The sequence below is a fragment of the Lampetra fluviatilis genome, chromosome 8, assembly GCF_964198595.1.
Source record: "Lampetra fluviatilis chromosome 8, kcLamFluv1.1, whole genome shotgun sequence".
In the NCBI taxonomy this organism is placed as follows: Eukaryota; Metazoa; Chordata; class Hyperoartia; order Petromyzontiformes; family Petromyzontidae; genus Lampetra; species Lampetra fluviatilis.
Genome location: NC_136282.1, coordinates 8,631,070 through 8,702,488, shown reverse-complemented (window position 1 = coordinate 8,702,488; position 71,419 = coordinate 8,631,070). Strand labels below are relative to the sequence as shown.

Here is a 71,419-nt window from a genome sequence, read left to right as displayed (position 1 = left end):
CAAAATTCTAGGTTCTTTCATTTCGCCATTCACTTGGCAGAATAAAGAGGGCGTTGATTGTTCCCAGTGACACGATAATAATGGGTCAATGCAAATCTATAGGTCTAATGCTAATCTATGGTTTCTCTATCAGTCACCTTTATACACACTATATAAGTCTATAGATTAAATGTTTCCATGGGCCATGTATATGTCTATGGGTCCAATAAGAGTGTATGTTTTCGAGGTTAATATGTAGGTATACTTGGGCCCTATGTAAGTCTGCGCATCTTACGTTAGACGGGGCACGGGTCGACAACTTCCGGCTCCGGAGCCGCATGCGGATCTTCGGCTGCCCCCTAGTGGCTAGTTGTAAATATTGGCGAAACATCGTACTCAGATTGTAAATGTTGTGGCTTCACTCTCCAACACACCAGTGTGCTGTACTCGTAAAGAATTGGCACGTTCTGTTGACGTGACAAACCTTACTAATTGGCTGTGTCGGGTGGTGGCAGGTTTAACGACACATTTATATATTTACACGATCTAACCCCCCCAAAAAAACCTGTATTATACCTGCCATGTGTTTGTATGTGCACTAGTAGCTCTGCGCTTGATGCGGCTCTCGAAATATTTTACTCAAAGACAAAAAAAATGTCTCTTCTTCTTTGAGAGGTTGCCGACTCCTGCTCCCTGGGTTAATTGAAAACCAGAACCAATGAAGTCCAGTACTCACTATGTCCGTGATGCGCACGTGCCCTCGCAGGTGGAGAGGGTGATGTTCTTCGGCTCACACCTGGGACGGCTCACAGTTGCCTCCAGCTCAAAGATACGGCATGCTAACTTTGGAATAGCTGTTAGGAAACAAAAAAAATGTAAGCAATTCCGGTATTAATTTGTGAAGTCTTAACAAATTATGTTCAGTGGTGATTGGCTGATTTGAACAATTGATATGGAAAATGTTTGTGGGAAATGTTATCGTGTTTGATGAAACTGAGGAATTTGGCAATCCACAAAATTGCTAGTTACACGCACGTGCAATATTGTGGCATATGGTGTTATGAATATGTTTCACTGTGGCAGTAATACAGTGCAAATGATGGCACTTACAGCAGGTCTTACAGCATCCATATTCATCGGTTGTCACTGTGCCCTGCAAGCACAATCAGTACTTCAATTAACAATTCATATATTTCAACCTACATACTAAAAACAACTCCTTTAAAAATTACGTTTTTAGCTCACCAATATCGACTAAATTATGATTACAAAGAAAACGTTTCAAATATTTTAGAAAATTCTCAGAAGGGGGGTGGGGTGGGGGAACCGGAATGCATTAGCATTCTATATTCAGAGCAGAACAAAAGAGATGTTGACATAAGCGAACTAACGTCTGGTAAACAAATGATGTGACGTGGCTAAAAGCTGTGATCACTCAAGGCAGTCTGGCACCTACCTTGATACAATTGGTGATGTCAAACTCTTTGCAGACAATCGTTTTTTCTTCCATCACTGCGAGCTCATTGATGCTGGTACAGATAAATTGCGTGCAGTTGTTTCCAGGTTTGTTCCACGTTTGTCCAATCTGCATATAAGGGGAAAAATCAATGTGGCTTTTACAAAAGACTGTATTGACACAAAGTCACAGTTTGTCATATGTAAACTGGTTCCAGGTGTAAACATGGACGAATGCAAGATGAAATTGTCTCATAGATGTATCACAAACATGTCCTCAGATGTTGTTTAACGAGTGCATATGCGTATACTCAAATGCTTGTCACACATACCTGATACATTTCCTCTTTATACAAGCATATGTCTCTGCGTGGCACTGAAAAGAGAGTTAAACAAATGTTAGCGCTGATAAAACTTTGCTAACTATTATTTATTTAAACGTTGAAAAAAATTATCCCTATTTTACAGTGTTTTGTATTTTAGATGTACTGAGCGTTCATTTAAATAAAATTAGAAACACCATCACACAAGTTTGCCTCATCTATCCAGACATGGGCCAGGACTATATTTTTCCCACCCCCCTACCATATTCTGATACCCTGCAATAGAAATACTCCACACCCGAACAACCACACCTGCCCTTGTTTAGGCAATTCAGCTGTCCGTGCTGGTTTTCTTTAGAGCACATGTCGGTGTTCATATTTGGATAGCTTTGCTATCTCCGACGCATCCCTTCCACAAGCTCCGCAGCTCCTAGGAACTCTGCTGGCTCAGTTCCTGAAGCAGGCTGGGCCCAAGAGCGCACATTCCCATGGCAGACGTGCTTCCTTGCGGTCATCGCGCTTCTCAGCCACGTCAAGCAGCCGTGACGACACAGGGCCAACGCCGAAGCAAGAGGCTCACGCCCATAATAACATCGCTCACCCAGTTCACATTGCTAGCTTGGGTTTGCGTTGAAAAAACATTGCGAAAGAGTGCGAAATATGCATTGACATCAAAGTTTTCAAACCTTAAACCATATTTAAGTATAACCTATGAAAGAAGTAACTTGAGCGAAGTTAAAAAAAGCTCTCAACCCTCAACCCACACACCCTGGGCCATGCCAAAGAGATAGCGGGGAGGGTCCAAAGTCCACGCAGCCACTTGACCCATGCAGGATGTGGTAGATAGGCAGCACATTGCTCCTGCTACTGAGGCAGAACTGTTGCCGGCGAAGTCTCGTCTCCAGTAATCGTGGAGATGAGGCGGAAGCCACCACGACGGGGTCAAAGCGACTCACGTGCTCAGGGATAACGCGGACAATTCAATCTGTAGAATAGCGAGTCTTTTCTGCACACGAAATCTGCTTACCGCACGCGTAGATGGGGCAGCATGAGGGGTGTTTGTCAACCGTCACGAGCTCCTGTGTTTCCCAGGGCTTGCAGCTGTGCTCGGGATTTTTGGGGCATTTGATAGGTGCACACTGAACGCTGGCGCTCGCCTTGTCACAGACGCACTCCTTGCAGTCACTCTGCCAGCTGTCTCCGAACTGAAAATCGTGAACATAAGCATTTCGTCATTTAAGGCTCGGTATTCGCAATTCGTAATGGGCGTTTCACAAGCTCTGAAACAACTTGAGTTGTCCTTCAATTTTGAATGATGTGTCTGCAAAAACTTTCAAAATGCTTGGATGTATGTAGTCGCATTTAACTCAATGGCATTTTTCGTGTAACAATTTGCATACTTTAAAGATAGGCAAGCTTTAATGTGAATTGTATTGGTATTTAGCGTCATCATGATGTTATTTCTACATGCATTATTATTATTGTTATCAAATACCATCACAGGTGTTCCTTGCGGTCCCATGCAACCTATGAGAGAGAAGACAAAAAAACAAACACGTGAATTATAAATACCGTGCCATATATTTACACACAAACACATTTATAAATAATGCGATCTAACCCAAAAATGTTTATTATGAATTATCAACCGTTGTCAATCTACTGCTGGATGAAGGCCTCCCTACGGTCAGCTTCCTTCAGTCTTATGCTGCGACTGTAATGTTATCTCACTCCTGTCGATGAACTAATCTCATCGCTCTTTCTCCACGGTGGTTGACCAACTGACGGATGTAATAAATCGAGGTGTTTGTACACACATGCGTCACTGATGACGTGGTATTCATTGCGTTTCACGGATACCATCAGAACTTCTTGTACATAAGGTTCTGGCAGGGAACGTTACGTTGCACTGCTAAGGACAGTCTGTCCCTAGGTGTGGCACCTGTACGGACAAATGCCCACTTACCACACTCCACCACGCAGGTTTGTGCTTGTGAGTTGAACATTTTCATTCCCTTGGGGCAGAAGCAGCCCTCTTCTACAATTGAAGTCTGGATTGTCGCGCCACTGAACAATGTGTAAAGTACAATGGTATTAAAACATGTTAAAAGATCAAGCATATTGATTTATATTTCATATCAATACATGTGCTATGAGCTTATTACATAAATGTGTATTACACATCATTAAGCCTTGTATCGGTATTACAGTTTGGTTATGATTTGGGACAATTAATAATAACCTTAGCAGGTGCTTCAATGGATACAATGTAATGTATTATGCAGCATCGATATAAAAATATATATATACCTGTAATCACAGCTGAGCTGTTCTTTAGGCCGCATGGGTTGGTACTCGAGTCCAGATGAGCAGTTGTATTCTAAATAAAATAAAATAACACAATATTAAAATGGTTAAAGGTATTTAAAAACAAGTCATCTGCATTACAATCTAGTTGCAGAGGTTTGCGGCTATAATTTGGCAGGCCGCCCTGGTTAATACTGCAAGTGTGTTAACCGTAATATACATGCCATATACTTCACAGTGGACGCTAAGGATTACGTGAATTCATTCCAGAAAGAGTAAGCCATTGTATGCCATTGTCGTGGTCCAAATTAGAAAGAAAAAAATACTTGCAAATTATTTAATCGGGATTACACGTGGCAACATCGCTCTCTACTGTGAAACCCCCGCAGCCTGCACCTGTGAAACACAACGATGTTGTGAAAGCCTTGCACGATGAGAATGGATGTACTAAATTATTATCCATAATAGGTTTTTTTGTTGTTAGATCGCATAAATATATATGTGTCGTTAAACCCGCCACCAACAGACACAGCCAATTGGTTAGGGTTGTCACGTAAACAGGACATGCCAATTCTTTACGAGTTCAGCATACCGGTTTGTTGGAGAGTAAACCCACAACATGTACAATTCGAGTACGGTGTTTTGCCGATAATTACCACCAGCCTCAGCTAAATGATTATTATTATTATTCATTGTTAGAGCAAAGGGAACCGAAACATCGTCAGTGCCACTTGGCGGAGCTCAGAGAAACGACGTACGGCACATCCCGCGCGTGAGGCTTCTCCAGTCGACGTAGAAGCCGAGCGCCGCGCACTGCTCCGCGGCCACCTGCAGGCTGGCGCAACCGACCTCGAGGGCCGTTGGAACGGTGCACGTGTCGAAGACGCACGAGTCGAAGAACTCGCTCAAGTCCGTCGCTTCGGCGCACCCAGCAAACGCCCTGCAAAGAACGCGGCGGAGAGCGAGAAAAACATTAACACGCAGGAGGCTTTCGCGAACAATATTATTCGTGATTTATACTTCACGCGATCTAACCCCCCCCCCCAAAAAACCTTTATTGTGAGAAAAGCATTCTTCACAAGAGTAAATTCCGCAGTGAGAATAATGTACTGGACGTGTGTTGAAATCAGGTGGTAAACATCGGGGTGTCGGGATGGGGCGTGTGTGGAGGGGCCAGTGGCAGGTGCAACTGTGCCTCGAAACCTCGGTTGCTGAGTGCATGCCCAAAACACCAAGGCGCCAGCAACAAACAGCACTTTTGGGGGTATATCAGTTGAGAGCGAATGTTTTCTGTGTTGTACACGTCTATGTAAACTAAAACGGCAAGCTTGCAGGAACAGGAACAATAGCGTAAAAGCAACAACAACAGAAACATCGAACAATTAAAGAGTTTCGATTTAAAGCTTTCGTGACTGCAGGGATTCATCTTCTTGGTTCTTTCGGTAAAGTCACGTAGAAGGGAAGTAATAAAATAATAAAAATAAAACATAATAAAATAAAATAATTCTCACGACGTTTCGGCTACAACGCAAGCAGCCGTTGTAGCCGAAACGTCGTGAGAATTATTTGATTTTATTATGTTTTATTTTTATTATTTTATTACTTCCCTTCTACGTGACTTTACCGAAAGAACCAAGAAGAAAAATTAAAGAGTTAAACATTAGTAATAATGACTATTTTGGATTTTATTAAAGTAGCAATACATCACAACAAATCCCCCCACCTGTTGCTGGTGATGATGTCACAGATGGTGGCGGTTTCAGCGGTGCAGTACGGACGCGTGGTGGGCGTGGTGGACGGACAGGGCTTCTGGCCGGTGGGTGCCTTGGCTCTGCAGTGCGGCTTGCTGGCGTCAGGCACCATCCAGTCGGCAGCCGTGACGGCGCAGCACGAGGCGTCCTCAACCACGCCGCTCCGACGCATGCAGTCGTCCCCGCGGGCATTGTTGCAGGTGCCTGCGAGAGACACGAGACCAGGGGCTTACCGCTGCCACTTGTTGCGTCCGGTGTTACCATACGCAGCGAGGTGCGACCGTGTCCGTGCAGTGATCGCCGAACGAATACGTTACGAGGTCGCCCTCGTCGCACACAAAGTGCTTGCCACAAATGAACCACAATACCTTGCTGAGCTCGTCAAGGAGCATAAACCATCGCGCGAACTCCGGTCATCCTGACAGCAGTGGCTCTTGACTGGCCATCGAACAAAGACGGGTCGCCGCACAGCGTGCTTTCAGACGCACTTCCGCGGCCGTCTGGAACGCTCTTCCTTCCGATATTAGGAAGCCACTAGAGCTATGCACTTTTAAATCTCGATTGAAAACTAATTATTTAGAACTGCTTTTTGTGTTTAGTTTCTGTCCCCCCGCACCTCCGATTAGCACGGTTGGCTACATACGGTGCGAAAGAAGTTCAACGTACGTACAGCTAGTGCAGGCGGTCATCAACCTCAATAGATGTTGACTCCTTATTTCAGGTGCAGGGGGCAGTTGAACATCTTACAGACATGTTACGAATTTACACTATGAGATCTCTTTTACCAGTGGCAAATTATGATAGTAGGTTTTTACCCTTTTAACTGGTACAAATAAAGGTGTCAGTTTTGTACCAGTTAAAAGGGTAAAAACCTACTATCATGTTACGAATTTAATCATTCAAATGTGGATAACCAATGGTCACATGAGGCCATAATAATGTTAGTGACACATTCCTTGTACTGTGGAGGCCCTGTTTATTTTCCTAATAATAATTGGATGAGAAGAGTATGGATGAGAAGCTGTTTCAACATGTAACACTTCAATATGATTTTAATTGTGTGGCTACATACGGTGCGAAAGAAGTTCAACGTACGTACAGCTAGTGCAGGCGGTCATCAACCTCAATAGATGTTGACTCCTTATTTCAGGTGCAGGGGGCAGTTGAACATCTTACAGACATGTTACGAATTTACACTATGAGATCTCTTTTACCAGTGGCAAATTATGATAGTAGGTTTTTACCCTTTTAACTGATACAAATAAAGGTGTCAGTTTTGTACCAGTTAAAAGGGTAAAAACCTACTATCATGTTACGAATTTAATCATTCAAATGTGGATAACCAATGGTCACATGAGGCCATAATAATGTTAGTGACACATTCCTTGTACTGTGGAGGCCCTGTTTATTTTCCTAATAATAATTGGATGAGAAGAGTATGGATGAGAAGCTGTTTCAACATGTAACACTTCAATATGATTTTAATTGTGCATGTTACAACAGCTCCTTGCAGAGCCTCGCCAGAAACACACCTTGTTTGTGTTTATGACCCACAATAATAAACATATAATACACTTTGTATAATTTTGTGTCATTTTGCTATCCTGTGCTGAAAGGGCCCCACGTTTGAAGAGGGGTCTGGCATAAAACCTCGGCAACTTGGCAGGGTTTTATAGCAAGTCACACCCTGCTGACGAAGTTCAGAAATTCAAAACCACTTTAGCGTTCAAGCATATCTGCAGCCGGCCCATAGGAAGATGGCCCACAATGATAAGTTTATTTTCTTTATCCGCAGGGTGAAACAAACCCCTTGTCAGTGTATCACGATGTCCACAAATGAATAGGACGGTGCATACTTTAGTTAAAATAAAAGTTTACGAATTCAACATTAATATTTAAAGGTCTACACCCTCAGTGGATTAAATTACAAAAATGGCACAGCAATAGATAATAATGTGTCACTTGTAAATATGATACCCATCAGGTGTTCTCAGTACTGTGTGTTCTCAGGGGCAAAGCAGCATCCTTTCTACCTGTGAAGAGATTGCTAAGATGAATAACTTGAGTGTTGAAATACATCAGATGACGAGACACAGCAGCGAATCTGTCCAAGTTCTGTCATATATTCAGACATGCATGCATGCATGTCAAAAGTAATAAAATAAGGTTTGGACATTCAAAATCGTGCAAATACAAATATACATACCACACTGTCCTTGGGTGTTGTTGCCAAAGAGGCTATAGGGTAGATCCACTGTGAACATCATGCCCGTGAAGGAGACCGAGGCGCCGATGGCAGGGATCTCCACCAATATTTGTGTCTCGTGATTCGTGATGACAAAACCCTTGCCCACAAATGGAAAGGCAACTACCTGCCCATTGAAGATCACCTGCAAATACCACAGGGCAGTTTTATCAGCTGTGACAACTGTGAAGATACTCATTTAAAATACAAAGTTGTGCTATATATCCAATGACCAGGGTTCGATTCCCAGCACAGGCTAACATCAGTGGCGAGTGATATCTGATACACTCCTGGATCTCCCATTCACCAACCCGCACTGACCAGCGAAATGTGCTATGGTCAAACTACCCCCACAACCGACATGGTATGAGGAGTCTTTCAACTGGCAGTGGATAGACAAAGGGCTGTACATTATATGACAAAAAATGACAGCCATTCTCAATCCATGAATGGATGAAGGCCTCTGCACACCATGTTAGTCATTGTAGATTTTGGCTATACTTCGCCATGCTGTGATGTCAGTACGTTCGGTGAAGGTGATGGGGAGATGGTGGGGGGAAGGGCAGAACCGGTTCTGATATCACTTGGCACTGATGTTAGCCGTGATCAGGAATAAAACTTGGATGGTCAGGTTCATAGCACAGCGCGATAATCAGTGCAAGACTCCTCCACCAATTGTAAATTGGAATATTTTCTCATTAAAATTACTCTGAAAGCCAATGGTGAGCCATTTCCTTTGCAAATATCTACCCTCATAAATTAAAACAGCTGAAATATATTACGATTGAAATGTCTATCAAGGGTACATTCATTTCCAATAGTTTTGGCAGGGGATCTGGACACCTCTTTCGACGTGTATGTGGTATATTTACCTTGTTAATAACAGTCTGCCTGCCCTTGGCAGCTGGGAGGCTGATGTTTGCAGAATTCCCATTGTAGTTGACGGTGATGCCTCTTACAAAGGACGCCGGAGTATCTTTGTAGAAGTAGTAATTGTCGACCAGCACTGAAAAGGCATACTTATTGATCTTCTCCTCCACCAAGGTGTAAGTGCAGTCCTCCAGGAAAATGTATTTCTGACCATCAAAGGTACGGTAGTGGGGGTCTCCCCATCCTTGGCACTGACCTATGTTTGGACACATACAAGCAGCGTTGTGATGCATGATTTCATCCATGATTTAAAACTTGCATAAACTCTCGACAATTACACATCACAACACAATCGACAATGTGTGTATGATCACAGTGGTTGAGCTGCCTTGTGTGTGGGTTGCTCCATCTGTGGGGGTTTTTGTCCCCGTAATTCTTGTTTCATTTGCATGTACCAGTTATTGTTCAGCTAAGTAACATCCTGAGCTGTTTGTAGTATGTGGAGGCTATTTTAATTATTACCATTCCAGTAAAATGTCGCATATCCTTCTGGAATATATACGTCCTGACCAACAAACCGTTCACAATAAGCATGGTATGTTTGGAAGGTGACGTTTTTCACACGCAGTGATGGATTCTTAATCTCGCGTGAATTCACTTACTTCTCGTTTTCCGTGCTCAAAGCAAGTTTGTATTTTATTTTCGTCGAGTGACCAATTTGCACACGGCGCAACTCTCAAATTCTGTAGATGTTCACCGATTCAACCTTATACAATTTTCATCTATACTGCAGTAACTTGTGAGTGAGACATACATCATTGTACTGTGTTATCTGAGAAGTGGAGGTGTACAGCTGGACGCCAATGCTCACAGTTGCATTTCCAGGTGTAGCAGCAGCCGTTGTTATCGTACACTTTCACTGGCATTGTGGTGGGATTCCTGCACTTGGGCATAGGTGGGTTAAGGCAGACGACCGGTTCCGTCATGACTTGGTTCCCACTACGGCACGTTGCTGTGGTGCAGCTGTCAATTTGCCATTTTTCACCAACCTGCAATAGTTGATAAGTGTCAGAATGGGCCAAAAAAACACTGGATTTTACGTAATTTCTTCACAACTTTTTCAGAAACATATTTTGTGCAGCAGGTAATGTTAGAGAATGTCAAAATTCATCAACATATGTTCAAGACAAGTGAACCCAAGATTTAACATTTTCAAGGTGCATGCCTTATAGTGGTGGTCCTTGTAGAAACATCCGGATGGCTGTGAGCTGGAGGGAGCCACGCTCGTCGACGCAGGGCGTGTTGTTGGCTGTGAGGTCGCGTTTTGTGTCTTGGTGGAAGCAGTATCACACCGCCTATGGCTGGTGGTGATCGCAAAGCAGTTTGAAGAGCAGCTCATGTAGTAACACCAGCCGTCGTCATCCTTGATGACATGCAAGGTTCCATCTGCATTCAAAAATGTTTTATATTATTCACTGTAAAAAACTGTTCGTGATATATCATAGAGATAGTGATGAATAATTATAGGAATATTCAATGACAATGAGTGAGGTTGTATGTATGTTGAACTTCTATTGTACCATACGTAGCCAACCGTGTGCTAATCGGAGGTGAGGGGGAAAGGACAACAAACTAAACACAAAAAAATACTTGACTGATGAAAAGAAAACACCAACATATGTTTGCATTAGAATTAAATACAAATTAAGCAGGAAAAATAGTTGATGACAGCTGATTAATTTCGAGTGTGCAACATATGCATTAACAGAGAATAGTAAATCGTGAACTTGCCTGGTTTAGCTGTGAAACCGTTAATCTTGCATACACAAGGTGCGTCTGTAAAATAACAATGCACATGAAATATTTTGGAAAATGTTCAGTGTTTCCATTTATTTGCACAGAAATGTGAACAACGTTAGAATGACACACCGTAATGTAATATCCTCCACCAAAACACGTAAGCACAAGTAGTGGATAAAGCAATTAAGCATACCAGAGGAAGACTTGTTGAATGTGGATGTGGAGAGAGACCGGGTTGCTTGAACCGTTTGAACAGTTACAGGTGTGATTGTTGGTTCGACATGTGAGCGAGTAGTCGGAACAACCGTGGAAGTAGCTTTTGTCGTAGATGCTTTGCTTTTCATAGGGGGTGTTGTCGACAGAGGTCTATGAGATATGGTTGGGGATGTGAATGCAGAAGTCGAGGATTTTGATTGGCCACGTGTTGATCCACCAGTAGACTGAGTTGTGGTAGTTGGTTGCACAACTGTAGTAATTGATTTCTGGGAGGTTGATCGTTTTCCGGTTGTAAAGGTAACAGCGGTTGTACTTCCTTGTGTAGTAGATGGAAGTGTTGTTGAAGCTGGAAAATAATGAAATATTTTGACATTATTTTCCAAATACTGACGATAGCAAAATGTGTTATTCAGTGACAATAGTGAAGATAACTATATCAGTGATCTTACTTGGTAGTGGGACGCAAGCATGGTCACAGATCATTGTTCCTTCTGGACAGAAGCAGCCCTCACGGAGTTCGATGGTCATTTCAAAGCTCCCACTGCATTGCACAAACATGGACATTTACATGCAATTCATAACATATGTTGACAATTACATATTTAACAAGTATTTTACGCATTCACATTATACTGGACGGAAACGAAGATGAGATCATAAAGCTTTAGTATGTTTCATTGTCCAATTGGTAATAGGAACACACATTACCCAGAACTGCAGGATGCCACCGGTTTGGGTCCTGCAGGCTTGTATTCCATTCCAACAGGACACTCGAAGTCTGTGAACCCAACCATTGCTGTCATTCATCATAATACATGATGCAGTGTGTGGCACATTAGGAATAGATCACTCTTTTAAGTATGTCCTTGTGCAGCAAGGGAGTAAAGTGTGGTTCTGTGAAAGTCCTGATGTGCTGTGCAGTGCATCAATGCATGTGTACAGCAGCATGTGATGACTGAGTTGGGCCTGTAGGTGGCTGGCAGGGTTAATGAATAACTGCACGTGTAAACCAGTCACATGGTTAATGGCGACTCGGAAGAATTGCTGCGTGTAACACGTGCTGTTGCATTTTACAGGTAAAGGACCCAAAGGTTGTTTTTGATCGTTATATAAATGTTCTAGACTTGTTCTAGACGTGTTCTAGTCTTTAAGTGTGGCTTTGAATTGTTCGTTTGTGATATATGCAATTAGAGGCGTTTTAGCACTGTGCATTGTAAAGGGATGACGCACTGTAATTACTTACTGTCATTGTAATTCTGTAACTCTAATACTGTTTAGTCTATAACCATGCCCATGTACCCAGAGTATGACTACTTGCAATGCTATTGAGAATAGAACACATGTAAAGTAGTAAGCTGCACAATGGTGATATACAGTACGTATACTGTACACATACTGTACATATAATGGGTGTAAGATACCGATATAAGTGGATGGTATATAGATAGACATACAGCTTAGGATTAAAGTAATATTCGAATAGTGATGTGCAAATGTGATTGTCAAAGACAAAGATGGTTTATCAGTAGTAGAATTGGGTTTAAGAGAAAGGGTTAATGAATTACCACACGTGTAAACCAGTAACATGGCTAATGGCGACTCGGAAGAATTGCTGCGTGTAACACGTGCTGTTGCATTTTACAGAGTGACGGTGCTGTTCTTCACAAGATTAATATTAACCACAATAAATAAATGTGCTTGCACTCGATTTGGAGCACCTGCCCAAGTCCTTCATTTCGAGTGTGCAACAAGTGTGCAGATGTACAAGGTAAGAGTCCTTATTAATAATAATGCCGTGGGCAAGGGTCCATGAGAGTCCTGGTGTTTCTTACCACAGCCTCCTTCGGTGGCTTTCCTCCAGTCCACGTAATAGCCCAGCATGGCACAGTCATCTGCTGCAGATTGGATGCTGGGGCACCCAGCTGGAATGGAGTTCACTCTGCACTGATCGAACTTGCACGTCTCAATGTAGCTCAATAGACTGGTCACTTCTGAGCAAGCAGAGAACTCCCTGTAGAGACACAATAAGTGGTTGGTGACTGATTTTAAAGTACAGTACCATATATACAGTGGAAATATTATGCTCGAAAATTAATCATCAGTGAAAAATGAACGGTACACCAATCAAGCGATTTCTTCAATGTTTCACATTACAAAAGCGTTGGATGTCAGATATATACGAAAAAGTGTGTTGCAATTGGTAGAATGACGTGTGTTATTATAACATAATCATGGTTAAGGTTGCGTACGTCTTATCGATGGCCTTGCACAGTTTGTGGTCGAATACACAAGGGGCTGTAGTGGTTGGAGTGGGAGTCTGGCAAGGAATGCTGCCCGATGGCCCTGGTGATTTGCAGTGTGGCTTGCTGGGATCGGCAACCATCCACTCCTTGGCCGTGACCTGGCAGCAATCAGATGCTTCCGACTTCCCACTCTTGCGCACGCAGTCATCACTGCCCTGGTTGTTGCACGTTCCTGAAATGCGAAAATAATGGGGCTTTGAGTGTGGATCCGTTGATAGACAATTTCCAAGTGACTTTAGGAAAAAAAGATTGTGATGCATTTCAATAATGTTGTATAAATGTTGTAGACATGCAACCTGTTAAATTGTCCCCAACTAATTGAATGAGTTCCCTTACCACACTGTCCCTGGGTGTTGTCACCAAAGAGCTCATATGGAAGATCGATAGAATACATCTGGCCAGTGAAGACGATCGTTGAGTAGATTGCAGGGATTTGCACCGTCACAATAACATCCGTGGATGTAATCTCAATCCCGTCTGATGAAAATGGTAGTGTTACCAGCTCATTGTTGTAGAGAACCTGGATAAATTCAAAAGTGCAATCAATTAGCATTGTCCAAACATAGGCATCTCAGGTGTATTATTTTGCTCTTCCGTTTTCATACTTCGGTTGCGGAAAAAATCAACTGTGATGCTTACCGTGATGATGCTCTGCCTTTTACTGACAATGGCTGGGATGCTCATGTTGACGGAGTTGCCGTTGTAGTTGACGGTGATGCCCCTGGGGAAGGAGGCTGGGTTTCCAGGGTAGAATTGGAAATTGTCGGTGATGATTGAGAGATGGTGGCGGTCAACCTTCTCCTCCACCAGGGTGTATGTGCAGTCTTCCAGGAATACGTACAGAACTTGGTCGAAGGTGCGGATGTGGGGATCTCCCCATCCCTTGCAGTTGCCTTTGGGCAGAAGAAGCACAAATCATCATTGCACTGGAACACATTCTACCAAGAACACAAATGAATAAAAAATAAATCACGGCAACATTCTAAACCATCCATTCATCATATTTCACAGCATTGTAAATTTCAATTCACTATGCCATCTCAAAATGTCCCTAATAAACTATGTTATATATATTTTTAGAAAGGCAAGTTTTAATTACAGGAATGTTTAAGCAATGTACTAAATGCATCAAAAAATCGCGAAGCTCACTAACGATATCCAGATCGAAAAGTGTCCGTAACCATTGTGTTTCGAGACCATCATAACGTTTCAATCCATTCAGTTTGTTTTAGAAAGCGAGAAAGATACTCACAGAAGCACTTCCAGGTGTAGCAACAGCCATCAGCATCGTACACCATCATTGCGTTGCGGCACTTGGGTTTCGTGGAGACGCTGCACTGTTTGGTGGAGTAGGAGATGTTGTCGCCGCCATTGCAGGTGGCGATCGTGCAGTTGTCAACCTTCCACGATTCCATGAACTGCAAAGATGAAGGATAATCGGTGTGAGGAACTTAATATAAATTGTTATTACATGAAAAAAACGGAAAAAACATGGCTTTCATGACATGGTAGCCTCTTGTATTTCATACATTAATCATAGTGTCAAGTCAAGGAAGCTACAATAGATGAAGGCATTAAGAATATTCACTTACTTGACGTGGTGGATTTACAGAGCGACAGCCTTTGTCGACTGTTGTAGATACAGCAGTTGTTTCAGGTGTTGTGGGCAACGACCCAAGAGATGTGGCTGAGGATATGAATGCTGTTGTCCCCTCAGTGGTTGATGGTTTTTCCGTGGTAAAGGTAAAAATGGTTGTCCTTTCTTGCGTAGTAGATGGAGGTATTGTTGAAGCTGGAAAATAATTAAACATTTCCCCATTATTTTCCAAATACTGACGATAGCAAAATGTGTTATTTAGTGACAATAGTTAAGATAACTATATCAGTGATCTTACTTGGTAGTGGGACGCAAGCATGGTCACAGATCATTGTTCCTTCTGGGCAGAAGCAGCCCTCATGGAGTTCGGTGGTCATTTCAACGCTGCCACTGCATTGCACAAACATAGACATTTACATGCAATTCATAACATATATTGACAATTCCATATTTAACACGTATTTTACGCGTCCACATTACAATTGACAGAAATGAAGATGAGATCATAAAGCTTTTGTATATTTCATTGTTTAGTTGATAATAGGAACACACATTACCCAGAACTGCAGGATGCCACAGGTTTGGGTCCTGCAAGCTTGTACTCCATTCCAACAGGACACTCGAAGTCTGTGAACCCAACCATTTGATTACATGCTGTCACTCATCATAATACATGATGCAGTGTACATATGTGTAATAAAAGACTCGGACGCTTCTCTCTGTCCTGTGTCCTTTATTTGGGTTCGATCTCTTTTCCCTCACGGTACTCCCCTATATACTCTCCACTCTGCAGCCCCAGGCTGCTGTCGCTCACGTAGCCCAAACTCCCTCCTAGCAGCCCCGCCGCTGTCACGTCGTGCAGACCCCTGCTGCCGACTCCTCCCTTGCAGACCCGCTGCTCTCTGCAGCCTCCTCGCTGCTCCTCCTGCCCCGGGGTCGGTCACCGTTGGCCGACGGTGCCGATCCTCGTGGCTCGGGTGTGTGGCGACCTCGCCACTCTCTCTCACCCTTCGCCCTGCGTGGCCTCTCACTTTTCCCAGTCCCCGATCACTCCCGACTGCTTCCGGTTACCCCCCTTATAGACCCTTACCCTCTCCCCCACGTGACGTAACTCCTCCCCCCATGACGTCACTTCCGGGAGGTCGTTTACGCCCGCATTACACCACCCTCCCCCGTAGAGAAAATCCAGCCGACCTCGGCTGAACACAACTCTAATAAGCAATGCGAGCGAACACGACCGAATACGAAAAAGGACACAGAACACACGATAATATACGGAAAGAACAAGAACACAAGACAATAATTAACGAAATGTGAGGGATTTCGAGCGGGTGCGGGTCGCCGGGCCGTCCCGGACGGTCGGTGGCCCTCCCGCCGAGCGGGAACGTGGCAGGGTTTTAAGAGCGACAGGCTGAAGTTCGTCTGTCGCTATTGGAGGCCTGGCAACGTCCCGGTCCCCTATTTTCGAAGGCGCAGCATCAGAGGCGTCCCGCGATCGTGTCCGCGGCGGGGAAGGAAGGGCTGCGGGCCTCAAAGGTTCCACAGCCGTGGTAGGCGCACCCCGATCTGGGTCTGCTTTCCCCTGCCGCGTCACGGCCGGCTCGTCTGTGCTGGCGAATCCTTCCTTGGAGCGGCTGCTGTCGAGGCCTCCTGCTGGGGCGGACCCGGGATGCGGGCCCAGCAGTCCCTGGCATAATGGCCCTTATGCCCGCAGCGGAAGCAGTCGATGTTGTTGCGCCTTGCTGCGGGCGCCCCGTCCCGACGCGGCCGTGTCGGCGGCACAGCCCGCGGCTCCGGCCACGGAGCAGCGGCAGCCGACAGCTCCTGCGGGCTCCTGTCGTCTGGCACATAAACAGCTTTCTTGGGGTCCCAACCCATGGCTCCCCCTTCGACGATGGGCCCACCCGTCCACGCCGTAACCTGCTTCCACCAGCGCAGGTTGAACTGGGCGTCCAGACACTTAGCCGCAGCCCGGGATGTGAGCTTCTCGTGACCGCACACCGGCATGGGAATGCCGAGATCCCGGGACAACTCCAACATCTTCCCCAGGATGAGAGGTTCCAACAGGTCAGGCTCCATATCCGGGTATGCAGCCATTGCCAGCTCCAGTACCGCGCCCCTAAATGCCACCGGAGACTCCTCGGGTGCGCGTTGTCGTTGCACAAACCGGCGATGAGCGTCATCCGGCGGCTCGTAAGCGTCTGCCATTTCGTCGAACACACCACGCAATGTTTTCTTCTTTGCGGCTTTTATAGAGCGAAAGAATCTAACGGACTCATCATCAAGGAGAGTCGGAAGAACTTCTAATGCCTCGGCGTCAGTCCACCTCGCCGAGCGCACCGCTGCCAAAAATCTGCAGGCGAACGCACTCCAATCGCCCCCGATGGAGAATTCCTTGACAGTCGTTAGGTGATGACTGCGACGCCTTGGCGCGTTCCCTCCAGCCGCTGACTCTTCCGGTGGCATGTTCAACATGGAGTGGCAGCGTGGTCTCGACAAGATGGCGGCCTTCCATCGCGGAGGGCCCAAAATGGCGGCTTCCCGCCTTTCGTCGTGCGCCACGCCCAAGATGGCGTCTTCATGCCGCGTGGCTGATGGCGTCGACATTGAAGACAACCCGGGCTCCTGCGGACCACCAACATCGCCTTCCGACGCCGTCCTCGGCGTAACGAGCGCACACAACTGTGCAAGCACGTTCTTGAGAGTTTCAAGTTGCTCCGCCATCTGACTCCATCTCAAATCAGCGTCCTTTGGTGCAGACTGGTCCGCCGACGCGGCGACATCTTGGACCCTGGACCCGCACTCATCCCAGCACGGATCTCCTCCTCTGCCAGAGTCAGATCCACCGCAGGAGGAAGGTCATCGTCGTCGGAAGATGAAGCCGATGCCGGAGACGGAATATTATTTTTTCTCAGTTGTTTAGCCATACCGTTACACTTTGACGCCAGTGTAATAAATGACTTGGACGCTTCTCTCTGTCCTGTGTCCTTTATTTGGGTTCGATCTCTTTTCCCTCACGGTACTCCCCTATATACTCTCCACTCTGCAGCCCCAGGCTGCTGTCGCTCACGTAGCCCAAACTCCCTCCTAGCAGCCCCGCCGCTATCACGTCGTGCAGACCCCTGCTGCCGACTCCTCCCTTGCAGACCCGCTGCTCTCCGCAGCCTCCTCGCTGCTCCTCATGCCCCGGGGTCGGTCACCGTTGGCCGACGGTGCCGATCCTCGTGGCTCGGGTGTGTGGCGACCTCGCCACTCTCTCTCACCCTTCGCCCTGCATGGCCTCTCACTTTTCCCAGTCCTCGATCACTCCCGACTGCTTCCGGTTACCCCCCTTATAGACCCTTACCCTCTCCCCCACGTGACGTAACTCCTCCCCCCATGACGTCACTTCCGGGAGGTCGTTTACGCCCGCATTACATATGTACAAGGTAAGAGTCCTTATTAATAATGCCGTGGGCAAGGGTACATGAGAGTCCTGGCGTTTCTTACCACAGCCTCCTTCGGTGGCTTTCCTCCAGTCCACGTAATAGCCCAGCATGGCACAGTCATCTGCTGCAGATTGGATGCTGGGGCACCCAGCTGGAGTGGAGTTCACTCTGCACTGGTCGAACTTGCACGTCTCAATGTAGCTCAATAGACTGGTCACTTCTGTGCAAGCAGAGAACTCCCTGTAGAGACACAATAAGTGGTTGGTGACTGATTTTAAAGTACAGTACCATAAACACAGTGGAAATATTATCCTCGAAAAGTAATGCCTCTCGAGCCAATCCTCCATTATTTAATCTTCAGTGAAAAACGAACGGTACACAAATCAAGCGATTTTATTAAATATTTCACATTACGAAAGCGCAGGATGTCACATCTATATATATAAAATCGCAAATCTGTCTGTCTGTCTGTGTGTGTGTCTGTCTGTCTGTGTGTCGCCGGACCATACGCAGTTTCATTGGACGAAATGTGAGGGATTTGCGAGACACGATTGGTCCGTTTGGTTTTCCACGGCGGTTGCCCCTGGCAACGGGTAGCGACGCATTCGCTGCGGGGTGGACGCCATTTTTAATTCCCGTTAAAAATATGCCCACGCATTATCACGCGACTCTGAGGTAAATTCATCAAAGTTTCACGTCCTCTTCACTCCCCCCCACCCCAATGTGTGCAATTACTATTATAGGGTCGGTAGATAATAAAATTATAGTGATTAGACAGTATTATTGTAGCGCGGGGGGGGGGGGGTAACGGCCCCAGTACCCAGCCTCAGCCGAGTGGGCAATTTAGGCGAGGCCGGAGGCTCTGCACGGTACTAGGCCTCGACACCCCACCACACTATAGGCCGTACATATTACTGCACAGCGGCCGAGGGGGGGGGGGGGGGGGGCAGGGGTAGCAGCCCATCTGTGTATATATGTAAGGTTATTAAGAAATATATTTTTCACCCGGGCAACGCCGGGTACTTCTGCTAGTATAATATGAAAAAGTACGTTGCAATTGTGAAAATACATCTGTTATTTGAACATAATCATGGTTAAGGTTGAGGCAGCGTACGTCTTGTCGATGGCCTTGCACAGTTTGTGGTCGAATACACAAGGGGCTGTAGGGGTTGGAGTGGGAGTCTGGCAAGGCACGCTGCCCGATGGCCCTGGTGCTTTGCAGTGTGGCTTGCTGGGATCGGCCACCATCCACTCCTTGGCCGTGACCTGGCAGCAATCAGATGCTTCCGACTTCCCACTCTTGCGCACACAGTCATCACTGGCCTGGTTGTTGCACGTTCCTGAAATGCGACAATAATGGGGCTTTGAGTGTGGATCCGTTGATAGACAATTTACTAGTGACTTTAGGAAAAAAAGATTGTGATGCATTTCAATAATGGTGTATAAATGTTGTAGACATGTAACCTGTCAAATTGTCCCCAAATAATTGAAAGAGTTCGCTTACCACACTGTCCCTGGGTGTTGTCACCAAAGAGCTCATATGGAAGATCGATAGAAAACATCTGGCCAGTGAAGACGATCGTTGAGTAGATTGCAGGGATGTGCACCATCACAATAACATCCGTGGATGTAATCTCAATTCCGTCTGATGAAAATGGTAGTTTTACCAGCTCATTGTTGTAGAGAACCTGGATAAATTCAAAAGTGCAATCAATTAGCATTGTCCAAACATAGGCATCTCAGATTAATTATTTTGCTCTTCCTTTTACGTACTTAGGTTGTGAAAAGAAATAGCGGTGATGTTTACCGTGATGATGCTCTGCTTTTTCCTGACAATGGCTGGGATGCTCATGTTGACGGAGTTGCCGTTGTAGTTGACGGTGATGCCCCTGGGGAAGGAGGCTGGGGTTCCAGGGAAGAATTGGAAATTGTCGGTGATGATTGAGAGATGGTGGCGGTTAACCTTCTCCTCCACCAGGGTGTATGTGCAGTCTTCCAGGAATGCGTACAGAACTTGGTCGAAGGTGCGGATGTGGGGATCTCCCCATCCCTTGCAGTTGCCTTTGGGCAGAAGAAGCACAAATAATCATTGCACTGGAACACATTCTACCATGAACACAAATGAATAGAAATTAAATCACGGCAACATTCTAAATCATCAATTCATCATATTTCAAAGCATTGTAAATTCCAATTCACTATGCCATCTCAAAATGTCACCTAATAAATTGTATGCTATATTTTTTAGGAAGGCAAGTTTTTATTACAGGAATGTTTAAGCAATGAACTTAATGCGGCAAAAAATTCGCGAAGCTCATGAACGATGTACAGATCGTAAAGTATCCGTAACTATTGTGTTTCGAGACTATCATAACGTTTCAATCCATTCAGTTTGTTTTAGAAAGCGAGAAAGATACTCACAGAAGCACTTCCAGGTGTAGCAACAGCCATCAGCATCGTACACCATCATTGCGTTGCGGCACTTGGGTTTCTTGGAGACGCTGCACTTTTTGGTGGAGTAGGAGATGTTGTCGCCGCCATTGCAGGTGGCGATCGTGCAGTTGTCAACCTTCCACGATTCCATGAACTGCAAAGATGAAGGATAATCGGTGTGAGGAACTTAATAAAAATAGTAATTACGTGAAAAAAACGGAAAAAACATGGCTTTCATGACATGGTAGCATCTTGTATTTCATGCATTAATCATAGTGTCAAGTCAAGGAAGCTACAAGAGATGAAGGCATTAAGAATATTCACTTACTTGACGTGGTGGATTTACAGAGCGACAGCCTTTGTCGACTGTTGTAGATACAGCAGTTGTTTCAGGTATTGTGGGCAACGACCCTAGAGATGTGGCTGAGGATATGAACGCTGTGGTGGATAAAGGAGCCGTTGATGTTTCACCAGATGAGGTAGATTGGTGTGGCTCTGAAATCGTTGTTTGGACTGGTGTCCCACCACTTTGCGGGGTTGTGGTCGTTTGTTCAACATAAGGAGCTGTTGTTAGTGACTGGGATGCAGTTGATTGGCCAGGTGTTGATCCAGCCGTAGACAGAGTTGTGGTAGTTAGCACAACTTTAGTAACTGGTTCGTGGACGGTTGTGGTTACAGCTGGTGTTGGAACCTCAGTGGTTGATGGTTTTCCCGTGGTAAAGGTAACAGTGGTTGTACTTTCTTGCGTAGTAGATGGAGGTATTGCTGAAGCTGGAAAATAATTCATAATTTCCCCATTATTTTCCAAATACTGACGATAGCAAAATGTGTTATTTAGCGACTTTAGTTAAGATAACTATATCAGTGATCTTACTTGGTAGTGGGACGCAAGCATGGTCACAAATCATTGTTCCTTCTGGACAGAAGCAGCCCTCGCGGAGTTCAGTGGTCATTTCCACGCTGCCACTGCATTGCACAAACATAGATATTTACATACAATTCATATCATATATTGACAATTCCATATTTAACAAGTATTTTAAGCATCCACATTACACTTGACAGAAATGAAGATGAGATCACAAAGCTTTTGTATATTTCATTGTCTAGTTGGTAATAGGAACACACATTACCCAGAACTGCAGGATGCCACCGGTTTGGGTCCTGCAGGCTTGTACTCCATTCCAACAGGACACTCGAAGTCTGTGAACCCAACCATTTGATCACATGCTGTCAGTCATCACAATACATGATGCAGTGTACAGATGTACAATGTGTAATGTGAGGATATATCCGGGTCGTTGACGGATCACAACTTGTCACGATGATTGGCTCTGCCGGTCCTGGTCCATAGCCAATGGGTGAAGCCTAGGGGCGTGGCCCTGACGTAATGGAGAGGTTACAGCTGTAAGTAGAGGATTGGTTCTGCTGGCTTTAGCCACAGCCAATGGGGAGACGAGTCAGGGGCGTGGTCCCAGGAGCCTACGGTGGAGTCTGGAAGATTCCATAGAGGCTAACCAGGATTGGTGGTAACGTACCACGTAACCCGGGTATTAAATAGGGGTGGAGACGAACAACACGTGGTCAGAACTGGAACGAACGAAGGGGAGAGGCCACGCGAGAGCGGGGGTCCAGGCTGCCACGTGGCTGCGCACGTCTCTCTCTTTCTATCCCTCTCACGCTGTCTGTCAGCAGCGTGAAGGAGTGTTGTAATGAAAGACAAATAAAGACCGGATTCCAGAAGTCGCTTCAACGACCTTTATTACAAATGTAAGAGTCCTGATTAATAATGCCGCGGGCAAGGGTCCATGAGAGTCCTGGTGTTTCTTACCACAGCCTCCTTCGGTGGCTTTCCTCCAGTCCACGTGATAGCCTAGCATGGCACAGTCATCTGCTGCAGATTGGATGCTGGGGCACCCAGCTGGAGTGGAGTTCACTCTGCACTGGTCGAACTTGCACGTCTCAATGTAGCTCAATAGACTGGTCACTTCTGAGCAAGCAGAGAACTCCCTGTAGAGAAACAATAAGTGGATGGTGACTGATTTTAAAGTACAGTACCGTAAACACAGTGGAAATATTATGCTCGAAAATTAATCTTCAGTGCAAAAACGAACGGTACACCAATCAAGAGATTTTCTTCAATGTTTCACATTACAAAAGCGTTCGATGTCAGATATATACGAAAAAGTGCATTGCAATTGGAAAAATGACGTGTGTTATTATAACATAATCATGGTTAATGTTGCGTACGTCTTATCGATGGCCTTGCACAGTTTGTGGTCGAATACACAAGGGGCTGTAGTGGTTGGAGTGGATGTCTCGCAAGGCACGCTGCCCGATGGCCCTGGTGATTTGCAGTGTGGCTTGCTGAGATCGGCCACCATCCACTCCTTGGCCGTGACGGGGCAGCAATCAGATGCTTCCGACTTCCCACTCTTGCGCACGCAGTCATCACTGCCCTGGTTGTTGCACGTTCCTGAAACGCGAAAATAATGGGCCTTTGAGTGTGGATCCATTGATAGACAATTTCCAAGAGATTTTAGGAAAAAAAGATTGCGATGCATTTCAATAATGTTGGAAAATGTTGTGGACATGCAACCTGAAAAATTGTCCCCAAAGAATTGAATGAGTTCACTTACCACACTGTCCCTGGGTGTTGTCACCAAAGAGCTCATATGGAAGATCGATAGAATACATCTGGCCAGTGAAGACGATCGTTGAGTAGATTGCAGGAATTTGCACCGTCACAATAACATCTGTGGATGTAATCTCAATCCCGTCTGATGAAAATGGTAGTGTTACCAGCTCATTGTTGTAGAGAACCTGGATAAATTCAAAAGTGCAATCAATTAGCATTGTCCAAACATAGGCATCTCAGGTGTATTATTTTGCTCTTCCGTTTTCATACTTCGGTTGCGGAAAAAAACAACGGTGATGCTTACCGTGATGATGCTCTGCCTTTTACTGACAATGGCTGGGATGCTCATGTTGACGGAGTTGCCGTTGTAGTTGACGGTGATGCCCCTGGGGAAGGAGGCTGGGTTTCCAGGGTAGAATTGGAAATTGTCGGTGATGATTGAGAGATGGTGGCGGTCAACCTTCTCCTCCACCAGGGTGTATGTGCAGTCTTCCAGGAATACGTACAGAACTTGGTCGAAGGTGCGGATGTGGGGATCTCCCCATCCCTTGCAGTTGCCTTTGGGCAGAAGAAGCACAAATCATCATTGCACTGGAACACATTCTACCATGAACACAAATGAATAGAAATTAAATCACGGCAACATTCTAAATCATCAATTCATGATATTTCAAAGCATTGTAAATTCCAATTCACTATGCCATCTCAAAATGTCACCTAATAAATTGTATGCTATATTTTTTAGGAAGGCAAGTTTTTATTACAGGAATGTTTAAGCAATGAACTTAATGCGGCAAAAAATTTGCGAAGCTCATGAACGATGTACAGATCGTAAAGTATCCGTTACTATTGTGTTTCGAGACTATCATAACGTTTCAATCCATTCAGTTTGTTTTAGAAAGCGAGAAAGATACTCACAGAAGCACTTCCAGGTGTAGCAACAGCCATCAGCATCGTACACCATCATTGCGTTGCGGCACTTGGGTTTCTTGGAGACGCTGCACTTTTTGGTGGAGTAGGAGATGTTGTCGCCGCCATTGCAGGTGGCGATCGTGCAGTTGTCAACCTTCCACGATTCCATGAACTGCAAAGATGAAGGATAATCGGTGTGAGGAACTTAATAAAAATAGTAATTACGTGAAAAAAACGGAAAAAACATGGCTTTCATGACATGGTAGCATCTTGTATTTCATGCATTAATCATAGTGTCAAGTCAAGGAAGCTACAAGAGATGAAGGCATTAAGAATATTCACTTACTTGACGTGGTGGATTTACAGAGCGACAGCCTTTGTCGACTGTTGTAGATACAGCAGTTGTTTCAGGTATTGTGGGCAACGACCAAAGAGATGTGGCTGAGGATATGAACGCTGTTGTCACCTCAGTGGTTGATGGTTTTTCCGTGGTAAAGGTAACAGTGGTTGTTCTTTCTTGCGTAGTAGATGGAGGTATTGTTGAAGCTGGAAAATAATTAACATTTCCCCATTATTTTCCAAATACTGACGATAGCAAAATGTGTTATTTAGTGACAATAGTTAAGATAACTATATCAGTGATCTTACTTGGTAGTGGTACGCAAGCATGGTCACAGATCATTGTTCCTTCTGGACAGACGCAGCCCTCACGGAGTTCGGTGGTCATTTCAACACTGCCACTGCATTGCACAAACATAGACATTTACATGCAATTCATAACATATATTGACAATTCCATATTTAACACGTATTTTACGCGTCCACATTACAATTGACAGAAATGAAGATGAGATCATAAAGCTTTTGTATATTTCATTGTTTAGTTGATAATAGGAACACACATTACCCAGAACTGCAGGATGCCACAGGTTTGGGTCCTGCAGGCTTGTACTCCATTCCAACAGGACACTCGAAGTCTGTGAACCCAACCATTCGATTACATGCTGTCAGTCATCATAATACATGATGCAGTGTACATATGTACAAGGTAAGAGTCCTTATTAATAATGCCGTGGGCAAGGGTACATGAGAGTCCTGGCGTTTCTTACCACAGCCTCCTTCGGTGGCTTTCCTCCAGTCCACGTAATAGCCCAGCATGGCACAGTCATCTGCTGCAGATTGGATGCTGGGGCACCCAGCTGGAGTGGAGTTCACTCTGCACTGGTCGAACTTGCACGTCTCTATGTAGCTCAATAGACTGGTCACTTCTGAGCAAGCAGAGAACTCCCTGTAGAGACACAATAAGTGGTTGGTGACTGATTTTAAAGTACAGTACCATAAACACAGTGGAAATATTATCCTCGAAAAGTAATGCTTCTCGAGCAAATCCTCCATTATTTAATCTTCAGTGAAAAACGAACGGTACACAAATCAAGCGATTTTATTAAATATTTCACATTACGAAAGCGCAGGATGTCACATCTATATATATAAAATCGCAAATCTGTCTGTTTGTCTGTGTGTGTGTCTGTCTGTCTGTGTGTCGCCGGACCATACGCAGTTTCATTGGACGAAATGTGAGGGATTTGCGAGACACGATTGGTCCGTTTGGTTTTCCACGGCGGTTGCCCCTGGCAACGGGTAGCGACGCATTCGCTGCGGGGTGGACGCCATTTTTAATTCCCGTTAAAAATATGCGCACGCATTAACACCCGACTCTGAGGTAAATTCATCAAAGTTTCACGTCCTCTTCACTCCCCCCCCACCCCAATGTGTGCAATTACTATTATAGGGTCGGTAGATAATAAAATTATAGCGAATAGACAGTATTATTGTAGCGCGGGGGGGGGGGGGGGGGTAACGGCCCCAGTACCCAGCCTCAGCCGGGTGGGCAATTTAGGCGAGGCCGGAGGCTCTGCACGGTACTAGGCCTCGACACCCCACCACACTATAGGCCGTACATATTACTGCACAGCGGCCGAGGAGATCGTGGCTGGGGGGGGGGGGGGTAGCAGCCCATCTGTGTATATATGTAAGGTTATTAAGAAATATATTTTTCACTCGGGCAACGCCGGGTACTTCTGCTAGTATAATATGAAAAAGTACGTTGCAATTGTGAAAATACATCTGTTATTTGAACATAATCATGGTTAAGGTTGAGGCAGCGTACGTCTTGTCGATGGCCTTGCACAGTTTGTGGTCGAATACACAAGGGGCTGTAGGGGTTGGAGTGGGAGTCTGGCAAGGCACGCTGCCCGATGGCCCTGGTGCTTTGCAGTGTGGCTTGCTGGGATCGGCCACCATCCACTCCTTGGCCGTGACCTGGCAGCAATCAGATGCTTCCGACTTCCCACTCTTGCGCACACAGTCATCACTGGCCTGGTTGTTGCACGTTCCTGAAATGCGACAATAATGGGGCTTTGAGTGTGGATCCGTTGATAGACAATTTACTAGTGACTTTAGGAAAAAAGATTGTGATGCATTTCAATAATGTTGGAAAATGTTGTGGACATGCAACCTGAAAAATTGTCCCCAAAGAATTGAATGAGTTCACTTACCACACTGTCCCTGGGTGTTGTCACCAAAGAGCTCATATGGAAGATCGATAGAATACATCTGGCCAGTGAAGACGATCGTTGAGTAGATTGCAGGGATGTGCACCGTCACAATAACATCCGTGGATGTAATCTCAATTCCGTCTGATGAAAATGGTAGTTTTACCAGCTCATTGTTGTAGAGAACCTGGATAAATTCAAAAGTGCAATCAATTAGCATTGTCCAAACATAGGCATCTCAGATTAATTATTTTGCGCTTCCTTTTACGTACTTAGGTTGTGAAAAGAAATAGCGGTGATGTTTACCGTGATGATGCTCTGCTTTTTCCTGACAATGGCTGGGATGCTCATGTTGACGGAGTTGCCGTTGTAGTTGACGGTGATGCCCCTGGGGAAGGAGGCTGGGGTTCCAGGGAAGAATTGGAAATTGTCGGTGATGATTGAGAGATGGTGGCGGTTAACCTTCTCCTCCACCAGGGTGTATGTGCAGTCTTCCAGGAATGCGTACAGAACTTGGTCGAAGGTGCGGATGTGGGGATCTCCCCATCCCTTGCAGTTGCCTTTGGGCAGAAGAAGCACAAATAATCATTGCACTGGAACACATTCTACCATGAACACAAATGAATAGAAATTAAATCACGGCAACATTCTAAATCATCAATTCATCATATTTCAAAGCATTGTAAATTCCAATTCACTATGCCATCTCAAAATGTCACCTAATAAATTGCATGCTAAATTTTTTAGGAAGGCAAGTTTTTATTACAGGAATGTTTAAGCAAAGAACTTAATGCGGCAAAAAATTTGCGAAGCTCATGAACGATGTACAGATCGTAAAGTATCCGTAACTATTGTGTTTCGAGACTATCATAACGATTCAATCCATTCAGTTTGTTTTAGAAAGCGAGAAAGATACTCACAGAAGCACTTCCAGGTGTAGCAACAGCCATCAGCATCGTACACCATCATTGCGTTGCGGCACTTGGGTTTCTTGGAGACGCTGCACTTTTTGGTGGAGTAGGAGATGTTGTCGCCGCCATTGCAGGTGGCGATCGTGCAGTTGTCAACCTTCCACGATTCCATGAACTGCAAAGATGAAGGATAATCGGTGTGAGGAACTTAATGAAAATTGTAATTACGTGAAAAAAACGGAAAAAACATGGCTTTCATGACATGGTAGCCTCTTGTATTTCATACATTAATCATAGTGTCAAGTCAAGGAAGCTACAATAGATGAAGGCATTAAGAATATTCACTTACTTGACGTGGTGGATTTACAGAGCGACAGCTTTTGTCGACTGTTGTAGATACAGGAGTTGTTTCAGTTGTTGTGGGCAACGACCCAAGAGATGTGGCTGAGGATATGAACGCTGTTGTCACCTCAGTGGTTGATGGTTTTTCCGTGGTAAAGGTAACAGTGGTTGTTCTTTCTTGCGTAGTAGATGGAGGTATTGTTGAAGCTGGAAAATAATTAACATTTCCCCATTATTTTCCAAATACTGACGATAGCAAAATGTGTTATTTAGTGACAATAGTTAAGATAACTATATCAGTGATCTTACTTGGTAGTGGTACGCAAGCATGGTCACAGATCATTGTTCCTTCTGGACAGAAGCAGCCCTCACGGAGTTCGGTGGTCATTTCAACACTGCCACTGCATTGCACAAACATAGACATTTACATGCAATTCATAACATATATTGACAATTCCATATTTAACACGTATTTTACGCGTCCACATTACAATTGACAGAAATGAAGATGAGATCATAAAGCTTTTGTATATTTCATTGTTTAGTTGATAATAGGAACACACATTACCCAGAACTGCAGGATGCCACAGGTTTGGGTCCTGCAGGCTTGTACTCCATTCCAACAGGACACTCGAAGTCTGTGAACCCAACCATTCGATTACATGCTGTCAGTCATCATAATACATGATGCAGTGTACATATGTACAAGGTAAGAGTCCTTATTAATAATGCCGTGGGCAAGGGTACATGAGAGTCCTGGCTTTCCTTACCACAGCCTCCTTCGGTGGCTTTCCTCCAGTCCACGTAATAGCCCAGCATGGCACAGTCATCTGCTGCAGATTGGATGCTGGGGCACCCAGCTGGAGTGGAGTTCACTCTGCACTGGTCGAACTTGCACGTCTCTATGTAGCTCAATAGACTGGTCACTTCTGAGCAAGCAGAGAACTCCCTGTAGAGACACAATAAGTGGTTGGTGACTGATTTTAAAGTACAGTACCATAAACACAGTGGAAATATTATCCTCGAAAAGTAATGCCTCTCGAGCCAATCCTCCATTATTTAATCTTCAGTGAAAAACGAACGGTACACAAATCAAGCGATTTTATTAAATATTTCACATTACGAAAGCGCAGGATGTCACATCTATATATATAAAATCGCAAATCTGTCTGTCTGTCTGTGTGTGTGTCTGTCTGTCTGTGTGTCGCCGGACCATATGCAGTTTCATTGGACGAAATTTGAGGGATTTGCGAGACACGATTGGGCCGTTTGGTTTTCCACGGCGGTTGCCCCTGGCAACGGGTAGCGACGCATTCGCTGCGGGGTGGACGCCATTTTTAATTTCCGTTAAAAATATGCGCACGCATTAACACGCGACTCTGAAGTAAATTCATCAAAGTTTCACGTCCTCTTCACTCCCCCCCCACCCCAATGTGTGCAATTACTATTATAGGGTCGGTAGATAATAAAATTATAGCGATTAGACAGTATTATTGTAGCGCGGGGGGGGGGGGGGGTAACGGCCCCAGTACCCAGCCTCAGCCGAGTGGGCAATTTAGGCGAGGCCGGAGGCTCTGCACGGTACTAGGCCTCGACACCCCACCACACTATAGGCCGTACATATTACTGCACAGCGGCCGAGGAGATCGTGGCTGGGGGGGGGGGGGGGCAGGGGTAGCAGCCCATCTGTGTATATATGTAAGGTTATTAAGAAATATATTTTTCACCCGGGCAACGCCGGGTACTTCTGCTAGTATAATATGAAAAAGTACGTTGCAATTGTGAAAATACATCTGTTATTTGAACATAATCATGGTTAAGGTTGAGGCAGCGTACGTCTTGTCGATGGCCTTGCACAGTTTGTGGTCGAATACACAAGGGGCTGTAGGGGTTGGAGTGGGAGTCTGGCAAGGCACGCTGCCCGATGGCCCTGGTGCTTTGCAGTGTGGCTTGCTGGGATCGGCCACCATCCACTCCTTGGCCGTGACCTGGCAGCAATCAGATGCTTCCGACTTCCCACTCTTGCGCACACAGTCATCACTGGCCTGGTTGTTGCACGTTCCTGAAATGCGACAATAATGGGGCTTTGAGTGTGGATCCGTTGATAGACAATTTACTAGTGACTTTAGGAAAAAAAGATTGTGATGCATTTCAATAATGGTGTATAAATGTTGTAGACATGTAACCTGTCAAATTGTCCCCAAATAATTGAAAGAGTTCGCTTACCACACTGTCCCTGGGTGTTGTCACCAAAGAGCTCATATGGAAGATCGATAGAATACATCTGGCCAGTGAAGACGATCGTTGAGTAGATTGCAGGGATGTGCACCGTCACAATAACATCCGTGGATGTAATCTCAATTCCGTCTGATGAAAATGGTAGTTTTACCAGCTCATTGTTGTAGAGAACCTGGATAAATTCAAAAGTGCAATCAATTAGCATTGTCCAAACATAGGCATCTCAGATTAATTATTTTGCGCTTCCTTTTACGTACTTAGGTTGTGAAAAGAAATAGCGGTGATGTTTACCGTGATGATGCTCTGCTTTTTCCTGACAATGGCTGGGATGCTCATGTTGACGGAGTTGCCGTTGTAGTTGACGGTGATGCCCCTGGGGAAGGAGGCTGGGGTTCCAGGGAAGAATTGGAAATTGTCGGTGATGATTGAGAGATGGTGGCGGTTAACCTTCTCCTCCACCAGGGTGTATGTGCAGTCTTCCAGGAATGCGTACAGAACTTGGTCGAAGGTGCGGATGTGGGGATCTCCCCATCCCTTGCAGTTGCCTTTGGGCAGAAGAAGCACAAATAATCATTGCACTGGAACACATTCTACCATGAACACAAATGAATAGAAATTAAATCACGGCAACATTCTAAATCATCAATTCATGATATTTCAAAGCATTGTAAATTCCAATTCACTATGCCATCTCAAAATGTCACCTAATAAATTGTATGCTATATTTTTTAGGAAGGCAAGTTTTTATTACAGGAATGTTTAAGCAATGAACTTAATGCGGCAAAAAATTTGCGAATCTCATGAACGATGTACAGATCGTAAAGTATCCGTAACTATTGTGTTTCGAGACTATCATAACGTTTCAATCCATTCAGTTTGTTTTAGAAAGCGAGAAAGATACTCACAGAAGCACTTCCAGGTGTAGCAACAGCCATCAGCATCGTACACCATCATTGCGTTGCGGCACTTGGGTTTCTTGGAGACGCTGCACTTTTTGGTGGAGTAGGAGATGTTGTCGCCGCCATTGCAGGTGGCGATCGTGCAGTTGTCAACCTTCCACGATTCCATGAACTGCAAAGATGAAGGATAATCGGTGTGAGGAACTTAATAAAAATAGTAATTACGTGAAAAAAACGGAAAAAAACATGGCTTTCATGACATGGTAGCATCTTGTATTTCATGCATTAATCATAGTGTCAAGTCAAGGAAGCTACAAGAGATGAAGGCATTAAGAATATTCACTTACTTGACGTGGTGGATTTACAGAGCGACAGCCTTTGTCGACTGTTGTAGATACAGCAGTTGTTTCAGGTATTGTGGGCAACGACCCAAGAGATGTGGCTGAGGATATGAACGCTGTTGTCACCTCAGTGGTTGATGGTTTTTCCGTGGTAAAGGTAACAGTGGTTGTTCTTTCTTGCGTAGTAGATGGAGGTATTGTTGAAGCTGGAAAATAATTAACATTTCCCCATTATTTTCCAAATACTGACGATAGCAAAATGTGTTATTTAGTGACAATAGTTAAGATAACTATATCAGTGATCTTACTTGGTAGTGGTACGCAAGCATGGTCACAGATCATTGTTCCTTCTGGACAGACGCAGCCCTCACGGAGTTCGGTGGTCATTTCAACACTGCCACTGCATTGCACAAACATAGACATTTACATGCAATTCATAACATATATTGACAATTCCATATTTAACACGTATTTTACGCGTCCACATTACAATTGACAGAAATGAAGATGAGATCATAAAGCTTTTGTATATTTCATTGTTTAGTTGATAATAGGAACACACATTACCCAGAACTGCAGGATGCCACAGGTTTGGGTCCTGCAGGCTTGTACTCCATTCCAACAGGACACTCGAAGTCTGTGAACCCAACCATTCGATTACATGCTGTCAGTCATCATAATACATGATGCAGTGTACATATGTACAAGGTAAGAGTCCTTATTAATAATGCCGTGGGCAAGGGTACATGAGAGTCCTGGCGTTTCTTACCACAGCCTCCTTCGGTGGCTTTCCTCCAGTCCACGTAATAGCCCAGCATGGCACAGTCATCTGCTGCAGATTGGATGCTGGGGCACCCAGCTGGAGTGGAGTTCACTCTGCACTGGTCGAACTTGCACGTCTCTATGTAGCTCAATAGACTGGTCACTTCTGAGCAAGCAGAGAACTCCCTGTAGAGACACAATAAGTGGTTGGTGACTGATTTTAAAGTACAGTACCATAAACACAGTGGAAATATTATCCTCGAAAAGTAATGCTTCTCGAGCAAATCCTCCATTATTTAATCTTCAGTGAAAAACGAACGGTACACAAATCAAGCGATTTTATTAAATATTTCACATTACGAAAGCGCAGGATGTCACATCTATATATATAAAATCGCAAATCTGTCTGTTTGTCTGTGTGTGTGTCTGTCTGTCTGTGTGTCGCCGGACCATACGCAGTTTCATTGGACGAAATGTGAGGGATTTGCGAGACACGATTGGTCCGTTTGGTTTTCCACGGCGGTTGCCCCTGGCAACGGGTAGCGACGCATTCGCTGCGGGGTGGACGCCATTTTTAATTCCCGTTAAAAATATGCGCACGCATTAACACCCGACTCTGAGGTAAATTCATCAAAGTTTCACGTCCTCTTCACTCCCCCCCCACCCCAATGTGTGCAATTACTATTATAGGGTCGGTAGATAATAAAATTATAGCGAATAGACAGTATTATTGTAGCGCGGGGGGGGGGGGGGTAACGGCCCCAGTACCCAGCCTCAGCCGGGTGGGCAATTTAGGCGAGGCCGGAGGCTCTGCACGGTACTAGGCCTCGACACCCCACCACACTATAGGCCGTACATATTACTGCACAGCGGCCGAGGAGATCGTGGCTGGGGGGGGGGGGGGGTAGCAGCCCATCTGTGTATATATGTAAGGTTATTAAGAAATATATTTTTCACCCGGGCAACGCCGGGTACTTCTGTTAGTATAATATGAAAAAGTACGTTGCAATTGTGAAAATACATCTGTTATTTGAACATAATCATGGTTAAGGTTGAGGCAGCGTACGTCTTGTCGATGGCCTTGCACAGTTTGTGGTCGAATACACAAGGGGCTGTAGGGGTTGGAGTGGGAGTCTGGCAAGGCACGCTGCCCGATGGCCCTGGTGCTTTGCAGTGTGGCTTGCTGGGATCGGCCACCATCCACTCCTTGGCCGTGACCTGGCAGCAATCAGATGCTTCCGACTTCCCACTCTTGCGCACACAGTCATCACTGGCCTGGTTGTTGCACGTTCCTGAAATGCGACAATAATGGGGCTTTGAGTGTGGATCCGTTGATAGACAATTTACTAGTGACTTTAGGAAAAAAGATTGTGATGCATTTCAATAATGTTGGAAAATGTTGTGGACATGCAACCTGAAAAATTGTCCCCAAAGAATTGAATGAGTTCACTTACCACACTGTCCCTGGGTGTTGTCACCAAAGAGCTCATATGGAAGATCGATAGAATACATCTGGCCAGTGAAGACGATCGTTGAGTAGATTGCAGGGATGTGCACCGTCACAATAACATCCGTGGATGTAATCTCAATTCCGTCTGATGAAAATGGTAGTTTTACCAGCTCATTGTTGTAGAGAACCTGGATAAATTCAAAAGTGCAATCAATTAGCATTGTCCAAACATAGGCATCTCAGATTAATTATTTTGCGCTTCCTTTTACGTACTTAGGTTGTGAAAAGAAATAGCGGTGATGTTTACCGTGATGATGCTCTGCTTTTTCCTGACAATGGCTGGGATGCTCATGTTGACAGAGTTGCCGTTGTAGTTGACGGTGATGCCCCTGGGGAAGGAGGCTGGGGTTCCAGGGAAGAATTGGAAATTGTCGGTGATGATTGAGAGATGGTGGCGGTTAACCTTCTCCTCCACCAGGGTGTATGTGCAGTCTTCCAGGAATGCGTACAGAACTTGGTCGAAGGTGCGGATGTGGGGATCTCCCCATCCCTTGCAGTTGCCTTTGGGCAGAAGAAGCACAAATAATCATTGCACTGGAACACATTCTACCATGAACACAAATGAATAGAAATTAAATCACGGCAACATTCTAAATCATCAATTCATCATATTTCAAAGCATTGTAAATTCCAATTCACTATGCCATCTCAAAATGTCACCTAATAAATTGCATGCTATATTTTTTAGGAAGGCAAGTTTTTATTACAGGAATGTTTAAGCAAAGAACTTAATGCGGCAAAAAATTTGCGAAGCTCATGAACGATGTACAGATCGTAAAGTATCCGTAACTATTGTGTTTCGAGACTATCATAACGATTCAATCCATTCAGTTTGTTTTAGAAAGCGAGAAAGATACTCACAGAAGCACTTCCAGGTGTAGCAACAGCCATCAGCATCGTACACCATCATTGCGTTGCGGCACTTGGGTTTCTTGGAGACGCTGCACTTTTTGGTGGAGTAGGAGATGTTGTCGCCGCCATTGCAGGTGGCGATCGTGCAGTTGTCAACCTTCCACGATTCCATGAACTGCAAAGATGAAGGATAATCGGTGTGAGGAACTTAATGAAAATTGTAATTACGTGAAAAAAACGGAAAAAACATGGCTTTCATGACATGGTAGCCTCTTGTATTTCATACATTAATCATAGTGTCAAGTCAAGGAAGCTACAATAGATGAAGGCATTAAGAATATTCACTTACTTGACGTGGTGGATTTACAGAGCGACAGCTTTTGTCGACTGTTGTAGATACAGGAGTTGTTTCAGTTGTTGTGGGCAACGACCCAAGAGATGTGGCTGAGGATATGAACGCTGTTGTCACCTCAGTGGTTGATGGTTTTTCCGTGGTAAAGGTAACAGTGGTTGTTCTTTCTTGCGTAGTAGATGGAGGTATTGTTGAAGCTGGAAAATAATTAACATTTCCCCATTATTTTCCAAATACTGACGATAGCAAAATGTGTTATTTAGTGACAATAGTTAAGATAACTATATCAGTGATCTTACTTGGTAGTGGTACGCAAGCATGGTCACAGATCATTGTTCCTTCTGGACAGAAGCAGCCCTCACGGAGTTCGGTGGTCATTTCAACACTGCCACTGCATTGCACAAACATAGACATTTACATGCAATTCATAACATATATTGACAATTCCATATTTAACACGTATTTTACGCGTCCACATTACAATTGACAGAAATGAAGATGAGATCATAAAGCTTTTGTATATTTCATTCTTTAGTTGATAATAGGAACACACATTACCCAGAACTGCAGGATGCCACAGGTTTGGGTCCTGCAGGCTTGTACTCCATTCCAGCAGGACACTCGAAGTCTGTGAACCCAACCATTCGATTACATGCTGTCAGTCATCATAATACATGATGCAGTGTACATATGTACAAGGTAAGAGTCCTTATTAATAATGCCGTGGGCAAGGGTACATGATAGTCCTGGCGTTTCTTACCACAGCCTCCTTCGGTGGCTTTCCTCCAGTCCACGTAATAGCCCAGCATGGCACAGTCACCTGCTGCAGATTGGATGCTGGGGCACCCAGCTGGAGTGGAGTTCACTCTGCACTGGTCGAACTTGCACGTCTCTATGTAGCTCAATAGACTGGTCACTTCTGAGCAAGCAGAGAACTCCCTGTAGAGACACAATAAGTGGTTGGTGACTGATTTTAAAGTACAGTACCATAAACACAGTGGAAATATCCTCGAAAAGTAATGCCTCTCGAGCCAATCCTCCATTATTTAATCTTCAGTGAGAAACGAACGGTACACAAATCAAGCGATTTTATTAAATATTTCACATTACGAAAGCGCAGGATGTCACATCTATATATATAAAATCGCAAATCTGTCTGTCTGTCTGTCTGTGTGTGTGTATGTCTGTCTGTGTGTCGCCGGACCATACGCAGTTTCATTGGACGAAATGTGAGGGATTTGCGAGACACGATTGGTCCGTTTGGTTTTCCACGGCGGTTGCCCCTGGCAACGGGTAGCGACGCATTCGCTGCGGGGTGGACGCCATTTTTAATTCCCGTTAAAAATATGCGCACGCATTAACACGCGACTCTGAGGTAAATTCATCAAAGTTTCACGTTCTCTTCACTCCCCTCCCCACCCCAATGTGTGCAATTACTATTATAGGGTCGGTAGATAATAAAATTATAGCGATTAGACAGTATTATTGTAGCACGGGGGGGGGGGGGGTAACGGCCCCAGTACCCAGCCTCAGCCGGGTGGGCAATTTAGGCGAGGCCGGAGGCTCTGCACAGTACTAGGCCTCGACACCCCACCACACTATAGGCCGTACATATTACTGCACAGCGGCCGACGAGATCGTGGCTGGGGGGGGGGGGGGGGGGGGGCAGGGGTAGCAGCCCATCTGTGTATATATGTAAGGTTATTAAGAAATATATTTTTCACCCGGGCAACGCCGGGTACTTCTGCTAGTATAATATGAAAAAGTACATTGCAATTGTGAAAATACATCTGTTATTTGAACATAATCATGGTTAAGGTTGAGGCAGCGTACGTCTTGTCGATGGCCTTGCACAGTTTGTGGTCGAATACACAAGGGGCTGTAGGGGTTGGAGTGGGAGTCTGGCAAGGCACGCTGCCCGATGGCCCTGGTGCTTTGCAGTGTGGCTTGCTGGGATCGGCCACCATCCACTCCTTGGCCGTGACCTGGCAGCAATCAGATGCTTCCGACTTCCCACTCTTGCGCACACAGTCATCACTGGCCTGGTTGTTGCACGTTCCTGAAATGCGACAATAATGGGGCTTTGAGTGTGGATCCGTTGATAGACAATTTACTAGTGACTTTAGGAAAAAAAGATTGTGATGCATTTCAATAATGGTGTATAAATGTTGTAGACATGTAACCTGTCAAATTGTCCCCAAATAATTGAAAGAGTTCGCTTACCACACTGTCCCTGGGTGTTGTCACCAAAGAGCTCATATGGAAGATCGATAGAATACATCTGGCCAGTGAAGACGATCGTTGAGTAGATTGCAGGGATGTGCACCGTCACAATAACATCCGTGGATGTAATCTCAATTCCGTCTGATGAAAATGGTAGTTTTACCAGCTCATTGTTGTAGAGAACCTGGATAAATTCAAAAGTGCAATCAATTAGCATTGTCCAAACATAGGCATCTCAGATTAATTATTTTGCGCTTCCTTTTACGTACTTAGGTTGTGAAAAGAAATAGCGGTGATGTTTACCGTGATGATGCTCTGCTTTTTCCTGACAATGGCTGGGATGCTCATGTTGACGGAGTTGCCGTTGTAGTTGACGGTGATGCCCCTGGGGAAGGAGGCTGGGGTTCCAGGGAAGAATTGGAAATTGTCGGTGATGATTGAGAGATGGTGGCGGTTAACCTTCTCCTCCACCAGGGTGTATGTGCAGTCTTCCAGGAATGCGTACAGAACTTGGTCGAAGGTGCGGATGTGGGGATCTCCCCATCCCTTGCAGTTGCCTTTGGGCAGAAGAAGCACAAATAATCATTGCACTGGAACACATTCTACCATGAACACAAATGAATAGAAATTAAATCACGGCAACATTCTAAATCATCAATTCATCATATTTCAAAGCATTGTAAATTCCAATTCACTATGCCATCTCAAAATGTCACCTAATAAATTGTATGCTATATTTTTTTAGGAAGGCAAGTTTTTATTACAGGAATGTTTAAGCAATGAACTTAATGCGGCAAAAAATTCGCGAAGCTCACGAACGATGTACAGATCGTAAAGTATCCGTAACTATTGTGTTTCGAGACTATCATAACGTTTCAATCCATTCAGTTTGTTTTAGAAAGCGAGAAAGATACTCACAGAAGCACTTCCAGGTGTAGCAACAGCCATCAGCATCGTACACCATCATTGCGTTGCGGCACTTGGGTTTCTTGGAGACGCTGCACTTTTTGGTGGAGTAGGAGATGTTGTCGCCGCCATTGCAGGTGGCGATCGTGCAGTTGTCAAGCTTCCACGATTCCATGAACTGCAAAGATGAAGGATAATCGGTGTGATGAACTTAATTAAATTGTAATTACGTGAAAAAAACGGAAAAAACATGGCTTTCATGACATGGTAGCATCTTGTATTTCATGCATTAATCATAGTGTCAAGTCAAGGAAGCTACAAGAGATGAAGGCATTAAGAATATTCACTTACTTGACGTGGTGGATTTACAGAGCGACAGCCTTTGTCGACTGTTGTAGATACAGCAGTTGTTTCAGGTATTGTGGGCAACGACCCTAGAGATGTGGCTGAGGATATGAATGCTGTGGTGGATAAAGGAGCCGTTGATGTTTCACCAGATGAGGTAGATTGGTGTGGCTCTGAAATCGTTGTTTGGACTGGTGTCCCACCACTTTGCGGGGTTGTGGTCGTTTGTTCAACATAAGGAGCTGTTGTTAGTGACTGGGGTGCAGTTGATTGGCCAGGTGTTGATCCAGCCGAAGACAGAGTTGTGGTAGTTAGCACAACTGTAGTAACTGGTTTGTGGACGGTTGTGGTTACAGCTGGTGTTGGAACCTCAGTGGTTGATGGTTTTCCCGTGGTAAAGGTAACAGTGGTTGTACTTTCTTGCGTAGTAGATGGAGGTATTGTTGAAGCTGGAAAATGATTCATAATTTCCCCATTATTTTCCATATACTGACGATAGCAAAATGTGTTATTTAGCGACTTTAGTTAAGATAACTATATCAGTGATCTTACTTGATAGTGGGACGCAAGCATGGTCACAGATCATTGTTCCTTCTGGACAGAAGCAGCCCTCACGGAGTTCGGTGGTCATTTCAACGCTGCCACTGCATTGCACAAACATAGACATTTACATGCAATTCATAACATATATTGACAATTCCATATTTAACAAGTATTTTAAGCATCCACATTACACTTGACAGAAATGAAGATGAGATCATAAAGCTTTTGTATATTTCATTGTCTAGTTGGTAATAGGAACACACATTACCCAGAACTGCAGGATGCCACCGGTTTGGGTCCTGCAGGCTTGTACTCCATTCCAACAGGACACTCGAAGTCTGTGAACCCAACCATTCGATTACATGCTGTCAGTCATCACAATACATGATGCAGTGTACAGATGTACAATGTGTAATGTGAGGATATATCTGGGTCGTTGACGGATCACAACTTGTCATGATGATTGGCTCTGCCGGTCCTGGTCCATAGCCAATGGGGTGAAGCCTAGGGGCGTGGCCCTGACGTAATGGAGAGGTTACAGCTGTAAGTAGAGGATAGGTTCTGCTGGCTTGAGCCACAGCCAATGGGGAGACGAGTCAGGGGCATGGTCCCAGGAGCCTACGGTGGAGTCTGGAAGATTCCATAGTGGCTAACCAGGATTGGTGGAAACGTACCACGTGACCCGGGTATTAAATAGGGGTGGAGACGAACAACACGTGGTCAGAACTGGAACGAACGAAGGGGAGAGGCCACGCGAGAGAGCGGTTCCAGGATGCCACGTGGCTGCGCGCGTCTCTCTCTTTCTATCCCTCTCACGCTGTCTGTCAGCAGCGTGAAGGAGTGTTGTAATGAAAGACGAATAAAGACCAGATTCCAGAAGTCGCTTTAACGACCTTTATTACAAATGTAAGAGTCCTTATTAATAATGCCGTGGGCTAGGGTCCATGAGAGTCCTGGTGTTTCTTACCACAGCCTCCTTCGGTGGCTTTCCTCCAGTCCACGTGATAGCCTAGCATGGCACAGTCATCTGCTGCAGATTGGATGCTGGGGCACCCAGCTGGAGTGGAGTTCACTCTGCACTGGTCGAACTTGCACGTCTCAATGTAGCTCAATAGACTGGTCACTTCTGAGCAAGCAGAGAACTCCCTGTAGAGAAACAATAAGTGGATGGTGACTGATTTTAAAGTACAGTACCGTAAACACAGTGGAAATATTATGCTCGAAAATTAATCTTCAGTGCAAAAACGAACGGTACACCAATCAAGAGATTTTCTTCAATGTTTCACATTACAAAAGCGTTGGATGTCAGATATATACGAAAAAGTGCATTGAAATTGGAAAAATGACGTGTGTTATTATAACATAATCATGGTTAATGTTGCGTACGTCTTATCGATGGCCTTGCACAGTTTGTGGTCGAATACACAAGGGGCTGTAGTGGTTGGAGTGGATGTCTCGCAAGGCACGCTGCCCGATGGCCCTGGTGATTTGCAGTGTGGCTTGCTGGGATCGGCCACCATCCACTCCTTGGCCGTGACGGGGCAGCAATCAGATGCTTCCGACTTCCCACTCTTGCGCACGCAGTCATCACTGCCCTGGTTGTTGCACGTTCCTGAAATGCGAAAATAATGGGCCTTTGAGTGTGGATCCGTTGATAGACAATTTCCAAAAGACTTTAGGAAAAAAAGATTGTGATGCATTTCAATAATGTTGGAAAATGTTGTGGACATGCAACCTGAAAAATTGTCCCCAAAGAATTGAATGAGTTCACTTACCACACTGTCCCTGGGTGTTGTCACCAAAGAGCTCATATGGAAGATCGATAGAATACATCTGGCCAGTGAAGACGATCGTTGAGTAGATTGCAGGGATTTGCACTGTCACAATAACATCTGTGGATGTAATCTCAATCCCGTCTGATGAAAATGGTAGTGTTACCAGCTCATTGTTGTAGAGAACCTGGATAAATTCAAAAGTGCAATCAATTAGCATTGTCCAAACATAGGCATCTCAGGTGTATTATTTTGCTCTTCCGTTTTCATACTTCGGTTGCGGAAAAAAACAACGGTGATGCTTACCGTGATGATGCTCTGCCTTTTACTGACAATGGCTGGGATGCTCATGTTGATGGAGTTGCCGTTGTAGTTGACGGTGATGCCCCTGGGGAAGGAGGCTGGGTTTCCAGGGTAGAATTGGAAATTGTCGGTGATGATTGAGAGATGGTGGCGGTCAACCTTCTCCTCCACCAGGGTGTATGTGCAGTCTTCCAGGAATACGTACAGAACTTGGTCGAAGGTGCGGATGTGGGGATCTCCCCATCCCTTGCAGTTGCCTTTGGGCAGAAGAAGCACAAATCATCATTGCACTGGAACACATTCTACCAAGAACACAAATGAATAAAAAATAAATCACGGCAACATTCTAAACCATCCATTCATCATATTTCACAGCATTGTAAATTCACAATTCACTATGCCATCTCAAAATGTCCCTAATAAACTATGTTATATATATTTTTAGAAAGGCAAGTTTTAATTACAGGAATGTTTAAGCAATGTACTAAATGCATCAAAAAATCGCGAAGCTCACTAACGATATTCAGATCGAAAAGTATCCGTAACCATTGTGTTTCGAGACCATCATAACGTTTCAATCTATTCAGTTTGTTTTAGAAAGCGAGAAAGATACTCACAGAAGCACTTCCAGGTGTAGCAACAGCCATCAGCATCGTACACCATCATTGCGTTGCGGCACTTGGGTTTCGTGGAGACGCTGCACTTTTTGGTGGAGTAGGAGATGTTGTCGCCGCCATTGCAGGTGGCGATCGTGCAGTTGTCAACCTTCCACGATTCCATGAACTGCAAAGATGAAGTATAATCGGTGTGAGGAACTTAATTAAAATTGTAATTACGTGAAAAAAACGGAAAAAACATGTCTTTCATGACATGGTAGCCTCTTGTATTTCATACATTAATCATAGTGTCAAGTCAAGGAAGCCACAATAGATGAAGGCATTAAGAATATTCACTTACTTGACGTGGTGGATTTACAGAGCGACAGCTTTTGTCGACTGTTGTAGATACAGCAGTTGTTTCAGGTGTTGTGGGCAACGACCCAAGAGATGTGGCTGAGGATATGAACGCTGTTGTCCCCTCAGTGGTTGATGGTTTTTCCGTGGTAAAGGTAAAAATGGTTGTCCTTTCTTGCGTAGTAGATGGAGATATTGTTGAAGCTGGAAAATAATTAAACATTTCCCCATTATTTTCCAAATACTGACGATAGCAAAATGTGTTATTTAGTGACAATAGTTAAGATAACTATATCAGTGATCTTACTTGGTAGTGGGACGCAAGCATGGTCACAGATCATTGTTCCTTCTGGGCAGAAGCAGCCCTCATGGAGTTTGGTGGTCATTTCAACGCTGCCACTGCATTGCACAAACATAGACATTTACATGCAATTCATAACATATATTGACAATTCCATATTTAACACGTATTTTACGCGTCCACATTACAATTACAATTGACAGAAATGAATGTGTATATTTCATTGTTTAGTTGATAATAGGAACACACATTACCCAGAACTGCAGGATGCCACAGGTTTGGGTCCTGCAGGCTTGTACTCCATTCCAACAGGACACTCGAAGTCTGTGAACCCAACCATTCGATTACATTCTGTCACTCATCATAATACATGATGCAGTGTACATATGTGTAATAAAAGACTCGGACGCTTCTCTCTGTCCTGTGTCCTTTATTTGGGTTCGATCTCTTTTCCCTCACGGTACTCCCCTATATACTCTCCACTCTGCAGCCCCAGGCTGCTGTCGCTCACGTAGCCCAAACTCCCTCCTAGCAGCCCCGCCGCTGTCACGTCGTGCAGACCCCTGCTGCCGACTCCTCCCTTGCAGACCCGCTGCTCTCTGCAGCCTCCTCGCTGCTCCTCCTGCCCCGGGGTCGGTCACCGTTGGCCGACGGTGCCGATCCTCGTGGCTCGGGTGTGTGGCGACCTCGCCACTCTCTCTCACCCTTCGCCCTGCGTGGCCTCTCACTTTTCCCAGTCCCCGATCACTCCCGACTGCTTCCGGTTACCCCCCTTATAGACCCTTACCCTCTCCCCCACGTGACGTAACTCCTCCCCCCATGACGTCACTTCCGGGAGGTCGTTTACGCCCGCATTACACCACCCTCCCCCGTAGAGAAAATCCAGCCGACCTCGGCTGAACACAACTCTAATAAGCAATGCGAGCGAACACGACCGAATACGAAAAAGGACACAGAACACACGATAATATACGGAAAGAACAAGAACACAAGACAATAATTAACGAAATGTGAGGGATTTCGAGCGGGTGCGGGTCGCCGGGCCGTCCCGGACGGTCGGTGGCCCTCCCGCCGAGCGGGAACGTGGCAGGGTTTTAAGAGCGACAGGCTGAAGTTCGTCTGTCGCTATTGGAGGCCTGGCAACGTCCCGGTCCACTATTTTCGAAGGCGCAGCATCAGAGGCGTCCCGCGATCGTGTCCGCGGCGGGGTAGGAAGGGCTGCGGGCCTCAAAGGTTCCACAGCCGTGGTAGGCGCACCCTGATCTGGGTCTGCTTTCCCCTGCCGCGTCACGGCCGGCTCGTCTGTGCTGGCGAATCCTTCCTTGGAGCGGCCGCTGTCGAGGCCTCCTGCTGGGGCGGACCCGGGACGCGGGCCCAGCAGTCCCTGGCATAATGGCCCTTATGCCCGCAGCGAAAGCAGTCGATGTTGTTGCGCCTTGCTGCGGGCGCCCCGTCCCGACGCGGCCGTGTCGGCGGCGCAGCCCGCGGCTCCGGCCACGGAGCAGCGGCAGCCGACAGCTCCTGCGGGCTCCTGTCGTCCGGCACATAAACAGCTTTCTTGGGGTCCCAACCCATGGCTCCCCCTTCGACGATGGGCCCACCCGTCCACGCCGTAACCTGCTTCCACCGGCGCAGGTTGAACTGGGCGTCCAGACACTTAGCCGCAGCCCGGGATGTGAGCTTCTCGTGACCGCACACCGGCATGGGAATGCCGAGATCCCGGGACAACTCCAACATCTTCCCCAGGATGAGAGGTTCCAACAGGTCAGGCTCCATCTCCGGGTATGCGGCCATTGCCAGCTCCAGTACCGCGCCCCTATATGCCACCGGAGACTCCTCGGGTGCGCGTTGTCGTTGCACAAACCGGCGATGAGCGTCATCCGGCGGCTCGTAAGCGTCTGCCATTTGTCGAACACACCACGCAATGTTTTCTTCTTTGCGGCTTTTATAGAGCGAAAGAATCTAACGGACTCATCATCAAGGAGAGTCGGAAGAACTTCTAATGCCTCGGCGTCAGTCCACCTCGCCGAGCGCACCGCTGCCAAAAATCTGCAGGCGAACGCACTCCAATCGCCCCCGATGGAGAATTCCTTGACAGTCGTTAGGTGATGACTGCGACGCCTTGGCGCGTTCCCTCCAGCCGCTGACTCTTCCGGTGGCATGTTCAACATGGCGTGGCAGCGTGGTGTCGACAAGATGGCGGCCTTCCGTCGCGGAGGGCCCAAAATGGCGGCTTCCCGCCTTTCGTCGTGCGCCACGCCCAAGATGGCGTCTTCATGCCGCGTGGCTGATGGCGTCGACATTGAAGACAACCCGGGCTCCTGCGGACCACCAACATCGCCTTCCGACGCCGTCCTCGGCGTAACGAGCGCACACAACTGTGCAAGCACGTTCTTGAGAGTTTCAAGTTGCTCCGCCATCTGACTCCATCTCAAATCCGCGTCCTTTGGTGCAGACTGGTCCGCCGACGCGGCGACATCTTGGACCCCTGGACCCGCACTCATCCCAGCACGGATCTCCTCCTCTGCCAGAGTCGGATCCACCGCAGGAGGAAGGTCATCGTCGTCGGAAGATGAAGCCGATGCCGGAGACGGAATATTCTTTTATCTCAGTTGTTTAGCCATACCGTTACACTTTGACACCAGTGTAATAAATGACTTGGACGCTTCTCTCTGTCCTGTGTCCTTTATTTGGGTTCGATCTCTTTCCCTCACGGTACTCCCCTATATACTCTCCACTCTGCAGCCCCAGGCTGCTGTCGCTCACGTAGCCCAAACTCCCTCCTAGCAGCCCCGCCGCTGTCACGTCGTGCAGACCCCTGCTGCCGACTCCTCCCTTGCAGACCCGCTGCTCTCTGCAGCCTCCTCGCTGCTCCTCCTGCCCCGGGGTCGGTCACCGTTGGCCGACGGTGCCGATCCTCGTGGCTCGGGTGTGTGGCGACCTCGCCACTCTCTCTCACCCTTCGCCCTGCGTGGCCTCTCACTTTTCCCAGTCCCCGATCACTCCCGACTGCTTCCGGTTACCCCCCTTATAGACCCTTACCCTCTCCCCCACGTGACGTAACTCCTCCCCCCATGATGTCACTTCTGGGAGGTCGTTTACGCCCGCATTACATATGTACAAGGTAAGAGTCCTTATTAATAATGCCGTGGGCAAGGGTACATGAGAGTCCTGGCGTTTCTTACCACAGCCTCCTTCGGTGGCTTTCCTCCAGTCCACGTAATAGCCCAGCATGGCACAGTCATCTGCTGCAGATTGGATGCTGGGGCACCCAGCTGGAGTGGAGTTCACTCTGCACTGGTCGAACTTGCACGTCTCTATGTAGCTCAATAGACTGGTCACTTCTGAGCAAGCAGAGAACTCCCTGTAGAGACACAATAAGTGGTTGGTGACTGATTTTAAAGTACAGTACCATAAACACAGTGGAAATATTATCCTCGAAAAGTAATGCTTCTCGAGCAAATCCTCCATTATTTAATCTTCAGTGAAAAACGAACGGTACACAAATCAAGCGATTTTATTAAATATTTCACATTACGAAAGCGCAGGATGTCACATCTATATATATAAAATCGCAAATCTGTCTGTTTGTCTGTGTGTGTGTCTGTCTGTCTGTGTGTCGCCGGACCATACGCAGTTTCATTGGACGAAATGTGAGGGATTTGCGAGACACGATTGGTCCGTTTGGTTTTCCACGGCGGTTGCCCCTGGCAACGGGTAGCGACGCATTCGCTGCGGGGTGGACGCCATTTTTAATTCCCGTTAAAAATATGCCCACGCATTATCACGCGACTCTGAGGTAAATTCATCAAAGTTTCACGTCCTCTTCACTCCCCCCCACCCCAATGTGTGCAATTACTATTATAGGGTCGGTAGATAATAAAATTATAGTGATTAGACAGTATTATTGTAGCGCGGGGGGGGGGGGGGTAACGGCCCCAGTACCCAGCCTCAGCCGAGTGGGCAATTTAGGCGAGGCCGGAGGCTCTGCACGGTACTAGGCCTCGACACCCCACCACACTATAGGCCATACATATTATTGCACAGCGGCCGAGGAGATCGTGGCTGGGGGGGGGGGGGGCAGGGGTAGCAGCCCATCTGTGTATATATGTAAGGTTATTAAGAAATATATTTTTCACCCGGGCAACGCCGGGTACTTCTGCTAGTATAATATGAAAAAGTACGTTGCAATTGTGAAAATACATCTGTTATTTGAACATAATCATGGTTAAGGTTGAGGCAGCGTACGTCTTGTCGATGGCCTTGCACAGTTTGTGGTCGAATACACAAGGGGCTGTAGGGGTTGGAGTGGGAGTCTGGCAAGGCACGCTGCCCGATGGCCCTGGTGCTTTGCAGTGTGGCTTGCTGGGATCGGCCACCATCCACTCCTTGGCCGTGACCTGGCAGCAATCAGATGCTTCCGACTTCCCACTCTTGCGCACACAGTCATCACTGGCCTGGTTGTTGCACGTTCCTGAAATGCGACAATAATGGGGCTTTGAGTGTGGATCCGTTGATAGACAATTTACTAGTGACTTTAGGAAAAAAAGATTGTGATGCATTTCAATAATGGTGTATAAATGTTGTAGACATGTAACCTGTCAAATTGTCCCCAAATAATTGAAAGAGTTCGCTTACCACACTGTCCCTGGGTGTTGTCACCAAAGAGCTCATATGGAAGATCGATAGAATACATCTGGCCAGTGAAGACGATCGTTGAGTAGATTGCAGGGATGTGCACCGTCACAATAACATCCGTGGATGTAATCTCAATTCCGTCTGATGAAAATGGTAGTTTTACCAGCTCATTGTTGTAGAGAACCTGAATAAATTCAAAAGTGCAATCAATTAGCATTGTCCAAACATAGGCATCTCAGATTAATTATTTTGCTCTTCCTTTTACGTACTTGGGTTGTGAGAAGAAATAGCGGTGATGTTTACCGTGATGATGCTCTGCTTTTTCCTGACAATGGCTGGGATGCTCATGTTGACGGAGTTGCCGTTGTAGTTGACGGTGATGCCCCTGGGGAAGGAGGCTGGGGTTCCAGGGAAGAATTGGAAATTGTCGGTGATGATTGAGAGATGGTGGCGGTCAACCTTCTCCTCCACCAGGGTGTATGTGCAGTCTTCCAGGAATGCGTACAGAACTTGGTCAAAGGTGCGGATGTGGGGATCTCCCCATCCCTTGCAGTTGCCTTTGGGCAGAAGAAGCACAAATCATCATTGCACAAGAACATTCTACCATTGCCTCAATGTAATACAACTTAAAATAATCAATTCATTGTAATGTTTAAACAATTCAATTGTACAGACTCCACAAGAGCTAGTGGAATTGCTCTAAAGTGGAAAACATTGTCTAATATCCTAAATTAATGAAATTATTCACGTATAATATACGTTAAAAGTATCCTTCCTAAAGCAGTGCTATTCAAACACATTTGAATAGTTATATATATGTAATTATCACATAAATATTATTGCTTGTGAACATAATTAACAAAGTAAACTTGAAACGCACACACAAAATTTGTCCACGTTTTACGATCATGATTTAGGATACATTTGTATTTCTTTCCATTTTATGCTCATTTATGTTCATTCACTCTAAATATCCAGGTATTCCTAACAATTGCCGCCAGTACCATCGCGATGCTTGAATGCATTTATTTAGTTTTAGAAAGTGAGAAAGGTACTCACAGAAGCACTTCCAGGTGTAGCAACAGCCATCCGCATCGTAGACCATCACTGCGTTGCGGCACTTGGGTTTCTTGGAGACGCTGCACTTTTTGGTGGAGTAAGAGATGTTGTTCCCTCCATTGCAGGTGGCGATCGTGCAGTTATCAACCTTCCACGATTCCATGAACTGTAGAACATACAAACCAACGTTTTTGCGGTACACCAGTGGGCGGTATAAAAAAAAGCACATTTTTCACAACAATATATTTTTTTTCCCACGGTTCGCAACCCCGGTCAGAAAATCTTGCAGGGTGCTTCAAATTCAGTTCTCGTAATGTCGAAGCGGTCGGACGATGAACGTCATGAGTGGCTGAACACGGAGCTTCACAGTTTGTTGCCGTATAGCACCCCAGCCTGATGAGAATTGGCTGCTCTGTGTTCCAAAGGCAGATTTGACTCGTGCCCTAGAATTGGTCGGACGGTTCCTCGATTCAATGAACCCAAATCAATGGTCAAGATTGACTTTTTTTTTTTATCAAGTCTCAATAAACCGAATAAGCATTTGAATCGCACCAAATTTGGTGACAGGGACAATTAAAGATGGATAAACATATTTGCTGATTGAAATTTAGATTTTAGTTTTATGAGGACCAGTGTGTTATGCTGCACTAATGTACTGCCAATATGTCCACATATAATAAGTGTGAGACTCATAATCACCATGCATACTTTAACCATCGTGCGTCCCTTCTTGAGAAAGTGTCTCCGTAACTGATACATTCACACATGTATTAACTTAGCAGAGTATGTTAACAATAGTCTAAATACATTTATCAACAACACTATAGTGATTAAAGAGAAAATATACAGGCTGGTTTAAAAAGATGGACCCGATTTGAAATCGATATATCTTTGAAATTGGGTCCATCTTTTTTAAACACCTTGTATAATAGGCATGGTGATATTTTCACTCACCTGACGTGGTGGTTTCACGTAGTAACACTCTTCAATTGTTGATATTGTTGTTATTTTTGGTAATGTTACCAATGTCGTTGTGGGCACTAGAGGGCCGAGCGTCGTTGTGGGTGCTGGAGATTGAGATGAAGAACTAAATGCTGTCGTAATTTTCTTCGTTGTGAACGTCACGGTTGTGACAGTTGATGCTGTTGTTGAGTGCCCTGTTCATTGAAACGCATATTCAATGTCACAACTTAATTTTAACAAAGGGATGTATTAGTACTTTATATAATAAAACAAACAGAATCAAAGTAAATTAAACGATGTTTATTTACTAGGTAAGGCCCACTGAGCTATATAGCTATTTTTCAGAAGCGACCTGGCCACAAATTATAGCTCAACGAAGTGGTTTATCTTGTGGACATTTATAGCAGCCAAATACTCTTTTAAATATAAATATGATGCTAGGATCATTTCGATTTTTAAGAAATCGCATTGACAAGACTTCTATCAACATCACAATACACGTTTGTGAATTGCATACATTTATATTTCTTACCCAAAAACCTATATTATGGATCATATTGGTCGCAAAAGCCTACGTGTTAAACTGACAGAGAAAGATGTTTGAGGGCAAATAAAAGGCACGCTGTCATGTCAATGTATCATTTTACTTTGCCCCTTCAATTGTAGTTAACATTAAAATACGAATTAATCCCAGCCCGATTTGAATATCAACATAATTGTAACTTGGTTTCATTACCGGTGATGATGGGTGTGGTGGGTTGGCAGCTGCTCTCCCTGTGGATGTGTCCACCAAGCTCACACGCCGCAGTGAAATGGCAGAGGCCATCAAGGCCATCGCTCGTGAAGATTGTTTCTCCCGGGAGGTAGTTCCCCCCATTGAACTGGCAGCAGTCTGGGGGCACACAAAGACCAACATTTCTTAGATGTAATATTTGTCACTGTGAGGCTCCCAAACGTGAAAACTGTCTCAAGCACCGTTGTGAGGGAAAAGAAGCCTTTTGAGATGCCAGATGAGGGAACATGCCCATGATTACCGTGGAGATGGAGTGATGGGATCAGTTTGTGTGCAGGAGCTACATGGGTTGCTGCATTTAGAGGGATGGTTACAGGGGATGCATTCATCAAGCAGTGGAAAGATGCTGGTTGATGATAATCAAATGAATAATGTGTGCAACTGTTTTCAGCTTACCATATGGTACACATTCCATATTTCCCATCACACAGGTGCTGCAAAACATGGCAATATCATTGGGTAATTGTTAGCATATAGAAATGTATAAACAGTTTATGTTCATGATATTTCGGTTGATTAGCAGAGTAATATATGTATATATCAGGCCACGTGTTCTGAACAAGTTAAACTGTATACATAATAGACAAATAGATATTTAAATAATTAAAGCTATGCGTCGTTAATGTAGCAAAAATCACCAATACAAATATTCCGAGTAACATTTTTACACGTTTAATTTCGGAACAATATTACACGATTTCAAAAGTTGTTGGATAATAATTATTGGTGGGATGGGATATTATTGTTATATTTAATTATTATTTTGCACATGCATTGTGTATGCAACCGAACCTCACCAGGTCTCGCAAGTGTCCCTGTTAACCACGGTGCCATTCGCGGGGACAATCTGACTGCCCATCTCGCAGCTGCATTTATCCATGGAAACACACGTCATCATGTGCTCATCCAGATAAGGAGTCTTTGCTGGGCATTTGGGATAGCAACCTACGAATATATGCAGCAGGTGAGCAAAATGTCTTAAGAACAGAGGAACGGATATTCAAATATGCAGTGACGAGCGTGTTCTTTTCTACGTCGACATAGCGACTCCTGTTATCAGTGGACTAAGAATTGTATTCAATTGCATAATGATGGAATAAAAAAAACAGCGTCTCATACATAGGCTACATAAATTTTCTCACCATTGAACTAATGACACTTATTGAAAGACGGTAAGACAGTTTTCTGCAATTTGAAAGTATAGCCAATGGCCAGATAAAATAGCAATGGAAAAGAACAACTTTGACACTTTACCTTCAAGATGTGGGAAATTGCCCAAGTCGATGCCCGCTGGGTTGCCACAGGTTTTTGTGTTTACGATGCCACATGGTCTGTAGTGCCAGGTGCATGAGTCGGGGCTGTTGTAGTAGTCGCAAAAGACAGCTAGAGGAGAATAAAACAAGTATTCTCGTTATGTTATTACATCCGATGCACGAGTTGATTAATACGTATGTAGTGACATCAGGGATGTCACTGTAGGGTGCCGGCGCGAGAGGGCCGTGGCGCGTGATGTCATCACGTACACCCCATAGGCGGGTGTAGTACCAGCCCTAGCGGGGCTTGGTGTGCACTGCGATAGCGCGGGCACCACGCACAGCGTGTAGTGCGGGCTCCCAACAGGGGAGTGGGAGAGTGTCAGCCCAGGGGCAGGGTTGCCCTGGGCCATGGCACTCTGGTTGACCCCGTAGACACGTGATCTGGAGTATCCACAGAGAGGCCCCCAGGTGGGGGGGGGCTAGGGGGCGATCACGTATCCGGGGAGAGCTCTCGAGAGGGATCGGGAGAGAGCTGGAACGCTCGAGATGGCGGGCGGGGCCAAGGGCGGAGCGGCCCCGACCCAGGGGGATATAAGGTGGGTCCCTGAGAGGGACCAGGGTCGCTGCATTCTACAAGCTGGAAGCTCCACGTCCTATAAGCTGGAAGCTCTACAGGCATCAACACGTGGTCGGGACCCGAGTGAGGGTCAGACCCTTCGTAGCTGTAACTCCTCCGAATAGGGTAGTTAGCTGGGTGGCCACCACCCTAGGCTTTATCTGGTGACGGGACAGTTACCCCTTTGTGTTACGTGTTGATGTTACAAATAAATGTGTTGCCTCTAAAGAACAACGTCTGTGACTCAGTTGGACTCACTACACTTGTAAATTGTTGCACTGCAATCATATAAATGTAAGGCATTTTTAAACCTACAAATACTCAAAGGAAGATGCAACCCAAAAGCAAACAGCTCTTGAAGCTACACACCAAAACTCTGTATTCGACATGAAGTCAAAGTTTCTAGTGACTTTACTATGATGTGATTACCATACTTGTTCATGCAATGTCTTCTGCAGTAGTGTCACTAGAATGACAGAGTGCTTGACTGTGAACTTTTCATATTTTCTTTTGTAACGAAATTTTACGTTTGTGTTGGGCAGCCTTAGGTTGCATCTTCCATATAAGAAGTATTTGTTGTTTTTCAGTTTTCATCTTCACTTAAACGTAATACATTTCAATTGCCTATTTAATTAACTACAAATTAACTTCAGGAATATTCACAATGATGCAATGTCCGCTCCGCATTATAATACGAACTAAGAATAGTATAATTGCAATCCTGCTGCTCGACCAAATTCGCTTGATCTTGGTCACCCGGTGAGTGGATGCAGAAGCAAAATAAGGTGCATGTGGCAGTGTGCGCAAGCGGACGCTTACGGCAAAGATCCGGGGTCCTCCACGCCACGCACTGGCCAGCCGAGGTGCACGCCTCTGCATAGGCGGCCACTGACGTGCAGAAGCACTCGCAGTCACCGCCAATGTTGCATGCGCAAGAGTCGCGCACGCACGCCTCGTAGAATGGGAGGTGGTCCACCTTCGAGCACAACGCCGCGGGTAAGTGTGGGCGCAATAATCCAAAAAAATTCAATACGGAAATAAAACCTTCTCCATGTGCTAAATGGCAATATATTGTATTTACTACATTGTTGTATGGATACATTTTTTTGAAGAAGTACGTTAATGAATATGCTCGTGAAACGTTAAGTGGATTTGGCCAGCACACTTTAGAAAATGAGATGATGATCGGTGGACGGCGCTAATGACAGAATTCCAGAAGAATAAATGCACACGATGTGACGGACCACCATGGAGATTGGGGGTTGAGATCAGTTCATGCACAGCAGATGGATTGTAGCATCACGGGGCCGTAAGGGGTGGCAATGGCATAGGGACGCCTTCATCTAGCAGTGGATAGACAATAACTTACTACGATCATGACAATGGTGACACTTTCAAACAGTACCTGGCTGTGGCAGGCCTCAAAGACGTCGGTTTTGAGGATGCTGCACTTGCGCTCCGACCACGCTTTGCGGTAAGGGTTCATCTCGCAGGGTGATGCTTCATCGGTCACGTCTGAGCATGTGTCGCTCGCCTTCCAACTGTTGCCAAAGTGCAGAGCACTGGCCGACAATGAGCGGTCGCGCATGGTGAAGTCATCTGACATGTCGAAGTTGTACTTGCCACACAGGCCACACAGCTGGTTCTGAAAGTCAAGTGGCAAGCAAATGGCAGATGAAAACAAGTTATTTCATTTGAATGTTCTTCTTTCAACGCCTTTAGCATTTATGTAGATTTTTTTAAATATAGGCATTGTAAAAAAAAATACGAATACTTTAGCCTCAATATTTGATTATTGATACTCTTTGGTTTTTTTGGTAAAGTCATGTAGGTATAAAATAAAATAAATTAAATTACGACGTTTCGGGCGCAGCACAAGCGTCCGTCATCAGGTGGCACAACCACAGCAAGAGCCCATATAGGCCGATATGGCCTCTTGTTGCAGCAGCCCCTTTTACCCACTTCAGCAATTGTTTCTTGCTGTGGTTGTGCCACCTGATGACGGACACTTGTGTTGTGCCCGAAACGTCGTGATTTAATTTTTTTTCTTTTCTACCTACGTGACTTTACCGAAAGAACCAAAGAGTATGGATCCCTGCAGTCACGAAAACTTCTAGATTTGATCATTGAAGTGTAAATAACTCAGTAAAATGGATTGAATAATAATTGTGTATTCGTCTTTCAAACTGAACAAAAAAGCTGCAACAATTGTTGAAATTAGAGGGAACTCCTAATGACATTTATTGTTTAATTGGGGAATTAAGGATATCAAAAGTAGGCTGCTTCAAGGACAAGTTAGTTTTTTAGTTTTAAGAAAACAAGTAGCCATTGAAGTCAAACGACCTGTGTTTGCAATTGGTTTGAAGTCATACGCTGAAGTAGATTCATAACAGAATAAGTGGTATCGATGTCTGGTTGGTGCATTTGAAAAAGTGTGCTCGGCCATGTGCACTGTTGACATGAGGGTGACGTCACCTCTTTGTCTGGAGGTGCAATGATGAACAGACTCGTCCGTCTGTCCCATATGAGCTTGATTCCATTCGATGCTTTGACAATCAGATAGAGGCCAACCGTATGAACTGTGAACACTTCTTCGCTCCCTTTGCTTGCAGAGCCGGACACGTCATGGATTTCATATTTACCATCTGCCAGTTTTATCTCCTTGTTCTGGAACATAAATGGTGCAACTTGTGAATCACCTTACATACGTCAAATTAAACGGACTTTAAGACATTCAAAACGCTTTCAATTGTAACGTATATATTCACACAGCGGTCAAAGTTTTTTTTTGTAACAATGGAAGTTCATTATATACTTTATATATATATAGACAGAGCTTACCTGCAGTAAGAATCGAATGGATTTGGAGCACGTGGACATAGAGCCACATGGTATATTCTCCGTGATGATCTGGAAAGTGCCAACTTTTGGATCAGAGACACAGAAGTCCTGAAAACAAACACATTCGAATGAGCCTTGTTTGCACCAACGTTTTTTTTTTACATATTGAAGTGATATATATGAGTAAGTGTACCAACATCATGTCACAAATTGTGCCACATAATTCACACGATATGACATTCATCATTTATATTTAGTCATGTATATTTGGAAGAATAGCAGCAATAGAACTGATCAAAAGTAGCCACTACTCAGAAGAATAACTGGTGGTTGATTAAGACATTTTCATCAGAATTGTCCCAGTACCTGCGCCACAACGTATTCACAGTTGCCGTCAAACTGGAAGCGCTGCCCATCAAAGGTTGTGTAGTGGCCATCTCCGTACATCTTGCAGGTAGAATCACACTGAAGTTCTGTGCAGTTCCATGAGCCACTATAACACTTGCTGTGAGACAAGAGCGGACACACTTTTAAAATATACAAATAACATATACATTTTTCTTGGTTCTTTCAGTAAAGTCACGTAGAAGGGAAACACTAAAATAATACAAATATAAAATAATACAATTATCACGACGGTTCGACTGCAACACAAGCAATCATCATCAGGTGTGAAAACCACAGCAAGAAAATTTTAAACAAAAAATTTAAACATTGCTCCTTCCCTTCCAGAAAATCATGAGCGCCGCACCCTAACCACACAAGCATTGACTCAGACATTATTATTATTCAAGTTTAACCCCAAATGTAAACCCCACCTGTGTGTTTCCCCACCTGGCAATTAGTCTTTGAAGATGCCACTCCAAATAGGTGTGCTGTGATTTTGATAATTATATTTAAGAATAAATGTATTAAAGAAATAATCATTGCATGAAGAAATATTAAATTATCACTGGGGTGGAGCGGTGCTATAGTGGTTATTACGCCGCACAATGAACCCCGTGACGCCAGTTTCATTCCTGGCCATGGATAACAAAGGTGGCAAGTGATATCAGAACTGGTCTTGCCCTCTCTCTGACATCACTAAATTACATAATGAGCATGGTGAACTATGGTAAAGAAAAATGGTGTTGGGATATATTCATTCATTGGTGGATTGAGAATGGCTGTTGTATTGATGATGAGAATGTATAGCAAGTTAATTTGTCCTTAAAAAAAAAGTTTAAAATATAACGAATGCGCAAAACTAATGCCGGTGTATGCAAGCACCATTTGTTGCAGTCCACTTTGATGGTGTCTCCTGGAGTGTAGCTCAGTCCGTTGTGCTGGCAAGGACATTCCTCCTTTTTGACGCAGTCTCCATTCCCATTGTTGATCAGGCCCTCTGGGCAAATGCAACCAGGCTGGCACTGCCTGCCCAGCTGCAGGTAAATCAACACAACGCATTCATTGATTTACACTACGATGGAAATATTTGAAATATATTAACCAATAACCCTCAATCAGGACAATCTAACAAATATGGACACGTTTACCTGACTTGGTGGCATTGCAGTAACCGTATTACATTTTGCCAAAAACATTTTAATCGCTTTTGGTTACATCATTGATTGCCGAATTAATTTTGACAATGTTCTTGAAAAAAAAAATTTGACTGTCTAGTTCATAACTTTTCTATTTTTCACTTATTTTTTTTTATTAGAAATGGATACGTGTTTGTATAGCAATTATTGTTGGCATGACAGGCCAAAACGGTTGTTGGCATGACAGGCGATTGTTCGTGCTTTCGAGCATAAGCTGATGGCAATCCATACCCACTCAGGACCCACACCCAGCACTTACACACAGCGGTGTCTGTATCGCACAGCTGCTTTCACAGGCCTTTCCGTACGTGCTGGTGATGCAATCGACGTACACCATTGGAGAAGTGCATTCTTCAAAGAGAACAAACACAAACAGCGCTCGCCACATTCGTCATCAGAGGCCACCATGGAAATTAAACACAAATAGTGGGCTAACGTGTTCGGCGTCAGATTTCGGAAGCTAAGCAGGGTTGACCCTGTGAAGTGCTTGAATGAGCAACCGCCGTGAATAACAGGTGAAAATGCTACCGGGGGGGGGGGGCGGGGGTCTACATGATAAGCAGCAGAGGTCAGTGCAGCGACATCGATGGCTCTACTGCTCTTATATGCTTCCATGCCCCCTGCCTTCACCGATGCGCACTCTCCAGCATAGCAATGGTCAAACAAATGCCAGCGACCCTCATCTAGCAGTGGATTGACAAAGGACTGTCCATGTTCAATATTTTAGGCAATGGGTACACTTCAGAGTTTGTACCTCACTGACAATACAACCTACTTTTTTTTTTAGCAAATAGACATACATATGTTTTTTTATAAACGTGTAGATCATATTAACCACACCTATTCAAACGTTTACAATAAAACTCCTGCATTAAAGATAATAATCACGTGTAATATATATGTAAAAGATAAACTTTGACAGCAAACATGACAATGTTCACGGTTCAAATATTTTCACAACACCTTTTAAATATCATGGGCCATGCATCTTAATTAAGATAGTAAACATCGGTTGAATCACAGTCTTCTACAATTAGTGTGTACCAAATAACCAATTCATACGAGTGATCATTCTTCATAAAGCAACATCAATTGGTAAGTTAATTCACGTGGGTAGACTTTCTCAAGTGTATATATTAACGGTCGGTGTAGAAGGTCAATACGACTTGTTCAGGCTTTTCTCTTCCTGATGCTGCAGCCTGCTATGCCAAATGCGGCCGACACGCCAGAGGTCGCAACCGGGTACCCGATACCCGTACCCTACCCGATACCCGGCTACCCGTACCCGGCCGGGTACAGGTACCCGTTTGCGACCCTGGTGCGGCCGGGTACGGGTACGGGTAGGCCGTGAGTCACTGGTGAGTAACCGTTTGTCACTCATTTCCCAACGTCTTGTCTCTTCTCACAATTCAAGTTCCTAGAATCAACCCACCCGCGCCTGCAACATGGCTTCATCCCAGAGGTCGCAATCAGGTACCCGATACCCGTACCCTACCCGTACCCGGCCGGGTATGGGTAGGGTACGGGTACGGCCGGGTACGGGTACGGGTACCCGTTTGCGACCCTGGTGCGGCCGGGTATGGGTAGGGGTAAGGAATCAAAACCCGTTTGCGACCTCTGCGACACGCCAATTGCAGCTATGGATTTTGCGATCGGACAGCGCCAGACGAACACGGTGCCACCAGAACGAGGCAGGGCACGAGAAAAAAGATAGGGCGCCGCGACCTAAAATTGTTTTCTTTAGCCAGAACATTGTAAAGGCATGTCGTGCTCGGTGAGGAAGTCGGCATCAATCACGGATCCATTGTGTACCTTCTTTCTTGCTCTCGGAGCAGAGGAGTTGTCCTTCACGGCAGTAGCTGTTAATGAAGGAAAAAAAGGCATCAATGAATGTTCTAAGCAATAGTGTTTGAAGTGAATTAACAATTTATATTGTAATATATCAGACACATGGATATCACAGGAAGCAATGCACTTTTTTTAAAGAGTGCACTTTTGCTACGCATGTGAGCATGAATATATAATTATATCCCGAGGCGGTGTCTGTGCGAAACTCCATTAAAATTATAGATCATGGCAACTACACCCCAAAAAGGTATTACCTATAATTAGGGAAATGAGACTTGTAAAAATATACAAGCCCAAGCATAGTTAGGCAGCTGAAAGTACGTAAAAAAAGATGCAGCATAAATGTTAAGATTTTTTTTCTCAAAGTCATCACTGCTCCATGCTGTAAGTGGTCGGAATGTACCACTTCAATTTGACATTTGAAGTCATGAATCATTCTTGACCGTCCCTACACCTATTCTTTCGCTACAGGTAACCGTGGTGTTGTTTTATTGTTTTATACAACTTACTTTACTTCGAACATTCTTCTTGAATGTCATTGATGAAACTCAATTTAAGTGACGCTGCCTTACTATGAAATAGGCAGGCAATGAATGTATTTATGTTCAACTTATTTCGCACTGTGTGGCTTCAGTGTTGAGGTTCCTCCAAAAAGATAATAATGCTATTGTTTGGATTAACTTTTATATAGCTTTACAATTCATACATGACATTTAAAATTAAGCACAGAAATAATTAATGTAAAAGTAGCCATAGAGTGTTTTGCATCGGGCGTAGATGGTGGTAAAACAGTTAAGAGAAGGAATGCCAACTTGGGTACAAAGAGTGTTCCCAAATACCCCAACAGCCCTGGGCCCCCATCAAACTTAATTTTCTCCATTACCATGGGATGTCTGCGATGGTCACTTTCTCGCCAGGCTTGAGGGTATCGCCATTCACGTAGCAGGGGCAGCTTGCGGCAGGGACGCACATCCCCTCGTCGTTAGCAAACAGGCCTTCAGCGCACTGACAGCCCTCAGCCACCAAGCCGCTCTCCTGGCACGCCAGGTCCACGCTGCTCAACGAGCGGCACGTCTGGTTGCATGCGTTGGCGTTGTAGCTGTACACTTCGCCATTTGGACACTCCACCAGCTGAGAGTCTGTTTAAAATATGAGGTGGACGGTGCAAGCGGAAAGACACAGACACTCGGTTTAGCCTCGTGGGATAATGTTGGGGCGTGTGGGTTTTTTTTGGTGAGCAATTGTTACGACTTAACAATTTTCCATAAAAACACACGTGCACAATCACATGCGTGAAAAATTCAATGGGCTTTACATTAATGCTGCAAGGCCATTTATGTTAAAACAAAAGAATGGATACTAAATTACAACATGGGCTTGTCACATTTTGGGAACAAGAAAGTGCACTTGTCAAATATAGAGCACTGTTCAACATTCCCACACCAATGGACAATTAAGAATAGCCCCAAAGGGTGACAGCGGTCAGCAAACGATGGACCACAAAGACCACCAGCTTCTACCCACTTCGGTCATTGACTGGCAACATTTCAGACGGCCACCAGGAGTCTCCGCAAGCTGCCCACTGTCTCAACCAACATCGACGACGTGAGCACACACACGTGGCTGATCAACTCCCCACCTTATCAAAGAAAATGTTCAACACTATTTATTTCTATTTAAGGCGCTCTTCCACCTCCAACCCAGTTTATATATAAGCTCCTAGCTTGGTAGTGTCTCATTCTTCACCTGAAGACGGCTGCTTGCGTTGTAGCCGAAACGTCGTGAGAATTATTTCATTTTATTATGTTTTATTTTTATTATTTTATTACTTCCCTTCTACGTGACTTTACCGAAAGAACCAAGAAGACTATTTATTTCATAATATAGGTTTTTGGGTCAGATCGCGTTATTGATAAATGTGTCGTAACCCTCCACCAACCGACACGGCCAAACAGTAAAAAATGTGTCACGTTTTCAAAGGACAAAATAATTCACTTCTTTAGCCCACCGGTGTGCTAAAGAGAGGATCAACAGCATTTTAAATTTGAGTAGTACGACGTTTCGCTGATAATTACAATCAGCTTCATCGGCCAAGAAATGTGAAGCTCTCCTGTTGCTTCCGTTCTTAAATAGAGCAGCCTCAGGGTGACGTCATCATTTAATTCAATTCAATCTGGTGCAGTGATTCGAGGCAGATTAAGAACCTGCACTTTTTGTATTATATCACCGATGCTGGGCACAGCTGCAAAGGCTCAAAATAACAAATGGTAAGCAACAGACACCACTGCTAAAAGGTGTAAAAGGTGTAATAGATGTACAGTAATAGATAGGTGTAATAGCTAATTACTGTAATCGGTAGTCAATATTTTATTATTATTTTGGTGTGGGTTCTTTTACCGGTGGCCTTCCTCCAGTTTTCAAAAATGAGGCCTTTGGATGCACAGGCGAGAGCATAGGAGAGGAAGGTTTCTGTGATGCAGTCTTGTCCTGAAGGACAGCTGCATGCGTCTTGCTTGCACCTCTGAACAACGAGCACATTAAAATAGAGTTAATTAATAAATGGATAAATAAAGCTGTCATTTATTGGTACAAATATTTTATGGTCTCGTAAAGCAAAGTGCGTCATATTTGGCAGTGATTTTAAGCACACAATTGTAGCCTCGTTGAACTTATTGATTATTATAATTGTGACAGTTTTGGAAACGCCTCTGAAGTATATATTTTTTAAAGGAAGCTCTGTATGGGTGAGGAAACAATACTCCCCCCGTTTTCAAAGCCACCTCATGTGACAATACGTACACCTTTGAAATACGTAGCTTAATATGTTTATAAAATTCCAGTGCAAGCACATTTTCAATAAATGTTCTGAAATTATGGGAGCAGTGGTGAAGCGGTTCGAGCACTGCACACAATATAGCCGGTGACCTGAGTTTGATTCCGGACCAAAGCTAACGATGGTGATGAGTGATATCTAAACCAGTCCTGGGCATCTCCCCCAGCCCATGCAAATGATTATGCTGAAATAATGAAACAATTGACAGACAATATATGAAAATTGACTATTAAAATAGGGGCAGAGTGATATTTTAACCCTCATGAAGCGTGTTTTAAACATCTTACTATATTGTAAGATACGGGTCACCCTAACTTTACTTTGCATGTACATTTCAAAGATGTATGACTTACGTTCACATATCGAAAACGTACATCTACTGAAGCAATGTAGTCACCCCCCCCGCCCCAAAAAAAACCCATTACATATAAGTGTGTGCATTGGGGTTACACTTACCGAGTAGTAGCTGTAAGGGTCGACCAGGTAATGGCAGTCCTTGAAGAATGCCGTGGAATTTCGCAGGATGGCGCATCTCAATTCAGCCTGTTTTGCTATTTGAACAATTTAAAAGAGCAAAGGAGTTAATAGGGGAGCTTTTATGGTTCTTATTTTATTGTTACCAGTGACTTTGAGAATTCATTCAGCCATAATAATTGTGAAATAATTAATTGTTGGTAAAAAAGCAAAACGTACCCAAGCATGAGACACTAAAGTGCTAAATGCAAAACACAGCACTACAATAAAATATAGATGAGTAATAATATTTGAGATCGTTCAACTATAAGCGTTACTGTACTCCCATGCTGCATACAGACAATGAATGTGTTTTGTGGTATCATTCGAGGCAACATACATACCGACTGCCGTGTTCAGCTGGCATGGGTCTCTGATCACGTTGCCAACATCATCACAGTCTGGGTTCACTTTCCATGAGTTTGCAAATGCAGCGGCAGTGCCTTCCACAAGCCCTTGGCTGGACATGAAGTCATCCGAAGCGATGCCATTGAAATTTCCACACAGCCCTGTTGGCGTACACATTGGAAAAATGACAAGGTTTGTTTTGTTGCTCATGTTAGTCATTTACTTGAAGATAATAAATAAGTTTGTCATGTTACATCTAATTAAGCAAATCAAAGTAACGATCAGACATTTGATTCACGCTTGGTGGTTGAAAATAAATCATTTATCTTACTTAAAGCCAGAAAATCTTTATATTGGCCGAACTGTGAAGCAGTGGTTAGTGCACTGCAATATGAAACCGGCAACCCGAGTTGGATTTCCAGCCATGACTGAGAGCAGTGGTGAATAATATCTGGACTTTCCTTTCACCAATTTGCAATGACCAGTATGGTCAAACAACCCCCATGAATTACATGGCAAGAGAGAACTTAATCCAGCAATGGATTTACAAAGGACCTAACACTATTATCTGTATATATCACGCAGTGATGTGTTTCTAAAAAAAAAGAACCAGCAATTGATTATTTTTTGAAATCAATGACAAATTATAATTTTTTATAAATGTTACGTGTTGAATGGTTATGGAAGGAAAAACACTCTGGAATGTTATATACATTTAACTCTTGAATTGGGATTGACCTTTTCCATGCTAGTAGAGTTATACCCGAACATTACCCATACCGACATGGGGTGATCTCAAGCAATGTTTTAAACCATGTGATAACTCAAGAGACCAGGATATAAGTCTAATCTGCAAGAGTGACCTGGGTCTCCAAAATGACAAAAGCATAACGAAAAAAATAATGTTAAGCAATGAAGAAAATATAAATCGGGGCTAAAAACAACTGTCACATGATAAAAATGTTTTTTATATATATTCGAATGATCCACTCTACCTTCATCCTCCAGTCATAGTACATAGTATTCAATCAACATACATTTACAACGAATTAACGCATTCATTTGAAATGTGAGAAATGTTAAAATGTACCTGTTTCCCTGAACATCACGTTGTCGATGAGCCCAATGTAGACCTGCATGGTGGGGGAATTCTGTACCAGCATCATCATCCCGTATGACGTATCAACCTGAATGAACATTGAAGATTTCCGAAATACCTTGACCGAATCTGCGGAGGACGATAAACACAGCACGATTGTTCATCCTGTATTCTGACACGGGGAGCTCCGGTGGCTTATACTTCAATACAAAAGCTTGATTAGTTTAAGAATGCAAGTAGTGTGTACAGAGTAGTAAACAAAGACAAACACAATGTTAGAGGAACACAATGGGATTGTTGTACTACAGACGTATTGGAGACACGTAAAGATAAAATGTATAGTAAGATGAATTAGAGGTTAATGTAAGTAGACTTGGGGTGGACCAATCGGTGAAAGGGAAGATAGCAGCTGGATGAGACTGGCGATGGAATTGCAGCCAACAGAGAGCACACAGCCAAGAGGTGGTCCCTCGTGGAGATGGAGCAATGATATAACTTGTGCAGAAGTGAAATAGATTGTAGTATCGCTAGATCAGCAGGGATGGTGACAGCTTGCAGGCCTTCATCTAACAGTGGGCGATGGCTGATGATGAGGTTGATTACTGCATTTAGAGTAGTATTAAATCACCTGATATGTACGGCAGAGAAACACCCATTTGTGACGAAATTATTTTTCCGTTGCTTTTGAATTCAAGAGATCTCTGTACGAACAGAAATAAAACAAACATTGCATTGTATTAAGTGGATATATATTATAACAGCAAATTGTATGATCTATCTTATATATTTAAAAGTCAAAAACTGCGTATGGGGTTGTGTGTGGGTTTGTGGCGGGGTTTGTGTGGGTTTGTGGCGGGGTTTGTGGCGGTCTTTGTGTGTGGGTTTGTGTGTGGTCACGCGCTTGGCTCTCCAACGGTGGGGTTCACGGCAAAGAAATATAGCCAGGTAACACGCAAGCGCTATTCCTGTTTCCCATCTGTCAACTTTACGTTACTTTAATTAGCGATTTTGTGCAGTTTGCGTTTAGTTATGTATTAAATGGCACGCGCTCGACCGTACCAAGTCACAGGCGTTCGGTGAAGGGGACGGCATTTACCAAGACCTATATCCTCGTGTCCGTGTAAGTCCATCTGCGTGTCAGCGACGGTCGCTTTGTGTGTGTGCGCGAGTCGATGCGTCTGTGTGTGCGCCGATGTTTGTGTGTGTGTGTGTGTCGATGTGTATCTGTAAGTCCATGTGTGTGTGCGAGTCAATGTGTGTGTCAGTCAATGTGTCTGTCAGTCGATGTGTGAGTCCATGTGTGTGAGTGTCTTAGTCGATATGTGTCTATGTAAGTCCATATGTGTGTTTAGGTCGATGTGTGTTGTTGTCTATGTATGTGTGTGTGAGTCGCTGTATGTGTGTACGTCGATATGTGTGTGTAACCCCATGTGTGTGTAGCTAAAGTTGATGTCTGTGTGTATGTGAGTCCATATGTGTGTGTGTAAGTCGCTGTGTTTGTGTCTGTGGGTCAATGTCTGTAAGTGTGTGTAAGTCGATTTGTGTGTCTGTCTTTTTGACCCGGGCAACGCCGGGTACTTCCCGCTAGTATATTTATAACAGTCGATATGTTTCTTATCGGTAAGACTGTTAATTACATACCATTGGTGTTTTCAAATGGATACTGTCCAAGCAAGTCCGATCAACCAGTCCAGTTGGGCATGATTTAAGTAGAACCTCCACGGACCAATCATCCCCCTGGAAATTGAACAGAATTATGCAAACGTGTCAAAATTCACTCCACATATCGTTTTCACACGTGGAGATGACACAATACAACAAGTTGACAACACTTGAGTACTACTGGTACATACTAGACAGATACATTCTAATAGACAAAAAAAACTTTTGACTAGCTTTTTTGCCCGTCCAATGACGGGTGTATATTGCATCAAATCTGAAATATTCAAACGAAAAATTGTCCAGCTCATGATTGTGAATGAGGGAGGGGGGGTTGCCCCATGTGGAGTGGCGTTACCTGCTAATGGTTATTGGGAGAAGGGGTGCAGCATGCGGAGTGACGTCACCCGCTCGTGGTTATTGTGGAGGGGTGCGGTACGTGGAATGACGTCACCCGCTCATGATTATTAATGAGGGGAGGGGTGCGGCATGTGGAGTACGCGACCTGGTGCGTAAATTTCCACGCGGGCATGAATATTAATAAAGGAGAGGGCTCTTTTGCAGTGATGTCACGTACGGATGTAGCACTGTGCTGCGTAGATTAATTTTTTGCCGTCACTTTCTGGAAAGAAACGTCATATTTGAAGCGACTTTGCGTAATAAATTATTTGATTTACCTCGACCTTCCTCTGCGTTAGTGTAAAATTCCACTCACTCATGAATATTAATGAGGGGGAGTGACATCACGTGCGTGGGTGGGCCTCATGTGGAGTGACGTCACGCACGGGACGGACAGACATTTCTGGGTGATTATAGTAGGTAATTGTGCCGTGACATGCCACGAGACAAGGAATACATTGGCAACAATTGAAGAAATGTGCCAATGGATCAGTGACCCAAAAAAGTTGTGCCCAATGTCTTTTAATCTCATTTTAAAAGGACTCAACCAAATGCACCAGTCCCAAATAATGACAAAACATAATTATTTTGCCTCATTCGCTATTGAGGGCAAGCGATATTAGTGACTATTATTCCTTGTATGTTGATCTTCTTTGACACCGCACGTAGCCAACCGTGCTTAATGCTGGCATTGTGCTCGAGGAGACGATGTGATCGGATTTGTCTCCCCGACGTTGATGGGTGTTGTACACCGCAACACATATGACTTTCATTTAAAGCCGAGTCAATCTGCGGGAGGCCCAGGACAGGTTCCGACACCGACGTTATCAGTGACTGGAAATCGAACCTAGGCCACTGGGTTTTTAGCAGAGCATTCTAACTACTACTACTAATAACCAGAGGTGTGGACTCGAGTCATGTGACTTGGACTCGAGTCAGACTCGAGTCATGAATTTGATGACTTGCGACTCGACTTGGACTTGCATAACAATGACTTTGTCCCACCTATGAGATGTGGACTCGAGTCATGTGACTTGGACTCGAGTCAGACTCGAGTCATGAATTTGATGACTTGCGACTCGACTTGGACTTGCATAACAATGACTTTGTCCCACCTCTGCTAATAACTCCAACTAGTAACCCGCACAGTTTTCACTCACCGTCAAAGAGAACAAGGAACCACAAGACATGTGGGAAGGCAAGCGAGTGGTGGGCCGGCACCAATAATTATTGCTCAAGCTCTGCAGTTGCTCTGTATGTTAACATGTTTTCATCCAAGTAATGTTCATACACGCGCAGGGAAACTAGAGCACCCAGAGACAACCCACGCGTGAGAGGGGGGCACCGCTATCCCATGCAAGATGACACAGATGGAGTCACTTAGAAGGGAAATAATAAAATGATAATAATAAATAAAACATAATAAAATTATCACTAAGAATTTAATTACGTGATAATTGTATTATGTTGTATTTTTATTATTTTATTATTTCCCTTCTACGTGACTTTACCGAAAAAAAACAAGAATATGAATCCTTGCAGTCACGAAAGCTTTAAATCGAAAGATGGAGGGAGATTAGTGCGAACACGCTGGACCGCATTCTCCTTGCAAGCCAGAGAATCTGGGGACTTCGACGCCCATGCGAAGGGAGCTTCACAGCATTTGAACCTTATGGCGGTACCCCGGGGTAGTCTGTTGATCGTCGGCGATGCGGCGATCGACTCATCTCGACGAGCTGTACACGATGCACCACCACGGTGCGTAAGAGCGTTCCGGGTATCAGCGCAATCGTCCTCGCTGCGTTTCGACATAGTGGAGTGTGGCACTGATTTCGCATTGATTGGTACCCCCAGTCGCGGAGTTAAGTACACCCCTGGAAAAAATTGTGTCCCAGAAATAAAATATTGAATTGCCTCGGCCAGTTTGTATTATTTGGTTACCCCGGGGTATCGCCATGAGGATCAATTGTGCAACCCCCACACACGGCGCTGGATTGCGGGGCGCGTACAGCCACGACTCTTCCTTCTGCCCCAATGCTCAGAGTGCAACGTACGCTTGTTTCTAATAAATTGTTAATCTTGCCGAACGCGCTGGTGAGCGTGTCGACCGAGTGCTCCCCGGTGACATTTTGCCAACCACGTCCCCTCGCTTGAACCATTCCTGGCTGAGCGATCGTAAAGGGCCTCGGGTGAAGCGTTCAAACAAAGGTCACAAATGATGGAGCATCAGTCACGGGGGGGGGGGGGGACACCGAGAAACGCTGACGAAGTGCACGCACGTTGCCATTGGGCGTACTCACCACCGCCAGGTAGTAGCTGCAGACTCCGTGGAAAGTGTAAGACCTGGAGTCGAACGTGTTGAAGTGGGCGCCACTCTCTAGGGAGCAGGCCTTCGGGCAGAGGCGCGTCGTGCAGGTCCATGACCCTGCTTCGCACGTGCTGTTAATGCACAGGGCAAAGGATGTCGAGTGGCACTTGCAAACGGTTGTATTCGTTTACTGTGAGATGCCTCACCCCTCTTCACCCCCCCCCCCAAAGATCGAATTTGTTCCCCAATACGTTGCCTGAATGTGTTGTTCATTTGTATGAATATGTATGTTGAACTTCTTTCACACCGTACGTAGCCACTCGTGCTAATAGGAGGTAAATGTTACGAAAGTACTGTACAGTGTTTTCAACTCTCATGTCAAACAATGAGAGGGATTGGGAAGAGAGTTTAGCAATATTTCTAAAGTGCTATCGGGTTACGATGACATTTAGATATCAGTGTCAGAGGTCCATGGTCCCTTCCGGTTAGGTTAGAATGTTTGCTTTCTTGACTGATGTTCTATGATAAGGGAGGCACTCATGCGCTCCGACTTACACTGACTCACGGAGAAGCAAATTAACTTCATTAAATTGTGCATTTTAATACAAAAACATTACACGCACAATTAGGGTCGACCTGAAGACAATATGATAATACACAGTGAATCTATTTCTTAGTTGTACTCTGAAAGAAGTAAATGTGTCTCATTGACAGTGTATGTGTAAGACACGTGGTGGACAACTGGCATCTCCCGAGCCGCGTGCGGTGGCTCTATCGAAAGAGCACAACGTATAACATATATAACAGCAGCAAAGAATAATGAATGTCTTCCGTGTTGTGCCAAAAACTGTCAATCTATACACTTAAAACTGTCAATATATACACTTAGCTCTTTGTAGAACTCATGTGGTACTTTTTGCCTCTTGGTCTGTTACCGGTTGGCCACCCGTGATGTAAGAGATGACGCTTAATTCTGTGTATGCTTGTGCACGTGTCTTCAAACGACCACGTTCTATCATGGCATAATTTTTCGTGAAGTCGACAAATATGTCGTCTGTGAGTTAGAAGTCGAAACTAAATCATGACATTATAACGAGCACACAATGCCTACCAGGAATTGCAGTCTATGGTGATCTTATCCGACACATCGTATGTAATCCCATTGTAGTTGCATCTACAGTCTTCTGGCGCGATACACGTTTCTTCGTTGATAGCAGACAGCACAGTTCCTGTAAAGTAAGTGCAAGTGATACACTGTTGAGAATGCAGCTGACACAATCGCGCATTGGCACATCTATAAAGGGTGGTCATCTGTTGGAGAGCATGGTCACACAATAAATGACCTCTTCATTCCATCATCACAAATCTTACCAATCGGTTACCAATCAAATATTGTTAAAGCTTGAACATTTCTCAATATATCAGAACTAGCCCAGAGTTATACATTACATTGGCTCTTGAGGTACTGTGTTTTTTTTATTGTTTAAATAAACTTAAGATAAAATCTGTGAGTATAAATGAATATTTTACATGATTGCCTGCTCAACACCACTACCACTACAATCTAAAGAATTCACATTAACCACAAATAGAAAAAAAAGAAATACTGTCAGGACTCCAACAAAGGCAGCAAAGGAACAACCCAGCATACCCAGTTCTCTCATATTTCACCACGTCAATGACGATATCAAATTTGACAAGTCCATGGCAGTATATGTATGCTTCATTGCACATTTTGAATCCCTTGACTAAAATGTAACAACAACAAACGAATAAAAACAGGTGTCGTTTTTGGGACTCACCCGATGGGCAGACACAGCCGGCAGCACAAGCTTCCTGACACTTGGATGGGTCCATGTTGGCACAAGTCGGAGGGCAGGTGGAGCCACACTCCTGATACTCGAGATTGCCTGGGCAATCTTGGGGTGCTAATTGGACACACAAAAAACGATGTTACCACATTTATACATGCTATGAACGGGGCAGAGCCTGTGGTTAGCCCTCGCAAGCGAAGGAAGGATTCTTAACGCCGCTCGGCCCGTTTCGGGACAGATTCTTAGCTCAAGGCCTGGATGTGATCATCCACAGCAGGTCTATTATAACTCAAGTTTTATGTTTGGCTTTTCTGAAACCCACATTGCAGAAGAGTTCTGGATCAGCAATCCAACTCCGATGTTGCCTTTGAGGTACAAAAAAACTGGGACATACAAAAGGAGGGAAGAATATCTCACATTCCCGAAAGAGGGGAGAACTACATGTAGAGGCATTTTCTTGAGTGGAGTTATACGCAGCTGACAAAAAACCATGACGTTTAATGTTCCAGAAAGACGTAGAGATGTTCCGGGACAGCTCCCTCAAAGAGAGGCTGATCCTGGGAAAGCCAGGACAGGTGAAAAACTCTCGTGGAACAGTGGAACCAATGCCTTGAGCTCAATCCCTAAACATGTGACGCTGCATTTAGAAATCCTCCATCGCTTTTGAGACTGGAAACAGCTCCAGACTGCTCGTTGGAGACACATCAGGTACTTTATTCCATGCCCCGTACTGTTTATATTTACACTTACGCACCATTTACATGGCAGTAGCAAGGCCACATCAGTAGCTAAAACCATTGCTGACTTTCCGCCAGTGATATGACTTTTAACCTGCCCTGAGAGTAAATTATTTTGGCTGGAAATGTAACTCGTGTTCTCGCCATTGTAAGACATGCATGCACTACCGACTTAAATCCTAACCCTCTATAGCACAGTACGTATAAATACACGTACAGTGTGTGCATTTATGTGTATTCAGGATGTTCTGATTCTAATCAATGTAATACCCACAATCCATCACACTGGAAATAGTACTGTAATACGTGTTGTACCCAATAAGGTGGATTAAGCTTGACTTTGATCAAATCCAATGTGATGACAGCAATATAAGCTTGTCAGGTTATATGTAATTGCCATTCTGCCATTCCTGTCACGGTGAGTTGTCAAGATTTAAGGGATTACAATGCTGGCTCGATGGCAAATGTACATACAATATACAATCGGTTATGTGTATGAAAAAACATGCATTGTGCAACATTACATTAAACTTTAAATATGAATTAAGTGCAACTAGATGATTACACACACACTGGCACTACCACTGAACTTCACTCATCACAACCGCAAGCAAACAACGATTGCATCATTGATAAACTTTACATTTGTCTATTTGAGCAAAGTGCGAATTGCATAATGGTACATACGGCACAGTTGGCTTGAGCGCCAATTCAGCAGTGGCTTGTACTGAAGGCTGCACTCCCTGGAGTAAGCTGACAAGGCAGCGCATCCGCAAGTGGTGGCACTTCCACACTGGCATTTCTCTATGGCACACATGGCAGCATAGCCCCCCTGGTCCAGGCCACACGAACCTATCCCATTCAGAGTTTCCTTGCAAAATGTTTGGATTTTCTGTAGGGGTTTTGTTTGGGGTGGAGGAATCAATGGTGAGAGTCAGGGGGTGGGAGGGGGAGGCACATTTTATTGTTAATATGCACATTTCATTTATCTTGGGTTATATTTACTGTATTAATAACGAAGTCCTGCGATTATAATTGTATATCAGCGTAGCAATAAAGACAAAAATAATTATAGCAATTGCATTGATGCAAAATTAAGTCAAAGCTTAGCAATGTCCTCATTTAGATATGTTATAAGTACAGTACATCAACATCAAACAACATAAACAAGCAATATGATTGTTTTATATAATCAATACAAGTTAAACAATTTATGCACTTATTTTTTCTTATTTTGGAATAGAAAGCTTTCACACTTCTACCCAAAAAAAGATGTATGCTGTTCCTAGCCAAAGGTTTGCACTACAAAATATACGTTTTGTGGAAAGCCATCAAGCTTAGAAAAAACTCCTCTGTTTACACATTTAAAATGTTTCCTGTTGTTGGGGTTGTGGAGAAAAAGTGCAAAGATCCTGCAATTGGTAGATACGAATGTTTACCTCATCCTTGCAGGACGATGTAACCACTGCAGTGCATTTCCCAGAACTCTTGGGCTGGATTAAATACTGCTTGATGTCTGGAAGTGCTGTATGAAGAAACACATTGTGGTAACATATCAACATTGTTAATGTCTCTCCTTTCCCCCATCTTTCATCTCACCTTCTTTTATATGGTTCAGTTGTCGTCGGGACTATTGCTCGCGAATTGTTCGACCGGATTTGAGTTAGTCTTGCATCCTAATATAACGTGCCCACGTTTTGTTACAATATAGAAGAAACACTTTGTTAATGCCTTATAAGCAATGCAG

General features: G+C 44.7%; 4 protein-coding genes and 2 long non-coding RNA genes across 6 annotated transcripts; all 6 read right to left on the bottom strand.

Moving 5' to 3' along the window:
* Positions 1-14,967: 14,967 nt before the first annotated feature.
* LOC144933834 (uncharacterized) lies at positions 14,968-15,442 on the bottom strand. The gene is made up of 3 exons (XR_013637097.1): positions 15,404-15,442; positions 15,145-15,236; positions 14,968-15,041 (listed from the first exon to the last, which is right to left on the bottom strand). It is a non-coding gene; the product is annotated as an uncharacterized LOC144933834 (long non-coding RNA).
* A 10,945-nt stretch (positions 15,443-26,387) lies between these two features.
* Positions 26,388-27,895, bottom strand: LOC144933982 (intestinal mucin-like protein). The gene is made up of 4 exons (XM_078859378.1): positions 27,733-27,895; positions 27,119-27,372; positions 26,816-26,999; positions 26,388-26,653 (listed from the first exon to the last, which is right to left on the bottom strand). Exons 1-4 carry the CDS (start codon positions 27,893-27,895, stop codon positions 26,388-26,390), a joined length of 867 nt encoding a protein of 288 aa, XP_078715504.1.
* A 340-nt stretch (positions 27,896-28,235) lies between these two features.
* On the bottom strand, positions 28,236-28,689 carry LOC144933835 (uncharacterized). The gene is made up of 3 exons (XR_013637098.1): positions 28,634-28,689; positions 28,375-28,466; positions 28,236-28,272 (listed from the first exon to the last, which is right to left on the bottom strand). It is a non-coding gene; the product is annotated as an uncharacterized LOC144933835 (long non-coding RNA).
* Positions 28,690-29,861: 1,172 nt separating this feature from the next.
* Positions 29,862-31,371, bottom strand: LOC144933981 (intestinal mucin-like protein). Its single transcript, XM_078859377.1, has 4 exons — positions 31,209-31,371; positions 30,595-30,848; positions 30,292-30,475; positions 29,862-30,127 (listed from the first exon to the last, which is right to left on the bottom strand). Exons 1-4 carry the CDS (start codon positions 31,369-31,371, stop codon positions 29,862-29,864), a joined length of 867 nt encoding a protein of 288 aa, XP_078715503.1.
* A 4,202-nt stretch (positions 31,372-35,573) lies between these two features.
* On the bottom strand, positions 35,574-38,257 carry LOC144933980 (intestinal mucin-like protein). Its single transcript, XM_078859376.1, has 6 exons — positions 38,161-38,257; positions 37,546-37,799; positions 37,243-37,426; positions 36,853-37,078; positions 35,780-35,958; positions 35,574-35,647 (listed from the first exon to the last, which is right to left on the bottom strand). Exons 1-6 carry the CDS (start codon positions 38,207-38,209, stop codon positions 35,574-35,576), a joined length of 966 nt encoding a protein of 321 aa, XP_078715502.1. The 5' UTR covers positions 38,210-38,257.
* Positions 38,258-41,021: 2,764 nt separating this feature from the next.
* LOC144933979 (mucin-5B-like) lies at positions 41,022-59,508 on the bottom strand. The gene is made up of 22 exons (XM_078859375.1): positions 59,487-59,508; positions 58,846-59,101; positions 57,941-57,973; positions 56,374-56,473; positions 55,801-55,952; positions 54,898-55,036; positions 54,532-54,639; positions 54,166-54,357; positions 53,096-53,335; positions 52,510-52,666; positions 51,073-51,201; positions 50,650-50,763; positions 49,762-49,917; positions 49,017-49,102; positions 48,063-48,228; positions 47,307-47,560; positions 47,004-47,187; positions 46,614-46,839; positions 45,551-45,729; positions 43,510-43,715; positions 41,729-41,894; positions 41,022-41,368 (listed from the first exon to the last, which is right to left on the bottom strand). Exons 1-22 carry the CDS (start codon positions 59,506-59,508, stop codon positions 41,022-41,024), a joined length of 3,612 nt encoding a protein of 1,203 aa, XP_078715501.1.
* Positions 59,509-71,419: the final 11,911 nt, after the last annotated feature.

Excerpts from the sequence above, each read along its gene's own strand:
- LOC144933982 (XM_078859378.1), bottom strand. The coding sequence starts at position 27,895 with ATGGAATCGTGGAAGGTTGACAACTGCACGATCGCCACCTGCAATGGC. Across the intron at positions 27,373-27,732 it reads CTACACCTGGAAGTGCTTCT|GCAACTGCAAGGGATGGGGA; the intron begins GTGAGTATCTTT and ends TTCTGCCCAAAG. Across the intron at positions 26,654-26,815 it reads CAACACCCAGGGACAGTGTG|GAACGTGCAACAACCAGGCC; the intron begins GTAAGTGAACTC and ends GTCGCATTTCAG.
- LOC144933980 (XM_078859376.1), bottom strand. The coding sequence starts at position 38,209 with ATGATGGTGTACGATGCTGATGGCTGTTGCTACACCTGGAAGTGCTTC. Across the intron at positions 37,800-38,160 it reads CTACACCTGGAAGTGCTTCT|GCAACTGCAAGGGATGGGGA; the intron begins GTGAGTATCTTT and ends TTCTGCCCAAAG. Across the intron at positions 37,079-37,242 it reads CAACACCCAGGGACAGTGTG|GAACGTGCAACAACCAGGCC; the intron begins GTAAGCGAACTC and ends GTCGCATTTCAG.
- LOC144933981 (XM_078859377.1), bottom strand. The coding sequence starts at position 31,371 with ATGGAATCGTGGAAGGTTGACAACTGCACGATCGCCACCTGCAATGGC. Across the intron at positions 30,849-31,208 it reads CTACACCTGGAAGTGCTTCT|GCAACTGCAAGGGATGGGGA; the intron begins GTGAGTATCTTT and ends TTCTGCCCAAAG. Across the intron at positions 30,476-30,594 it reads AAAAGCAGAGCATCATCACG|GTTCTCTACAACAATGAGCT; the intron begins GTAAACATCACC and ends GAATTTATCCAG.
- LOC144933979 (XM_078859375.1), bottom strand. The coding sequence starts at position 59,508 with ATGTTGCCAGTCAATGACCGAA. Across the intron at positions 53,336-54,165 it reads TTGCACCTCCAGACAAAGAG|AACCAGCTGTGTGGCCTGTG; the intron begins GTGACGTCACCC and ends CTTGACTTTCAG. Across the intron at positions 49,918-50,649 it reads TCAGATTGTCCCCGCGAATG|ACTGCTGCCAGTTCAATGGG; the intron begins GCACCGTGGTTA and ends GTGTGCCCCCAG.